Genomic DNA, 72,089 nt, shown 5'->3' with positions numbered 1-72,089 from the left:
TCCTTCTGGTGGAATTCTGCTCACTCAGAAAGGCTGAACAGCAAGTAGCTAACCTTCTCTCTTTGCTGGCATCTTTCAAAAAAACCCAGCATCCTTCTCCCAGCCCCCACTTAAAAAAACCCTTGCTACATGTGGTTCCTCCCTACTGCTTCCTGTCAGCTACTTGCTGACTCAGCCTCCTGCTCGATGGTTAATTTTATTTAACCAAACACATCTTTGAATTGTTAACAAAAGCAGTAGGAAAAAATGCAACACATTTAAAAATAACATTCCATAACACTCTATCATCTAGATCTATTTGTAACTTCCAACCTGTCTATCTGTAGGAAGATAAGACTCAAACCAGTTGCCAAGGCATACACATAACACACTTCCTTATGAGCCAACCTGGAGTCTACCTGAGGGCCTAGCAACAGGCAGTCAGAGGTCCTGATTGTACCCAACCAATGAGGGACAACCATGCAATGTCAATGGATCAGACACTGTCAGAGGTTCTGATTGTGCCTAGCCAATGAGGGGTGACCACATAATGTCACCAGATTGTTTCACAGGCTGGGTGCTGGGAAAAGAATATATAAGGCTTTCCCCATTACTGAATAAATGAGTCTGCTGTTTGCCTTTCACCTGACTCCCTGTGTCTGTGTTGCTGATGCTGTGCCTTCCCACCCCCTCCCCTGAGTGAGCCATTAGGACCCAGTAACATTTATCCCCCTGAATGCTTTTAAGTATACATTTCCAACAGATGGGGCCTTCTCAGATACAACCACAGCACAAGTGTCAGCAATCAGGAAACCCCCGCTGGTCCAACCCTAGCAGTGAACCCTCAGCCCTCAAGAGTGCCTATTCTCCCAACTGTGTTTTCATAGCCAAAGGCTCCAGCTCCAATCACACACTGGGTTTCCAGTCACTCAGGTCCCTTTGGTTTCTTATTCCAGTGCAGCCATCCTGTAGGGCTTTCCTTGGGTTGGGACTGTCTTGCTGTGTCCCCAGTGATACTGCGATGATGTGTCTTAAGCAGAAGTGTCAAGAGCCCATGTAAGTGCCAAGAGACCTACCACCACGTGGCTCAGGATTTCCTAGTGTCTCACTGTTTGCGATGTTTCTTCACTGTGACCATGTGAGTAAGTGTAGACGAAATTCTAAACAGTCTTAGTAAATAAGAAACACAGAGACAAATACAGAAGTAAATAGCCAAACAGATCAGAGAGTCACAACTACCTTATCTTACCACCTCGATGCCATTGCTTCCCCAGAGAGTTTCTTCCTGCCTGACTTGTGTTTTTATTGCCTTTTGTTCTGCCTTCTCACTGCCTGTCTATACAGACCTCCAAGTCTCTATGGTTGGTACTGGGATTAAAGGCTTGTGTCACCACGCTTGGCTGTATCCTTGACCACACAGAGACTCTGCCTGCCATGTGATCAGATTAAGGGCGTGGGCTACCACCACCTGACTACTATTCCTGGCTCGCTATGACCTCTGACTTCCAGGCATACTTTATTTATTAACATACAAATAAAATCACATTTCAGCACAAATAAAATATTACCATAAGTATGTGTGTCTTACTTGTCTATTGCTATGCAGAGACACTGTGACCAAGACAACTTACAAAAGAAAGCATTTAATTGGAGGCTTGCTTACAGTTTCAGTGGGGAGAGTCCATGACCATCATGGCAAGGAGAATGGCAGTGGGCAGGCAGGCATGGTGCTGGAGCAGCAGCTGAAAGCTCACATCTTACCTGCAAGTCGGAAGCAGAGAGAGAGCCGACTGGGAATGGTGTGGGATTTGGAGACATGAAAGCCCACCCCCCCCCCCCCCACTGACACAGCACCTCCAACAAGGCCACACCTCCTAGTCCTTCCAGAACAAGCATTCAAATACACTCACTTGTGGGGGGCCATTCTCATTCAAACCACTGCAGGGGATGTCTGCCAGATATTCTCATTGTAAAGTTCATCTTTATGCTTGGGAAGTTAGTAAGCACGGAAGGGGAAATCTTTAAAAATTACTTTAAGATCTCATTCATTTAGCTTAATTTATCCACTTATTTATTTATGTCTGAATAGACTGCTATTTTGTTATCATGGTTTATTGTTACTTTTTAGCCTGATTTACAAACTGTTCCCACTTTTGCTGTCTTCAGGGCGTGACAGCTCATTCTTTGGTCATTTCCTTTTCTGGTCCAGGATGTGTTCAGTTCAGTTTTGCTTTCTTGACAAAGCTCTGTAGTCATCTTTCCTCAATAAACCCCGATTCCTTTTAGTGGAAGACAGTTCTGAGCCGCTATAATTGTCACAGTGAACAGAGGCAGACACTACATTTGTGTATGTGTGCAGGGGCATGCACATACAATCTATATTTGCATGTATATTACTGGAAATCACGGATTCACACTGATCTCCTTCCATCTCAACACCCCAAGGCTTATTCTAGTTTTCCCCCTCTCCACATCTGCAACACCTGGGACTGATAATGAAAACAAAAATCGCTATTCTACATCACTAATACATTCATTCACTTCATCAAATCCCCTGCACGGTGCCAGCCTTCCTCTTCTGCCACTCCCAGGCACTCCCCTGTACTCCCTTCAATCCAGCTATAGCCCTCTGCACGGGGCTGTCCCAGGTAGATGATGCCCTTCTCACCCCATATGGCTCTGATACCTGTGGTGGGCTGCTCTCTGTGGGGCTTGAATGCTGAGCTCATCTCCTGCGCGCCTTCTCACCTTGCCGGGGTGCCAGCTCCAGCTGTGGACTCCCCTCGCACTGGTCTGCACACGTGCCTTGCCACCCTGTTTGGTGGCTTTATTTTGGCACTACATTTTTATTCTTGAAGTAAAGTTAAAAAAATAGATTGGGTGCTGAATGCAAGTCACACTCTTTGTAAAGACAAAAAGGGAGAGAGGGGCTTCCTGGTCAGTAGCCTTGTGCTCTTTTGTACTCGTGGCTCTGGGCAAGGGGTAAGGGATTGTGCATGCCTTAAAGTAGATTGCAGTCCAGTAGAAGTGACTTTCCTTAAGGGGTGAGGAGGTCAATAGTTTGAGGAAGGACTTCTATTGGCCTAGCCTAGGCACAGTTGAAGGGCTGCATCAGCCTGGGACCTCAATACCAACTGCATTGTCCCTTTGTGAATGACTGCATACAACCTCTGGGGGCCCCATGGCCTCCTAGTGCATGAATCTGACTCTCTCCAGAGCCCTGAGCAACTTGACCCTCAAAGATATTTCTCCTCTGCTGCATACAAGATAACCTCGTAGGCAGCTTCATCATTTATTTTCAGAGCTTTGAAAATAAATTTGTGCTTGCGTTTAGAGCACTATTTAAATAGAGGCCCTGCTGCTTAGGAGAGTGGATTTAAATATTATTCATGAGTTCTGTGAGAATCTGGGTGATGATTTTATCCTGGGCAGAAATTTCAAATGATTATACAGGAAAACATGAGATTTTAAAAAAGTGTGTTTACTCACAGGCTTAGGAAGTGAAAGAAGTTTGTGTTAGTGGGCTGTGAGTTGCATTTTAGCCGGGCTTGGCACACTACCAGCAGCAGGCAGAGACTGCGCAGTAGGGACAGGCTCCTCCCTAAGTCAAAGTTGTCCCAGCCTGATGACCTCCCACCAACCCCAGGAAACCTAGGAGCTGGGCGCTGTCTCTTTCCCCAGAGGGTGGAACACCCAATGATTTAGAAACATATTTATTTTTCTAAAAGATTGGGGCATTTCTTGACTTCTGAAAAACAGGTCTTGAAACCAGGTAAAATAAACCGAGGTTGGGACAAAGTCTGAGCTCCTAGCTTCTACCAAGTGAAATTCCGGAGAGGCAGGGCATTCCCTGGAGTTCACGAGCCCTGCCTCTCCAGCGCCCCGCCTCTCCAGTGCAGATCACCAGCCGCCCTAAGTGGATCACTGCTGGGGCTCAAGACTGGACAAGTGACATCATAACTGGGTGTCCCTGGGCATTGGAATAACAGAGAATTTGGGAAAGAGTGAAACCCTTTACACAGACCCAGCACTTGTAGTTCATTTCATTCTGATCAAAGAAGGAAAAGTGACTTTTCAGGCCAAGCAGCCTCGAATATGGCAGGATTCAAAGAGATGGGGGTGGGGGACGAACTGGGAATCCTGACAGGGCAACCTGTGTCTATCAGGGTGTCTTATAAAAAAAAAATTAGCGAACTATTAGTGATTATTTCTAGACAAAAAAAAAGCCCATTGTGTGACGTCTTTGAAATCCAAACACACAAGGCATAATTGCAGTGGATTAATTTTGCTTCAAGAAATAAGAAAGATCGCACAAATCCCTCTGTGGTTTTCTAATGACTTTGGTAGAGAAATTAAGCAATCTTCCTCCAAACTGTAGCGTGCATAAGAGTCTCCCAGGAACCTGCTTAGAATGCAGAGTTCTGAGCCCCATTTCTAGGGACCGTTCCAAAAGCCTACTGAGCATACTCTGAGGGAGGGGAAGGCAGCAGGGATGAGGCCGGGGCTGCTTTGCTAGCCCAGCCAGGTGAACCTAATGCCTGCCTGTTTAAAGGTAGGCCATGCTTCCTCTGGAAGGACAAAAACCTAGAGAACTGTTACAACAGCAAATGTCATAATCCAAGCCTTTTCTTAAATCCTGTTAGTTTAACCCGTCTTTTGCTTAGATGCTCAATTTTATGAACTATAACGACAGGACTATGTTTATGATGTGTCTGCTCCTCTCCTCAGGGCATTCCACATGTTCTGTCCGCTCTTTGTATCTCCCTGGTCTTCCTGGACACGCCTGTGAGAAGCTCCATTTTGTTTGGATTTTCACTTTATCATCTTCATTCTGCTTCTGGTTTTGCTGTGCGCCTCTTGAAGGTGTTTGACCTACGAGTGTCTGCTCTTGTGATCCTCCTCTCTAGCTCAGAGCATCAGCCTCAGAGTAAAGCTGGGAAGGGTGGGGAAGCCGTGGGATTCATTCAGTCCAGATTCTGATGGACGCCCAGGGGACTGTGCATGCGTGTGTGTGTGTGTGTGTGTGTGTGTGTGTGTGTGTGTGTGTGTGTGTGTGTGTTCAAGCGCCCATGTTTGTATAAGGTTGTCGTGAAAAACAAACAAGCATAAACAAACAAGAGTCGTTCTGAGCTCAGAGCAGAGCTTATGAAGTTAAAGGAAGTAAGCTCCGAGGCCTGTTGAAGGAAAAGATGTAAAACAAAATACCTCCCCCCCCCCCCCCCCCCACCCCAGGGTGGGAGAGGACACCTAGAAAATATGACAGTACCTACCTTTGTCAAGTGCTTACTGTTGAGATCTCGGAGGACTCGGAGAGAGTAACACCTCTCTGTCCCCATCAGATTGGACAATGACGAGGGGTGAAGGGATGAGCAGCAGACGGTGGCTAATACAGCCTTCTTGTTGCTGACCACAGCTGATGGGGTAAGATTGGCCTTGGTGGAGGTGAAATAAAGGGCAGCCGACAGGCATCTCCAGAAGCCGGACTGTTCTTTTATTCAGAACAGGTGGAGGACACCAGTGTCTCCCTGGGAGTGGAGACTGTGCATGTGGCACAGGGGCTGGGGGTGGGGTGGGGTAGGGGGTAGGGGGCTGGGGTTTTATAGTGCGCTTTTATAGAGGGGTTTGGGAGGACTTTTGGGGATGGTCCCCTGCAGTCTCAGAGTGGCAGATAGCAATGCAGGCTGGGATGCAGATCTTCCATCAGAAGATTGTGTGGGTGGGGGAGTGGGGATGGGTGGGTGGGGTGTGGTGGTTAGATGAGGGTGGGGGGTGGGGGTCCTGATAGCCCACAGCTTTTCAGTCCACTTGTGGCTGTTAGGTCACTTCAGACAGAGAAATGGCTCATTTTAGTGGGCACATGCTCTTTTCGGGGCTTCCTTTGGCCCAATTTTTCTGTTAGCCTTCTACCTATATGCTCCATTTGATGGCAAAACTCATGAGCATGTGAGGTATTAGTTTACCAATGGAGGCCTTGAACAATGGAAAGAAGTGTGGGTGTATTTATGGACTCAGCACATGGGAGGAGTGTTCCTGCTGGCCAGATGTCATCGCTTGCTCTCCAGGGTCCAGGCGTCATTTATTCATGTTTTTTATTATGTGCATGGTTCCTGATTAATTTCCTATTTCCCACAATGAATTTAGAAAGTCTGTTTCATATGGGAATACCACAAGCCTTCTTGCCACTGTAGTTGTGTGACAATTTAATGCTGGTTACAACATCACTCACGGCCCTACATCACCCTGTTACTTCTGAGTAATGGCTTCCACAGCTCTATCAAAGGTGCGCTGTGCCTCAGATAATGCACCTCTGTGAGTCTTACCCCGATTATGCAGGAAAATGTGAGCAGTCACTCAGGCCCTATCTACACTTGCTAAGGGGGCAGGTCCGACTCTCACAGCATGAACAAAGTAGCCTTGCTTCCGACCACAGCCTCACTTGAACTCCCTAGACTGTGTTCATTCCTCTCATGTGATTCTTCCCCACGCGGGCTGCTCCTGGCTTCCACTCCTGTCGTGAGCAGAGGAGTAAATGGAGACGAGTCATCCTTGATGCACAAGGAATGCTAGCTGCGTATCCCGTTTAACTAAGGCAGCCTATGAGGGGGCAGGAGAGGATACAGACGGATGGGGCCTACCAGGACAGGGAGTGATGGGTTTTTGTAGCCTAGGGTGAGACAGGACCACACACTGGAGACCACTTACAGGGGTGGGTGGGTGACAGCCCTCGGTGTTAGCACTGGGAGTGGTAACACAGGATAAAGGGCACTTTCTGCCTTCTGAGTGCTATACACTTGAGGTGGGACTTGGGTGACACTGGCCTGCACACAGCTCATGCTGAGCCCTGAAACTGCTTTGTGTCTGACATGAGAGTCAGTCTGACTCTGTGACTCTGTATCTTGCCATCATTTATAGAAACATGCTGCTAGTTAGCAGTGGAATTCACTCTTTAGACCGGAGTCGGGAGAACGTCACTGTGGGTAGGAAGGAGTCCTGGCCGTTTGTGGACAGACACAAGAATACCTTGAAGGGAGACAGACCATGGGGCCTACACTAGTTGTCACTCAGACATCCTAGTGGGTCTCTGGCCCTGGACAGAGACTAAATATCATAAGTGTTAGGATTCTACCACGCTCCAGCTACATGACCACACATGTGCAGTTCAGGACTTAAGCAAAGGGTCTTGCATCTTATGCCGTCAGTGTGCGCAGGAGACTCTGAGCACGAGGCGTGGTCACACAACCAGCACATGCGTAGTGTAGCTCTGTAAGCCTGCCTGTGCATGTTCACCGGTAACCTTAAAAAGCTGGATGCAGGCCCCTACCCTCTCTCTCCTCCCACCCCATCATCTTTCTCTCGGCTTTCCGCACATGCTCCTTCCCAGGCCTTGTTCTCTTGTACCCCCCACCCACCCCTGTTCCTCCTAATAAAGCTCTGAAACTGATACTGGCTTCTGTCATGACCATGACCATGACCTTTCCTTTCGGTAACCAGCACCAATAACCAGCACCACCACCAGCCCCGTTTATCATTCATTTCAATAAGGCCCCAAGAACTCTGTGGCCAGGGCGGAAACAGGTCAACATTAAGCTCTGGCATTAGGCAGCCAGGCTAAACCTAAGGCAGAGGCACTTTCTCACTCTCCAAGAGAGTGAAGAAGGACCCGAGACAGGCATGGCAGTGTGTGCCTCCCAGTGCTCCCCCAAGTCAGCCCAGGAGATGAGAGGTAGGAGAGGCTAAGTGTCCCAGCAGAGGAATCCTGCCAAGTGGACGGACACCTAAGGACAGAGAAGTGTTCCCACCCTGAACGGACTCTAAGAACATCATTCATATTAACACAAACCTCAAAGCCCGGAAACATACATCCCTTCTGTGCCTGTTGTACTGGGGAGGCGACAGGCACAGGAGATTGGGTAGAAACTAACAGAACAACCCTCAATTTGCATTTCTATTTGAAAAAAAAAAATCTCCTTAGGTGGGTGAAGCTCATCTTTTGTGGGCCTCATCCTTGACATTAACAGGATGCCAGAGAATGCTGCTACCGCAATTTACAGGGCAAACCGCTCCTTTCCTTGTCTCTTAAAAAAACTCAGCAGGGTTCCTGCTTCAGGGCCCTGAAGCAATCACAGCTCCCGGGGATTACTAATCAGTGCTGTTGTCTTTAAAGAGCTGGAAATTCCACCCTGTACCTCTGTTTTCATAAAGGGCCAGCTGAATAGCAAGCGCTTGGAGAGAAATGGCATTGTTTCCGCACCCAAGCCTCAGAACTTAAAACTGACCCCCACCCGGGAAGGAAGCAGAAGAGTTCCCTAGGGCTTCCTGTGCGAACTGTCTTCCCTTCCTGTGTGAACTTCGTCTCAGAACAGGGTGTAGGAGTGCAGGCTCCGACTCGCACACAGCCCTTTTCTAATCCAACCTTGGCTGCTGCTCGACTCATCGGAGGATGACAATGGATACAGAGTGGGCTTTTGACTTATTGGAAACAACATGTCTGCAGTCAGAGGCTGCAGATTCAAGTCCCAGACCCAGAATTTTCTGTGACTGTGATCTCAGGCAAGCCACTGGTGCCTTCATAAAGTAGCTAATAAAACAGTGATTTATGCCCTTAATTTTTCACTGGTTCTCAGTACAAAGCAGTCCAGGAACAGACAAATAACTTCTGCCAAGTTGCTTTGGCAACACTCTCAAAGTCTCCCGTGGTATCTGCTACTGGAGAAGAGGGGACTCCAGGTATCCATTAACCAAAATAAAGCTGCCTGGGACTGAGACCAATTAGGACAGGGCAAGAAAGGTAGAGCGGAATTCCTAGGCAGGAGGCAAACACAACAAAAGTTATGAGCACTGGATGGAATCCTTCTTTAAGGGCGACGTAACTGATGGACTACTACTATAATCTGTTGGTTCTTTTTGGAGATCATTTGATTATCTCCATCTAAAAATTTTTGTTGCCGGGCGGTGGTGGCGCACGCCTTTAATTCCAGCACTCGGGAGGCAGAGGCAGGCGGATCTCTGTGAGTTCAAGGCCAGCCTGGTCTACACCGCGAGATCCAGGAAAGGTGCAAAGCTACACAGAGAAACCCTGTCTCGAAAAAACAAAAAAACAAACAAACAAAAAAATTTTTGTTAAGATTAGCTAGGATGATACATGTCAAAACGACTTCAAAATATGCTCACTGTATACACCCAATACATGTTAATGTCAATTATTTTTTTCAACTTTCCTGTCCTTTACAATCAAATGGCTCTACACAATGGCTAAGTAAAGAGAGACTCAGCCGTCCTTTCCGGTAATGGCCTATGCAAGCGTCATAATAAGGATGTCCATTTTTGGTTAGCACCCCCCTCCACACCAGGCCCAGCTAGCTCCCTTCTCACGACTGTTGGCCTTTACAAGCACCCTTGCACAGTAGATTTTGTGACCTTTGTTGCATTGGCAGAGTTGGTGACTGGGGAACCACTGGTCAGGGGTTTGTTTCTGGACGTCTTCTGAGCAACAAGCATGGAGAGCTGTGTTTTGTATCGTCTTTTCAAAGATACCCTTTTAGAAGCAGTCTTAAAGACATGCATTGGTCCCCTCAGGCTGGACGCCAGATCTGTTTCCTGGACAGATAATGCCATGCTCTAGGGTAGGTTTGTCAGTAGCTACCTCAGAAGAATGGGTTTCCTAAGCTTATTACCTCAGTTGTGACACAAACCATTGCTTGTACAGCACCTGTTGCCAACGACCTTCACATCATCCTTGCGATCAGATGGGGTAAAAGCAACTGATGCAGTTACAATACTTGGGCCAGGAGAAGTAGCGCCCCCGCCCCCCGCCCCCCCCCCCCATCGCTGATCCAGGTGTCACATATTCTGCTTGATAATACATAATTCAGGCAAGATGACAGTTTGATATGTTCTATGTATTATTTCCCTTCAGAGTTCCTGACAAGGTGTGGGGAGACCTCACTGGGGCAGGGTGGTGGCTGTAATGCGTCAGAACATCGGCTATGTGGCGTGCTGAAGATCTGATAACTTGTGTGATGCACTGGCTGAAGCAGGCAGGGCTGTCCTAGCATGACTATGCACCCGCACAGCATCTAGTCCCTCTGGGGCTCAGGGTGTTTCCACACAGCTTCTTCAGCAGCTGAGAGAGCCACAGTGGAGGAAGTCTAGCAATTTCAGAGGTGTTTACTCCTTGTGAAGCCTTTAGGTAAGGCAGTCTGTAGGGAACTGCTGTGTTTGTGGTCACCAAAACTTTCCCACCAGATGAATACTGCCTGGGGTGCTTCAGAACTGTCTAGCTATGTGAAAATGTCTTAGAGCAAAGGGAAGTGGGAAAGGTAAAAAGTAATGTGCATCAGATGAAACGAAACCCTGGCTTCTCTCCATTACGCCCAGTCGCATTGCCAAAAATGAAATTCTTTTTAAGTGTTGTGCCTGTGAGACATCATGGCTCCTGGAAGGTGTATGGGGAAGAGATCTCCAGCCTAGCAATGGGTCTTTTAGCTTCAGGACATTCTGGTAGCTAACATCCCCTTGGGGGAAACAGCACTTAAGTGTTCTTCCTTCTTTGGTTGTTTTTAGCTTAGGTAACCACACAACATCCTCTAAGGCCCTGAGTACCAGGTACTAAGCCAGAATTCTTTTATTTACTTATTTTTATGTGCATTGGTGTTTTGCCTATATGTATATCTGTGTGAGGGTGTTGGATTCTGGAGTTGTATACAGACAGTTTTGAGATGCCATGTGGGTGCTGGGAATTGAACCCGGGTCCTCTAGAAGAGCAGTCAGTGCTCTTAACCACTGAGTGATCTCTTTAGCTCCCTAAAACAGAATTCTTACAGATGAAATCCTACTTACTACATAGGGCCAAGAGCTGGTGCTACATGCAGTCTTCTCCCTACAATGGACTAGGCATTCAGTAAATATTTAGTAAATGACCCAGGTAAGGTTATGTAAATAATTTGTTGGCTTTGGTGATGTTTCTTGACAGATTCAGGCAAGATGACAGTTTGATATGTTCTATGTATTATTTTCCCCAAATTTATCACTTTAAATGTCTAGACATGTTGTTTTAGGTGCTATTTATTCATTTAGATGTGGGTTGCAACCAAGTCCCCTCTTTACTTTTCGTCAACATGATCAAAGTTGAGACAATACTTTGCTTTCCAGACAAGACTGACTTTGGAAGCCCCCTACTCCCAACTTTACTTGCTTTATATGTGAATTTAAACTAAGCCAAACCTCTGCTATTCAGGAGAAACCAAACCTAGAACACTGAAATACCAGGCTTGGATGGCCTGGGTCCAGCTAAGAATAAGACTACCTATTGAGCAAGCTCTGGTTTGACTGAGAAACCCTGCCTCAATGAGTAAGATCGAAGAGTGACTGTGGATGACATGTGCTGTTACACACCCTCCCCTACACACACACCACAATATATGAAAATGGGGGACCTTTTTAAAAATATCCCAAGTCATACAGACAGTTGTTACAATACATTAGTATGATTACTATACTGACTGACTGGCCTTTTAGCATCAACTCGGGGTAGGTTTACTGTGTTCTTTTTCAGTCAGGTCTTGGTTGCCTAACCAGACAGCAGGATGCTACACATCTCTGGCCAGAGACAGTCTCTTAGAAATAAATGAATAAGTAATATGAATCCCAGTCATCAGGCAAAGGCAGGAAGGTCTCATCAGTGCATAAGTGACTAAAAAATGTGGTTCAGGAACCAGCACATCACTGAAATTTTGGTTAGCAGTATAAAAATGGCTATGGCACAGCATAATGCAGTCATCCTTCTTTTTCTACAGAAGACAGGTTCCAAGGCACCTGTGGATATCAAAATCTTCAGCTGCTCAACTCCATTAAACATAGCAGATGATTTACATGTATCACTAATCATCTCTACATTATTTATAATACCTATTACAATGTAACATCAAGGAATAGTGATCAGAAAGCAAGCCTACAGATGCTCAGAAAACATTTATTTCCTTGTAAGGTTATTTCATTAAAGAAAATCTCACAGGATGAAGTAACTGATACAGACCAGGGAGGTGGTGTGAAGCAGAAAGACCAGGGCTCTTAGGTCATCTCTGGGACCTTTCAGATTTATCACGAAGACCAGTTACAACAGGGGGCTGCTGTGGCGCCCAACAGGTTGGCAAGAGTTTCCACCTAAAACCTGAGAAAAAAGATTCTAAAACGGAGCTAAAAACAGTTCCTAGTTATCTTTCTCAAGTTAGCGGCAGCCTGCATGTTTGAGCTACTATGGTGGGTTCCTGGCATGCGCGCTCGACCTGCAGTATGGCGGGAATGAGGCCTCTGCAAGTGGCACATTAAACTGGGCCTCTGCAAGTGGCACATTAAGCTGTGTGGTGGATTTAGCCTTTGCTAGTACAAAACAAAAAAAGAGGTTTCTGGGCTACACGCTAATTTGATAGAAGCATAGACCCACTATTTCTGAGAGTTGATGGCTCCCAGAGCTGGCAGAAAATGTACCACCGCCATGTTGGGAAGCTGAAGTGGGCGGAACTAGCAGCCACAGCGCCGTTTCAGTCTTGGAATGCTGCAGTTTAAAGCAATAGGCTCAAGGTAATACAAAAAAATAAGCCATGTAAAGATGGCTATCACACAGAGAATCTGGATTATGTTCACTTTGATATTCGTAACTGAAGAAAAACATTTGATTGCAAAAGCTGTTGAGTTATGCCAAAATGTATATTTTAAAGGTACCTTGACTTCAAAATTTGGATGTAAGGACATGTTGCTTTGGAAAGGAGGCTCTGCTTTTGTTTCCACAGAAAGCCAGAGGCTATGGATTTGTTCCAGATTAAGATACATCAGGTTTGACCAGCCAAGACCCCCTGAAAGGTCTCCAATGACACCAAGGCCCAGATGATCCAACATCCAGAACCGTTTCAAGGCAACTGGCTCAGACGATACACCCTCACGGACTACTCCATAATCCTAAAATTTTCTTTGTGTCCCCATAAGATACAGTACCCCGCTCCAGCAGGAAGTAGTAAGAGAAGCTACGCCCAAATTCCCAAATACACCAAGCTGACTTTGGAGATGTGTAAAGGTTAAAACCTTCTTTTTAAAAAAAAAAGAAAGAAAAGGGGAAGTGCTGTGGGGTGGTCTGTATGTGTTCTTATTGGTCAATAAATAAAACACTGATTGGCCAGTGGCCAGGCAGGAAGTATAGGCGGGACTAACAGAGAGGAGAACTGAGGGAACAGGAAGGAGGAGGAAGACACTGCCAGCCGCCATGACAAGCAGCATGTGAAGACACCGGTAAGCCATGAGCCATGTGGCAAGGTATAGATTTATAGAAATGGGTTAATTTAAGATGTAAGAACTAGATAGCTAGAAGCCTGAGCCATTAGGCCAAACAGTTTAAATAATATAAGCGTCTGTGTGTTTATTTTATAAGTGGGCTGTCGGACTGCTGGGGCTTGGTGGACCCGGAGAGAAAACTCTCCAGCTACAGGGGGCTAAATATGGGCTTACTAACAGTTATGGACTTTGTATATAGGGTCTGTTAAAATGTAAACGTGGGCTTAACGATGAATCCTGTAAGTAAATGCTGTTAAGTCAAAAGAAAAGAAATCATAATGGCTGGTAAAATTTCTCTTGCTGACAATGAGTTTAAGAGTAGTTTCCTTTTAAAAATAAGAGAAAGACTTCTTCACCAATTTTCACTATAAAAATTCTGACTATGAGAACATATAACAAGTGCCCAAATTCTTTTTTTTTACTGCGTGATCCAAACCTTTTAGTAAAATTCAATTCTTTTAAAGATTAAAAAAAATTTTTATGTATGTGTATGTGTCCATATGATTGCACGTCATGTGTGTGAAGGTGCCTGCAGAAGCCATTGAAAACCCTGGAGCTGAAGTTACAGGCAATGTGAGACCTGACATGGATGCTGTGAACTGACCACTGGTCTTCTGGAAGAGCAGTAATGCTCTTAACTGCTGAGTCATCTTGTGGGGCCCAAATTTTATTTTACTTAATAATGTTTTCCTGTCAAAATTTCCCAATCCCTGGGGGTGATTATGACACATTTACAATTTTCTATGTTCAATGCTCATCACACTCCAAAGGCATTGCTAAAAGCAACGATGGAAACCAAGTACTTAATATTCCCATCAGGATTGCACATAAACAAAAAATGTTTCAAACTTTTACTCATGAACAACAGTACAGCACCTAATTAGATTGATCACTTTATAGCAAAATTAGAAGTCAAGTAATTATGTGACTTGTCAACATCATATTATTTCAAAGATAATTTCTGAGCAGGGAAAAGGTAGGCTCCAGAAATGAACTTGACACCGAAGACTTAACAATTCTAAAACAGCCTACTGAACAGATGGCATATGAGCAACAGGAAACAGAGTTTGCAGTTTTGTTAAGAAGGAGGCATTTCCAGCTGACTTCCTTCCCTTTCTTAATTTAGTATACTAGCAGATTAAACTAGTTTCAAAGACATCTTTGAAACATGACAAAAATGTTCTGGTGTCTTTTCCAGGAAAGGCTGGCATGACCACACATGGTGACAAGGGGTAGTCAGGCGCACGGCAAGTGCCAACTAGAGGGCTGTCTACAGTGACCTCTGGGGCTCTGTAGTCCATCTCTACCAGTGACCTCAGACAACAGGTAACGAAACAAACCAATAAACCCCACCCAACATGGAGAGTAAACATCATCAAGACTGGAGCTGACAGAGGCGGAGAGGGTGTTTCCATGGTAACAGTAGTGAAGATGAGTGTGGCCCTTCAGTTAGGTTATGAAGAAACTAAGTCAGGAGTAGACAAAGGCGTGATGGCAATGCCCATGAGTTCTTCGGCCATGCCATACGCTTGCCTAAGAATGAGGATGCAACTAACTGCACCTACAACTTCAGAATAATTTTGAAATTGGCAAAAATGTCTCTGAACCGTGTATTTTAGTTAGATTACAGAAGAACTGTTTACTTTGTGAGCAAACATTTTAAGTCAATGATGAGCCAGCCTTAGACTGGTCTGGATCAGATATCATGGGACATTTAAAACCGCGAAGCCTGAGGGAGGACACGAAGAGCTGTGCACACAGAAGAGATGTATGCTATCTACAGCAATCTGAATGATGCTGTTTTTATAGAGAACTCCTGCCTTTGCAGGGGTACAAGGTGGCTGCCCCAGCAATGGCTGGACAAAGAAGATGCCACTTTAGAAGTACGTTTGCACTACAGCAGGAGCATATGCACACCACTGTTAGTCTTAACTCTGACTGTATCGTTCTAGCACGTTTATTAGGAAAACAGAATTCTAACCCTTCTATACAAAATTAGTTTTTGTTTAATTTAATCATGTGGACATAATCTACTATCCAATGACCCCAAAATAAGCCCTGAACCCTGAGAGATCATTCTCAATGGGCATATTTGACAGCAGTCCCACACTGAGTTTGGAGACAGCCACTCAAGTGAAACATCACAGAACTTTCTAGTGTTTCCACAGTCTAAGTCAGCACAGGAGCCAGGCTCTGCAGAAGACTGTGGGGCTGCTGAGAATGTCAGCAGGAAAGGGCAACAGCTCTTCCTTCAGGGCCTCTGCAACAGCACAAGCCCACCAGCTGCCTCTCTAAGTGACCTATGCAGCCCTCTAGAGTTTTTTAGAAAAAGAAAACCCTGTCTGCTCAGTCTAGAGTTCTTTAATAGTTGTGAACTCTGTTACTGACTCTAAATCCTTCAAGGATTATGCTATACAAGTGATAGGATTACACAATTAAATATTAGAAATGACCACCGGGTATATCCTGTTTATTGTTTATGATTTACACGGAAAATGGTGGGCTGGGATTGTAGAACAATAAACCAATCATTACAGTTAGACCTGGGCTTTTGAAAACCTTGCATTCCATTTTAACAGCTCATATATATTTAACAGCTTATATATAAATCCATATCACAAATAATCTTAAAAGTTAGTTAGCTTAGAGATAAACTAAGAAACACAAAAGAAATCCACATGAGTCTAACTTTAAATATCAGCATTCATCTTACAAGAAATAAGAAAATGTTCAAAAAATTAAAATTATTAGGCCAACTCACAACAAAAAAAATAGAAATAAGATAAATGGCATTTTATCAATATTTTTACTATTTCTAATTTACCTTCATATATTCTTAACTTTTCAAAAGGATCCAAGATAAGATCAAATAATACATTGGGGTCTGAACTTGTCAGCCTCAGCTTATACTGGCTTCTTACCATGAAAGTTCTAAAACTTCATTTTTCTTTTTAAAAAATTTAAAGCAAGTCTCATTCAGCATTCTCCTTCACAGCAGCTGTGTAGACACAGTCGGGAGCCAACAATGAAGGACGCTAACAGATGGGAAGCAAAAAGTACAACAGCTATCTTACGTTCAACTCTCTGGTTAACCAGAGTTTGGAACCAAACCTCTTAACAACTGGCAGATAATAGCTAAATCTTAATAGGCAAAGAAGAAATATTTTCTTTGGGACAGCTGCTATCTAGGAGAATAAAACCAAGGTCCCTTAATACTGACTAAACATAACATGTGGCTTGTTACAAAGCAATCTGCAGCAATGTAAGTTTAATCAGTAAGTGCCACAACTAATCAACAGTACATAAAAGAAAACAAACAAATAAACCACACAATCCACAAATTTCCACAGTATACACATGAGAACCAATGTTAATCTGGTACGACTTCTTGACACTAACTGATCATCAGTGAAATATGGCATGGAAAGATCACAGAATAGAAAACAAGCAGATTAGTTTATACAACGTTGTCTATATACATCGGAAGGAAGCATGCTAGCTAGAGCAACATTAAGGCCTGAATGTAAGCATCCAAAGTCACAGAAGCCCCAGAGAACCCCGAAATTACAAAGTCACCACAGTACTTGCATGCAATGTTCACTTTTGTTTTACCCATAAAAGGATACACAGTATTTTGCTGTAAATACCAGCCACATTTACAATATATGCAAAAATCAGAATGCAAGTGTTATGTTTTTTATATTTAAGCCTCAAATGTGCCAACAGTGAAAATTCATTTATTTTTAAGAATGGAGAAAAAAGGAAAGAATATAAATACTCAGAAATATTACACAAATTAACTGAAACTGTGCACTTCGGAAGCTATTTAAATATTCCCGAAACCAGATGAGCAGTGGACCAGGTAGACGTGCACTCACCGTGTGCTCGAGTATTGTACCTTCTAAGCCATTGTTCACTAGTGCTGACGTCAGGTCTCGTCTGTAAGCTACCTATTAACACCGTGTCTATACAGACTTGCCTACTCCATGTGGTCACCTAAAAGCTGTGTAATTTTTATTTGGGGTGATATAGTTACAAACATGACCATGTGCAAATCTTCAGACCTTCTAAAATATTTCAGAAACCAAACTACCTTAAACTAACTACATCTAACTTCTTCAACAAGTACGTCAAGAGTGTTCTGGACCTTCAAGTATTTAACAAGTAGAAGCGGATTGGGTAAGGGCTTAGATAGTGTTTCATAAGGCCAAACACATGTAACTGTGCCAAACACTGAGCACATCAGATATTCACATGCCTCACTAACCTTTCTTCAAACACATCCAACGTTCATTGAATATTTTATTACCTAACCAACTCAGGAGGTTTACATCTAAAATGTAAAGTTCTTCTGGTGTTCTGGTCAAAACTGCAGTCTTTGTTTGGCATTCTGAAAAGCTTTAATCTTAACCTTCTCAGTATTATTATAAACCAAGAGGTTTCGATGTAGCAAAAGCAAAGGGACCAGTGAAAAAGCATGCTTTAGAATTCAATTTATTTTCAACGAAACCAAATTTTACTACTGTTGTGATCACAGTCTTCACATCTGATGTGGATAGGAGAGCTTAATTATGATCTCTTAGTGGCAGCACTTCAGACAGAACTAGTAACATATGCCACAGAGATGACTACTGACTTTACAATGAACACCAACATATTCAACTAAAGAAAATGGATGCACTGCTTGAACATTCAGCTTGAAAATGTTTAGTATGTTCTGCAAACCTAAATTCAGTTTAGAAAGGTTAATATTCTCTTTCTAAACTATGGCATATACTATATATAGCATTTTAAATATATTTATATATAATTATTTGCACATCAGATTTAGAAGAAATTTGCAGATTACTGTGATAGAATTCAGATCGCATTTCAATGTTACGCTTTATGGGGCTTCCGCAGCATTGTCATTGGCAGGGGGGGCGTCAGGATCAGGGTCAGAGGAAGCAGCTGCAGACGCTTCAATAACTGCAGGTGGGAAATGACGGCGGCACACCGGGCATGTTCCCGACTGGAGGGAAAAACAAACAACAAACCAATTAACAGTCAACAGAAGAAATACACTAATAGCCTCGTCTTTATAGAAAAATCATAGCATCATTATCCTACACACAAATCAAGTATCGTTCAAAAACAGATTTGTTACATTTTGTGTCTGTGTGTGTCTATGCACATGGGTGCAGGTGCCAGAGGAGCCACAAGAGTGTCAGACCCCCCTGGAGCCACAGGTCCAGCAACTGCAATCCACCTGACGTGGGTGTTGTGAAGCAAACTCAGCTCCTCTGTGAGAGGCATATGCATGTTTAACTTCCGAGTCATTTCTCCAGCTCCCAAATCAAGTATTTAAAAACAAAAAATACACCTCAAACCCACACGACATAAAGAGAAAATTTTAAAGCCTTTTATTGGCCTCAAACTCAGATCCACCTGCCTCTGCCTCCCGAGTGCTGGGATTAAAGGTGTGCACCACCACCGCCCAGCTCAAATTTCTTTTATACAGAACAGTGTGTTATGATCATGTTCGTACTTTGTACTCAATTCACCTTTTACTCACTGAATGAATGTTTATTTAGAGCTTCCATGCTTGGCATGGACGCTGTGGTCAAAGCTGACAAAGAACTACTGCACTGTCTCATGGAGGTCACTTAAACTTAGGAATGACCTGAATCCAACATTATTTTTATCTACTAGGCACATACTTCCTCCTTAGTAACAAAACAAATCAACCACAGATCTGGGAAAGATGGGAAGGGAATAGCTTCAGGACCAATGGAAGACTACAGAGATCTATTATCTAACAGATGACAGATCATGTCCTTGCAAATCTGATCTTTTTCCGAATACATCTCCCTGATAAAAGGACAGTGAAGTTGTCATGCTGCTGAAGGTGACAAAGAATTTTATCTTCGGAACCTTCTTCCCTGGGGTGCCTTTATACTAAATTCTTTCATCAGAGGACAAAACTCAGATTGTTAGTCTGGGCTCTAGCAAAGTCAAGTACACTGTGTCCCTGCCCTCTACAGCAGTTATCCTACAAAACAAACCCTACAGTTTTGGCCTAGGAGGTACCAGCTCTAGCCTCTTCACCCAGGTAACAATCACTGGACTAGGGAATAGAACACCAGTACATTTTCCAATTCTGTGAGGATGAAATGGACAAACACAGGGAATCATCTCGTGGCGACTGAAACTGATTATACGCAACACTGAGTCCTTCTTAAGTCTCTATAACTGAGGGCGTAAAGAAAGCTTGTTATATTGAACATAGCAAAGGCAAGGTTTCAGCTTATCTACTCAGATCACCCCAGGCTTCACGAACAAATGCTCAGAAACAAGACTAAAAGTAGAGAAGAGCAAATCTGAAGGGACAGGCTGGGAGCTACAGCACAGAAAACCTTGAAAGCCAAGACAGAAACCCACTATTCCACTATTCTCCAAGTGAAAGAAAACCAACCTCAGTCTCTCCCCTTTAAGGCAAGTGCTGTAACATGAGCAGAGCTACAATTTCGATAATATCTAGAATGAAGACGAGGAAAGAAGTGGGCACCCCCACCGGTGAAGAGGTGGAAGCTGCCGGGCTGATGTGCAGGGGTGGCCGTGATCACAGGCTTGGGTGTACACACACAGTGCAGCTGTGGGAGCCTGTCTCTGCTTCCCTACTCATTTCAGAAAACCTGCTCGCTAGCGTCACCTCTGCCACCGTGCACAGAATTACAAGTTCTTTCCTACCTACTTCTCACCTTCATTTCCGCCAACTTACTTTACCATACCAGGTAGTTGCTATAGGTAATACATTGTTCAATATGGACAATCTATTTCAACTTTATAGAAAATTCAAGGTAGATAGATTGTATTGTTTGATATAGCCATCGATGCTATAATCAGCATAATGCCAAATAAACAAATTAAGAAAAAATAATCACCTAGAATGCCAGCAATTTTAAGAGACTTGAAATACCCACGCTCTGCACTACTTGATTAGGAATCACTTCGTTAACATTCAGTTTACCCAAGTCTGCTGACAGTCCTCCTAACTTGTACCATCAATTAAGCTTCCATCTGCCATTTCAGTAACAAGCCATCTCTAATTTTTACTGATGTAATTTATGTTTTTAATGTTTACTAGATGCTGATTATCTCCGAGGTAATCACACTAGTTCTCACAACATTGTACACTATACATATCAATATAATAATGGATGTTTAAAAAAAACCCTTAAAATTAAAAAGAAAAAGCCAGCAGTAATCAGATATAGAACTCCCAGCTTCAATTCAAAAGAGCACTGCATTTCATGGATATTTTTGTGTCCAATTAATTCAACTCTAGAAGTATTTTAGAGCAAGTCTACAAAAGGATGTATGAATTCAGTGCTATCACAATAATAAATACCAACCGAAATGAATTAGTTTGGGAGAGAAAAGCAAACAAATAAAGTATTTTTAAAGTTTAGACAAAAAAAAATACTCAGGAATAAAATATAAAAAATATTATGTATTGAAAAAACTGTACAATCCTTTTGGGGGGAGAATTAAAAAAAAATCCCACAAATGTCAACAACCAGAGAACGTGTAAACATTCCCACTGGTGGGTGGGAATATTGGTTATTGGAGGCAGGGCAAAGTAGCAGCTGAGGGAATCAGAGGAATAATAAAGATTTCAGCAAATGAGGAAAGTATAAAGTGAGTATACCCTGAACCACAACACAGCAGGCAACAGCAACGATTCTCCGATTTTGTAAAGGAACAGTGAACATTGCTACACTAGATTTCAGAGCTCTTAAATACAGCTTTAGGAAGATAAAGTGACAGCAAAGAGTAAAACAGTTCAAACAAAAGGCGAGAAAGACAGAGGTAAGAAGAGAGAAATGAGAAGGAGTGTTTATAGGGAAGAGGGAGCCAGACAAGAACAATGGCAAGAAAGCAACTGGGGGATTTCTACTAGACTAGACGGGAAGTACATGTGACAACAGAGATCACGGACTGCAAGGAGCTCATCTACTTGGAATTCTTGCTAAGTCTTTAAGGTAGGTACACCAAAACTAGATGAGGGAGGGGTTATTTGATGGGTGTACTTTTCTCACACTTGTCAGCAACACCCGTGCACACTTGCAGAAAACTTTTTATTATCATAGTATGCTTTGAGTGGTGTAAAAGAAACTTCTGAGATATTTCTGAAAAGAATTTTAGGGCTGTGAATGAAAATATATTAAATAGTTACTGTTGCCTAAATTTCTACAAAAGGAAACCAGTCTTTAACATAAAATACTATGAATATGTGCCTAGATAAAAACTGGCTTAAAGGTGACTACAATTATTATATGAAGGAGAAACTATTCAAGTATTCACTTTAAGCAAGTCCATCTACAACTCACCTTCTGTAGCCAAATGGAGACGCAGGGCTTATGGAAGAAGTGATGGCATGGCAGCTCTGTGGCTATGTCGTCCTTGATATACTCACTGCAGCAGATCGGACAGCACTGCTCCTGACCAATAGCTGAGAACACAAACAACGGCATCCATCAAGACGTGAAGTTCAGGGTTAACAAGACCAATCACTATGACGACTATGCAAGACGGAAGAGGAACTTGTATCAATTAACTACAGGAATCTAGCATGTTAATTTAGAATTTCATAAGCATTCCTTTTTTAAAAAGTCGACTGGGTAAACACTTGGTCTAAACCTATCATTTTATTAATCATTTTCTACTAGGTGAAAGTTTGTCAGCTTCTGGCTGATAAAAAATATAATAATCAACTACTTGATCTCCTGGTGCTCCAATAATACATCAAAAGACACAATTGGCATCCCAAACTTGAAAACATTGACCTTACCAGTATGATCTTCTAGAACAAGAGTTTCTGGAAGCCCATCAATGCTTTCTTTACTAGCTGGTGGATTAGCCACCTCAACATCTACTGCGAGAGATTCTAAATGTGCCAGCGCAGTCTGAAAAAGAAAAAGTATAGTTCTTTGTTAGTAGACACTTTAAAATAGTAATGGGAACTATTTTTAAGATGACTCATCAAATTACATTTATCATATTCTCATATTCTCTTCCGGTTACTCCTCTGCTCTCTTCCAAAAGGACCACTGCCAAGATCATTAAGTCAAATACCCTCTTTTTACCAGCGTACACATCCGCACGCACATGTCTGCAGAAAGGCCAACCTATCACAAGTAAAGATCTATCTCGTTCAGTAATCTACTTGCTCATTACAACTGCATTTTTCAGATGAACGGTAAGCTTCCAACTTGAGAGCTCCTATGTGAGATCACTAACATAAGGAAAGAAATACTTTAGAACAGCTCACTTCATGAGATAACATGGAAAGACTACTAAATGTTTAATGTGCAAACAACCAATGACTCCCGAGTGGTTTTACCTACTACTGGCACAGAATTATCACATGCACACTGCAGTCACCAAGTTACACAGAATAATTATCACATGCACACTGCAGTCACCAAGTTACAGGTTAACCTGGTCAACTTCATTTAGGGGTTCAATGTCTGTGTAAATGACTTGTCTATGAAGGCTAGAAAAAAGAAAGGGTCACACAGCCATTTAGTATGGATCATCCTCTCCTAGCTTCCAACTCAGATGAAGTGACAGGCAGGCCTTGTCTCTTTTTGCCTGCTAGTTATCATTACATGTTCTTACATTACATGTTCCTAGTGCACATGGTGCTGGATGACTGACCTGGTTGACTGTTGATTTAAAATGAGTAATGAATATAGTCCTGAAAGCTTACTTCTGCTATACTAAATATTATGGTACATGATTTAACACAATCTTATAATAGGTAACGGAGAAACTATTAATCCCATTTTGTAGATGAGGCTCCTAAAGCTTAGAGGTTAAGGGTATAGTCCAAGATCACATAGCCTATTAACCTAAGAGATCATGCTTTTGAAATTAGATTTTCTAATTTACTTAGTGTACGTGTGCATGTAAGGTGCATATAGGCACATGGTGCCTATAAGGAGGTCAGGAGACAACCTGCAGGAGTGGATTCTTTCCTACTGTGTGAGTTCCAGGGGTTGAACTCCGCAAGCAGGCAGAGTTCCCTTACCCAGTGAGTGGTCTTGATGGCCAAAGAGCTCATGTTCTTGACCTCTACATATTATGCTCCTAATATTTACAGCCTAGTAAATATAATGTGCTTTTGTGAGTCTGTAAAGACTCTTGAAGGGTTCACAAATGTGAACATTCTCAGAAAAAACAACTTCAGTTAACTTAAGTAATCTTTCCTGAAACTAACCTTCATGAACATGCACCTACAATCCAAGTATTATTCCTTGTATACTTTTCTGCACTTTATAAATTAGTAACTTAGAGGTATAATCTAAAAAATTGGAATCAACATGGATTCCATTAGAAAAACAAATCTTTCTAGGAAGCTTACAAATCCTTTGCTTTAAATAAAAACAAAACAAGAACTCCAGCAAGGTGATGGATATAACTTCTGGAAAATGTCACGAAAGAACTAAGTGATGATGCTATGATTAAACTATATTCCTATTAATTTATCTGTTTGAACAAAATCCCTCAATCATACAGTCATACACATGAAAAATAAAATTTATTCTGAATGTTTCATTCTAGGAATACACTCAAAAAATAATTAGACAGAGAAAAAGCTGCCCCTCATTTCATTAAGGAATGTCATTTCCAGGGTTAGACAAAAATTTTAATTTATCTGTAAGTAACTGTAATTATGAGAAACTGTAACTCAGTTTAAACCATTTTTCTGCATTAATATTTTTAAATTACATTTTCATTGTGTGTTGTGTATACACACACACATATATATATGTATACACACACACATATATATATATATGTATGTATGTATGCATGCACGTGTGCACAGGTATGGAGGTCAGAGTACTACTTCCCAGAGTTGATTCTCTCCAACAATGACTTATGATGAAAACTTCAGATGCCTACATAAATCTGTGCAAGTATATGTATTTTCAAATTTAGGAGTATATAGAAAGCTCTAATATCAGTTATAAAAAATTAAAGAGGTTTGCTATTTTATCCTGTGCTTGCTCAAACATGAGAAACAGATATGAGCCTAATGTATATTGCCAAGATCTGTGCCAAAGCTACTATTTAAAGAGAAAGATGGAGCTAGTATGGGGAGAGAAACACAAATAAAAGTGACTACTGACAAAAGAGACAGGATGCTTAGTGTATTAACAAATAAAAGCATGCAGGGTTTTTTTGTTTTGTTTTGTTTTTACAATTTTTGTTTTATTTAAAGAATACTAGTGTTAAGTCCTAAAAAAAAGTTATTTTATTTAGTCCCATGCTTTACAACTATTAAATAAATGCATTCTAGACATGAAAAAATTATTTTTGTAGTGTGATAGGAAAATGGAATTGTACTGATAATCTAGATGTGAAATAACTCAATTAAAATTCTAAATCAGTAATGTAGAGTGCTAAACTGTAATGTGGAGACAGGAGAGCGCTAAGGACACTTCGTCAGAGACACAGGACAGCGGAGAAAGAAGAACTCTGAAAGTGCCAACACTGTCCTGGGTTCCCATGCACACAACAACAATGGCTGAAGCGGCAAGTTCCCAGGGAGACTAGACTCCTTCTTGTTCATCTCTATTCACAGTACTGGTGCCTTTGTACAGCATGCCTCTCATGACCAATCTTTTCAGCTGTTCTTTCAATCAAATGTCACATTGCCCATTAGTAATAATAAGATCTTACACTGTTCTCAATATTTCTCAAGGAACTAAAAATCTAAGATCAGAAAAATGAAAGCGATTTAAAGATTGTGAAACCAAACCCTACAATGGATGTGCTTCCCTCCACTGTTTACGGAGGTGAGTCATCGTAATCTGCGTGTCTTGTGTCTGTGATACAAGCTCTCACACCGTACCACCATTCCTGTTCATGTCGGCTTTGGGAAGAAGGGTTCAGGACAGTCCCAGGTGACTGCGATCTTCACATCATGTTGGGTGCTCTAGTACCCACTTTTTCTTTTTTTTTTTGAGAACGATCTACTACTAGAGCATAACTGAAAGCAACACTCTAATGGAAAATCACGGAGATGCACAAAAACGTGATGTAAAGCAGAGCTGATGTCAGTGCACATGTAGACCCATCTGTTTGCCCACTACCTAACTTACCAGTCTGAACTGAACTTTCTACTTAGAAATTTCAAGATGCAGTACTGTCATATTGCTCCTGGCAGTCCCTTCTTACTGACTGGTTTCCTTACCTTGTTCTCATTCAACTGTTCAGTACTGCTGTTCTAGCCTGAAGTCACTTTATGACTAATGATTTAGAGAGAACTTATTTCATTGAGGTTCACCAGTATTATGGAAGTTCGTTCCCAAGTAAAAATGTCTGGGCTTTTAAATTGGGGCAAATACATTTCAGACTAAGTTTGTGTTTTAGTTCAAAGAACTAAGAAGGTGGCCAGGAGAGGTAGCAGATGTGGGCGCTGCTGGAAAGCATGCTCACGTGGGGGGTGAGGGCAGCAAACCCAGCTGCAGAAGGAAGCTGTCTAGAGAAAGAACAAAGGGCAAGTGTTGTGGCAGGTCCCTAGATCTTCACCTCCACAACTCTGCCTCTCTGCGTCTACGTGTGTATGTGTAAGACATTCACACTTGCACACCGAGAGTTCAGGACGGAAAAACTGCATTTCCTAACCCTAAGCAAAGAGTTCTCCTGCTGTAGAAAACCCGACAACGCCTGTCATCTGAAGTCAACTGGCATGATGGCAAGTGAGTTCGTGGACATGCACCAGTAACGACCACTACTCAGCAGTTATTAAAGTGCCCAGGAACTACCCACCTTCTCTTCAGTGAGGTTTAAAAAGGACACTGTCAAATCTTTACACTCTTTATATTCTACCCATCCTCCATGTATTTATCAGTTATCCAAATACCTCCATAGCCTGGGCTAAGCGTTCTTCTAGAGCCATGTAAGTGAGGAACTGAGGATCCACGTAAGAAATAGCTTCAGCAACTCCTAGTCCATCCGCAAAACCATCAAATAGGCTGAAAAAACAAGATCATAATTAAGACTTCAGAATCTTACAGTGAGGATAACTATATATTACCATACTGATAGGCTGTAAAGTCCTGTCAGGAGAAAACGATAACTCTGGGAGCCGAAGAACAGAAAAAACAACAGACAAGCTACGTGTTAAATTAAGACTTATTAATTTAATGTCTTAAAATGACGTCACTTGCTCACCAGTCTCCCACCTCACTGCACATGCAGGAAATGCTTCCTTTCTGTTTCTGACCCAAAAGCCTGCTGAATGGTAGGATTCTTACACGTAGAATCCTTTACCTATATTTTTCTTTCTGTTAATTTTAGTTTCTAATCTGGGTGAAGGTGAAAATATGAGAAAGGTAATTATTTATTTAAATTCTATTACTAGTCAAGACCTCTTTTTCCTCCACTTTGAACTGCTTAATTACTTTGAGTTTTGCAAGATTTTATTTTCTCAAGCCTTCCTCAATCTCTCTTCTTCTGCTAACAATCAGGCCTCCTTCACTTATAAATAGCTAGAAAATGACTTTTTCCAAACTCTTCATTTTTTGTTGCTTTATTTTTCGAGACAAGGTTTCTCTGTGTAGCCCTGGCTATCCTGGTACTCACTCTAGACCAGGCTGGCCACAAACCGCCTCTGCCTCCTCAGAGCTGGGATTAAAAGTGTGCGCCACAACTGCCCAGGCAAACTGTTCATTTTTATGACTTCTGCTTCTAAAGGACTATGAGCCCTTCAAGACAAACACGCTGACTCTGGCGTTAAGCTACTTCCTTTTGCCATAAGTCAGATTCCTATTTTTTCCCTGTCTCTAGAATTAGTAAGTATTTCAAAATTAGGAAACCGAGGCATGGGAGTGCACACACCAGAAACAAACAAACAGTCCTTCCATGCACACTGCTTTTCAATGGGTCAGATTAAAATTGAAATAGTACTTATACTTAAAACTTTCACCTTTTCCTATATTTGTCTACTGAAACAATACAAACATGTCCACTTCCTGTAGAAAATCCATTCAAATGACTGAAGTAAATTACTTCACAATCAGTAGCATAAACAAACCTAGACACCCAGGACCTGATATGTAGCTGAAATTGGGCCACTGAAGAACAATCAGTATTAAAATTCATGTTTCAGACAAGAATTACCAATGGTTGCTAATGCGAGCAGATGGAGGTTTGATAGCTGAAGAATAATCAGGTTATTTATAGTTTCAAAACAGCCATTAAAAAGGGGGAAATGAATTGGACAGTACAAGAATCTGAAAGACTACATCATAACCAGATGATTAAAATTAATAGCACTAGTAACAAAATTAAATGCCATAATGTGTCTTCTGATATATACTATAAAGACAAATTGTATCATTTTTTGTTGTTCTTGCTAAAAATACACAACTATGTATGATCCTGGACAAATACAATGTGAGGGATAGTCCACAAAATAAATGGTCTAAACTTTTCAAATATTTGTCAGACATGAAAAACAAAGATTAACTGAGGATATGTCCAGATTTTAAAAAACAAATAAAAAAGACAAACATGTTAAATCAAAGCAATGACCATCCTGGATTAGATCAGACATTTTCTGTAAAGTCATTGGTGAGATAACTATGGACATTAGAATAAGCTCTGGGGATTAAATTATTAGCACTATATCAACACTAACTTTATGATTTCAGCAATTCTGTGTTATGTAAAAAAAATTTTTTTCAGAAACTCATTCTAGAATTTTTACAGGTAAATAAATAATGTCTGTGGACTTATTCAAAAAAAGACCAGAAGAATTCTTACCATAAATACAGGAAGAAAAGGAAACAGAAAATGGTATAAACATTTGTAAAATATTAACATTTAAGGGATCTTAGTGAAGAATATAGGAATACTCTGTACCATTCTGCCTACTTTCTCTAAGTCTGAAATTATTTCAAGTATTGACATATTCAAAACAACAACCTTTAAAAATGTTCTCTTCCAATCAATGCTAGAAAGATGTAAAGTCAAAGAAGGGGCCCATACAGACAGTGACATCTGAAATGAGATTGGCAGAAGCCTAATGGTACCTGTCAGACGCAGTTCCCACTGTAATTCCGCTCAGGAGTACCGGAGCATGTAGTAACGAGGCCACGTACCTCCAGTCCACATCCAAGTCCTCGCTCACGCTGGAGTCATCCTCAAGGTTGTTGTTACCGTCCAGCATGAAGGCCTCTGGCTGAGCAAACTCATTGGCAGGCTCGTTTCCTTCATCACTGCTGCTCTCATTGACTTCATTGTACTGTAACCAGGGAATCTCTCCCTCTTCCAAGGATGTCTGTTCCCTAAGACAAACATTTGTAAGGAAGGAAGAAAACAAAACGTTGCTTTCACACATACCACACTGGACTTTACAGTCACTCTACTTAGTACATGTAATCCCGAGTGCTGGGATTAAATCCTGTGTGCCACCACTGCCTTTCTTGTAGTTTTAAGTCCTTGGTACTTATGATTCTAAATAACGTTTTCCTCACCTGCAAAAGTATTTCAACAGAAAATAAAAGGGCTGGTGAGATGACACAGTGGGTCAAAGTTCACCTAAGGACTTTGAGTTCAAGCCCTCGGACCCACATGGTAGAGACAACCAACTCTCACAAGTTGTCCTCTGAGAGACACACACACACATACTCCTTTTAAAAAAGAGTTCTTTGTGGTGTGTGGGTGTGGGTGTGTGTGAGTGCGCAGATTGTGCATGCCTGTACACAACTCAGAAGCCAAAAGAAGGCATTAAGCATTCTCCTTTGTAATGCTCCACTAATTTCTTTGAGGCAGGGTCTCTCCTTGAACCCAGAACTTGCATGCTCTCTGTAAGCCAACAAACCCTCAGCAAGCTTCATATCTCTACCTTCTCAGAGCTGGGGTTATAGGAATGAACCCTTGGGTGCAGGGATCTGAACTCCGATACTCAGATTGTTCAACAAGTGATTATAACTACTGAGCCATCTCTCCAGCCTCTACATTTTTTTCAATCTTTAAGTTTGTTTTGCAAATGTTAATGTAACTGTTATAGTTATATTCTGGTTAGTGTTTGCCTGAAATATTGTATTTCTCTTTTCATCTTTCTATATATTTATACTTTAGTTAATTAATTAATTAAATTATTTATTTTTGGATTTTCGAGACAGGGTTTCTCTGTGTAGCTTTGTGCCTTTCCTGGAACTCACTCTGTAGCCCAGGCTGGCCTCGAACTTATAGAGATCCGCCTGCCTCTGCTTCCCGAGTGCTGGGATTAAAGGCATGCGCCACCACTGCCCGGCTAGATTTATACTTTAAATGTGTCTCTTTTTATCTTTTAAAATTCTGATAAGCGTTACCTTATCAAAACAAAGATCAATCAATTTATATATATATTTGCAACTAGTAATTGCAAGAACTATTTCTATAGCCTATCTTTTCACTCTTTTTTTCTCCTTTTCTGTGTTTTTCTTTTTGGGTGGATTTTAATGTTCTTTTTTATGCTTCAATTCCTTTCTCCCTGGTACTGGGGACAAAACCCAATATCTTGTGCATACCAGGAAGCATTCTGCTACTGGGCTACATTTCCAGTCCCTAATACATATGGTTTTATTTTCTTCATTGTAGCAATTATTCTTAGAATGTTACTATACACATGCAACACAATGCTAACTAATACTATAGACCTCTCCTAGCCATTTAAAAATTAATGGTGTCCAATGTTGAGCTCTATCCCTGCCACACTTAGAGCAATACAAATTACCAGGTACATTACATTACATTAAAGAATGTGTTGATGAAAACAGCTAATATCCCGAAATGTACTTTATTTATTCTTACGTGTCTTGGTATTCAACTTCAAGGAAGAACAACATCCTCTTAAGCTTCAAACTATATCCAGTTATCTGTCATCTGTAGTGCCTAATGGACAATTAACACTTGCAAGTAAGTTCCTATTTCCTAGCTCTCCTAGAGCTGTCTGTCCATCTACTTAGTGACCAAAGTGAAAACCTAAGTCATAACTGTTGCTCATTTTCCCTCATCCAACAATCTACTCATCCAACAATCTATTTTATTATCTGAAACTTCAAAATATTCTCAAACTTCGAGTTTTTTTGTTTTTTTGTTTTTTTTTTTTTTTTTTTGTTTTGGAGGGAGAGGGCCTGAGCTGATAATCAAACCCAGGATTTTATGGATGCTAGCAAGTACTCTCCCACAGAGTTATATACTTAGCCATAAAGGTTGTTTTCTAAAACTCACAAGTATCCACTAATCAGAACAATTCATTCTCCTTTTAAGAACTCCAGTCCATTTCCAATTAATCAGCACAAAATAATCTCTTTAAATGGCCTATCAGATCAGTTAATTCTCCATTTAAAAATCTCACTGCTGATCTGCTGGCTGCAGTGGTGGTGGTGAGCACAGCTTTAATCTTAGCACTTAGGAGGCAGAGGCAGGTGGATCTCTGTGAGTTCAAGGCCAGCCTGGTCTAGTTCTAGGACAGCCAGGGCTACACAGAGCAACTCTGTCTCCGGGGTGGGGAGAGTGTCAATTTCTGAGGCATCTCCCTGACCACTCTAATTAATGACAGTTTTCTGTTAGCTACCATTTGTCTCATTACTTACTGTCTTACTCTCTCTGCAGTAAACAGTCTGTAATTAATGCTTTTATTTTTCTTATTATATACCTTTCCTACCTAAATGCTTTTATATAATTAAGACCAAGCTAGAAATTTACACAGTTCAAAAAGTACAAATGTCAATATTAGTCTAAAAAATATAACTTATGAACTTATCCTATTAGAAACTAAAAACTGAAACCATTTAGTTGTCATTATAAAAATTTAAATAATCAAAATACTGCCTTATAATAAAATAGCTAGATGGTGTTTCATCACCCAATGCTAACAACATTTACCAGATAAATAATTTATTTTAACAACAGAGGCAGAGTACAGAAAAAAAAAGAAAAGCATTATTTTTAAAGGAAAATAAGTATCAAACTGATACTGAAATCTAAATCTAGAAATCATGCTTACTTAAAGATCTCAACAGTTACATCTTATGCAAAATAATAGCAAACAATCCATCATTAAACCATGATTACATGATCATGTTTGGTTTATTTTTAAAATATAAGGATAGATAAATATCAAGAAGTCTAGCAAAAAAAATTCCTATGATTAACAGGCCAAAATGATTTTGTTTGATCTTCACACTGAAAAGACTTAAAATTTGGTGTTCTTGGTAGAATCCCATAAAATAAATTAAAAAGTTGATATTCCTTAATGAGATTAAAAAATGTTTTCCTCTAAATTTAGGAATAAGATGAGAATGTCGACTCTCTACTCTTACTCAATACAGTGCTTTTTAAGTCTTACCTAGATCAATAAGGCAGAGAAACAAACGGAAGGAATACAAATAGGAAAGAAGCCAAATTGCTTCTGTTTGCAGACAGTATGTTTCTATTCTTAAAAGACCCAAAAGATTCTCCCAGAAAGCTCAAAGATTCAGTAAATACTTTAAATAAAGTAGAAGAATAGAAAAAAAATAAACATAAAAAATCAGCAGTTTCTATATAGCAATAAATGAACTTGCTGGGAAATAAATCAAGGAGAAAGTTACATTCACAACAGCTTCTACAATAACAGACACAGACACACACAGACATACACAGGAGGGGTAGGGGAAAGATTTCAACCTTTCTTCCTGAGGAAATACTACAACAAGGATTGGGGAGCTGAGAGCCACAGGTTCTTTCTAGCCTGCCATTCCTTTTTGGGTTTGGTTTTTTTTTTTTCTTTTTTTGGAAATACAGCTATACCAATTCCTTTACATATTACCTATGCTGCCTGCATGATACAACAGAATAGATGAGCAGTGCAACACTGACTGGCACACAAAACCAACAATATTTATTTGGCTTTTCACCAATTAAGCTTGAGAACTCCTAGATCAAGGCTATTTCCATTCAAGTTATAGTCAGAAATGTTTACTATAGACCACTGATGTTCTGGAAATACTATCCAATCGAGCTAGATAAAAATATATTAAAACTTCATTTGCAACTAACTGCCTCCATTCTGTGAGTGAATCACTTAAACTACCATGACATGCTAAGTGTAATTTACCATGCTGATTTACCTCGAGGCAGATTGTTCTCCCAAGTCTCTTCAGTGTATGGCAATGGGCAACAGTAATTCAATTATTCCTAACTTAGCCGAAATGACCTTTTAAATCAGCAGTTCTCAACCTGCAGGCTGTGATTCCCCGTCTCTAAAAATATTTACATTATGACTCATAATAGTAGCAAAAATATAGTTATGAAGTAGCAACGAAAATAATGGTTGGGGGTCATCATATCACAAGGAATTATAGTAAAGGGCTGCAGCATTAGGAAGGCTGAAAACCACTGTTTTAAATGCTCAAATTTCCTTTATAAAGAAACATGAAAACACACACATCTTCAGAAAAATACTGAAATTGCTAGTATTTAAAATTGTCCCCTACTAAATACCAAAGCACCATGTAAAGGCAATTTATTTGTTCAACATGGGCTTATAAATGTAATTAATGTACAGCAACATTTGAATGTGATGCATGCCATTCTTGCATAATACACATTTAAAAAATGAATCTCCCTGTTACACATACCCCTCCTGAAGAGATAGTTCTTGGTTCTCCTCTTCAGGGCCACTACTATCACTCTGTAGCTCAGGTTCATTCTCATCTTTTCCTGGCAGAGTCTCCCAGCTCTCGTCACTTGAGGACTGGTCTTTTTCTGTGCCAGAAAATCGGTGAGGCAGAGAAGCAGACCATTCCCCATCACTGCACTCTGAACTGCAAACCGGAACAGAAACAAACTACTATCACACACTACGTTATTCTTAGTATGTGGACAGTTACCACGCATTATGGATGGGAGGTAGGACTACTGATGTCCAGGCTTAGTCAGTTGCTCATTCATTTTAAAAACATCAAAACAAAAAACAAAACAACAACAGAAACAAATAGACTCAACAGAACGTAACCCTTTCAAATGATCATGGCATATGTAAGAGTTTAAGACATATTTCTACATAAAAATTTAAATGTAATTTGGGAATAAAAATAGTATCTGGAATGAATAATGTATGTATTACTCATTTTTTTTAAAAAAATGTGCTCTGGGCCTATATTATTAATACTCATAGTAGCCTTCTATCAAGGAGAAACTTCTGAAAGTGTATCCCTAGCCACCAATGAGCAGCTTACTATGCATTTAGAATACTAACTAGCCATTGAATATTTTCACTAACCTCTCAAATTATACTTTTACTGTAAGAGTCCATCTACCAGATGAGTCTCTTACCTTACTTTCTACCTATTAAATGGAGTCTCACCATGCTTTTATCTTGGAAGCTAGCTGAACTCTTTCCTAATTATCTGTGTTCAAAACCTTTATTTTCCATTCTCTTTGTATATGGCTCTTATCCTAATACCTTTTTCTTCACTTCTACTATCAAAGGAAAAAATAATCCCACAATATAATGACAGCAGCAGCAACCACCATCCAGTGACTTTCTACCAGCCTGGAACTGTTGAACCTATTGACTGATCTTCCCAAATTTAACCCCACTTCCTCAACTCACTTAAAAAACACATTCTGGCCGGGCGGTGGTGGCGCACGCCTTTAATCCCAGCACTCGGGAGGCAGAGGCAGGCGGATCTCTGTGAGTTCGAGGCCAGCCTGGTCTACAGAGCGAGATCCAGGAAAAGGCGCAAAGCTACACAGCGAAACCCTGTCTCAAAAAAAAAAAAAAAAAAAAAAAAAAAAACCAAAAAAAAAAAAAATAAAAAAAAAAATAAAAAAATAAAAAACACATTCTGAACATTAGCATCACATTCTGAACATTAGCATCATTTCAACTTATACATTAACTGCTACATTCAAAGTAGAATTCCACGAACTGCTCAAAGCTTTTTCTTCTCTCCCCAAAGCAGTATGTCACAAGTTTAAGTTGAACATTTACCACTCTCACAGTTTTCTACCATTCAGTATTTGCAGTGTTTCCTAAAGGACAACAGATGACCACAGAAGTTCTTGAGTTAGCTTTCCTGGATTTAAATCCACCTCTGAGCAGTTGTGAAAACTGCGGTGTGTCTTTGATTTCTCACATAGCAGGTGAATATAGTAACAGTATCGAACAGCTATTGAGCTCATGCGAGAGACAAGAAAATTTATATATATATATATATATATATATATATATATCACTATATTAATGTCTACCAAATAGAAAGACACCAATAACTGTCAGCAAAACCATTCCCGTAACATATTTTTAATCAAATACATTTAGTTAGAGAGTAAGCTGTATCTATTAAATCCCAGGTGTGAGGTGCCAGGTAGTTTTTAAACTCTCATTCAAATAAGTACTGATTAAAATCACAAATCTTAATCTGGGTGCCACTTGATGTATTTATTTTGCAAATGCTAGCTTACAGAAAAAGCATTCAAACTTCTTTAAATAACACTTGTAATTTACAACCACACAATCCTATTTCCTTCTTATAACTAGCTCCTCTTCCCTTACACAAGGTGTTTTACTTTAATGCTTTCTTTTTTCATCAAAATGTTTTCATAGCCACTTGGTACCTCTCAGCCTTCAGGACTAGACCAGACTTCATTTCTTTCAAGACACTTCTAGGTGAAATTACCTTTTAAGGGGGACAACTATTCATGGACTGGGCATCTGGCTTATTCAGTCCAAATCATTGTACTGCAGCTACTTCTTTTTTTTTTTTTTTTTTTTAAGATTTATTTATTTATTATGTATACAGTGTTCTGTCTGCACATATCCCTGCAGGCCAGAAGAGGGCACCAGATCTCATTACAGATGGTTGTAAGCCACCATGTGGGTGCTGGGAATTGAACTCAGGACCTCTGGAAGAACAGCCAGTGCTCTTAACCGCTGGGCCATCTCTCCAGCCCTGCAGCCATCTCTCCAGCCCTGCAGCTACTTCTTTAACACTGAATTTACTATTCTTAAGCATTCACAATGGATTTGGGCTTAACAAAGTAAAACAACCTATAGCTTAGTCCCACCCAGCTCTGGTTGGCTGTAGATGGCCTTCTAGTCAATGAACTAAGATGTAACTGATGAAGATTGATGAACTAAGATGTAGTCAATTAAGTTGTTTCCTATGCTTTACATCCATCTTCCAAATTCTGTCTAATTGTTGCTGGAGTAATTTTTTCATCCTGCTCTAGTTCTGAGAGGTGCCCCATTCATGAATTATATTTGTCTTGTTTTACTAAAACAAATGTTACAAAATTTAATTGATCTAAGATATTTTCCTAGTTATATAAATATAAAATCAGTTTCCTAATAACTACCAGCAGTTTCTAGGAAGACAGAAGAGCTAAATGTTTACAGGCTCTTAGTAGGTACTAAAGACTATTTAATCATACAGATTCAAATATAAAATTTTATTAGTAGTATCTGATTTGAAAAAGATCAGCAGTAGGCATTTATAAGGAAGTTCCAAAAGTGTATTCATTTTTGTGATGAATGATAGAAATACATGAACAATTTCTAGTACTATTTCAATGTGAATTTTATTAATTATGTCAATATAGTATTTATTACTAATTTGTAAATATAGAGCCTAAGAAAGTCAGAGGACACTGTAACTTTCTACTACTAAAAATTCCAACTCTCCATAGCCAATTTCTTTACTGAAGACACAACAGTACTGATGATACTCAATTTCTATGAACAAGCTTTGAAATCAGACAGATATGACTTAGAACCCAGAATAATTTCTGTTTAATTTCTTCATCTATAAAGTGACATATTAATATTCAAGTTTCAAGCCTACAATGATGTTTAGATGAAAATCTGGAAATAAAGTATGTAGCACAATTTTTGGAAAGTGGTAAACAGTTCTGAAAGGCAATCATTAACTTCTTGTAAAGCATGGTATGTCCTTTTAGATGTTTCAGTGGGTTGCTTACTAGCTCACCACTATTTCTCCCTTGTCTGTGCCGAAGAAAAGCTACTCTACACCACCTTATTTGTCTTGATGACATCAGCTTCCTGGGAAACCCAACTTTAGTCTTTTTTTTCACTAAAGATCAGCTTTACTATATCAAACTATACCCTAGACCATCACCTAAACTAGATCACCCGTTTCTTCATGACACAGAAAATAAGATTATTTTTTTCCAATTTTATTTTATTTTAGATTTGAACATGAATTTTATTTTTAAAAGCTAGGCAGGAAAATAGGAGGCTTTAAAAGAAGCATGGAAGTATGTTCAGAGCTTGGACAAAGGTAAAAGGTGAAGACCATGCCTGGTTGCATCACAGATGTTGGTATGTATCACATATAGTTGTGCTGGTGTGTGATTCAATTCAGGCAGGACCAGAAGCTACTTTTGTTATTTTCTATAGGAGGCTGACAGAGAACCCACTGCCCCAGAGCTGCTGATCTTGCATTTATTCTCACGATTTGAGGACCAATTACAGGCTAAAGCTCCTCACGATAAGATGCCTTACAACTTCATCTGGAAGCTCTTGACATTATCATAGCCCGAAGCCATTCTGTGGTCCTAAAAGGATAGGGTACTTCCTGAGGGGCATTCCATTTCTCAGTGGCTCAGGAAGCTGCAAATCTCATAGTAGACCCATAGTCCTGTTTCGTCTATGTACTTCCCTGGCTGTCCAGCACTAATGGTATGGGCATGAATTCCAGGCTCAGAGGGGTCACTCAGGGTGAAGGTTTGTCCATACGTGGGGAATCCAACAATGAGCTTCTTAGGATTGGCCCCATGGTTCTTCCAGCAGGTCATGATACAGTCCACATTGAGGCAGCCACTAATGCCCTGGTCATTTGGACCTTTGTAGAGGGGACTATTTTCTCCTGTATAGCCATCCTTGTAGCTATGGAGATCGTTATGTCATGACCAGAATGTAATCAAGGGACTATGACAGTTAAGGGATGTTATAGCCAGACTCAATGATGGAGATGATACCAGCGCCTGTGGAAGTGATTAACAGCTTGGTCTTGTGTTCATCTAAGGGTTCATTTTCAAAAACTTCATGCATTTCCTTCACCAGGAGAGTAAAGAGATACTTGTCCTTAGACTGGTGTCCACCAGACCCAGGGTATTGCCAGTCCAGGTTCAGCTAGTCAAAACTGTGTTGGCGTAGGAATTTGATGACTGACATAATGAAAGTCTGACAGTTCTGAGAAGTAGACACCATGATACTGAACCCGCTAGATGCAAACTTCTTGCCTCCAATGGCCAGGAGAGTTTTCAGCTCCATGTTACTCTTAGTCCAATCGGGTGCTGGTGGGCTCTCTTTTTCCAATTTTAAATCTAAGTAGTTCTATATATTTCAAATTAATAACCTTTTCCTTTGTTTTTTTTCGCAAACTCAAAAACATCCACTCTAGAGCAATCCTTTAAAAACTGTCTTCAGAGCTGAGGTCCAGACAAAGGATACCATCATATGGACGTGGGTCTACCCTGAATACCATTTATACACACACACACACACACACACACACACATACACATACACACAAACCAAGCACTTCTTTGAGGAATCAGGGAATGAGATGTTGCTCTTGGATGGTACTTGATCTTACTTTCACCTGAGATTTACAAATAAAATACTTTACTTGATTGAACTATTAAAATAAATGCTTACAATGAGAAAAAAATGTAGAGGCCATAGAACTGAAGGTAAGGTAGGAGGTAGAGGTGGATCTGGGAGGAATTGGGAGTGATTATGATCAAAATACATTGTATGGCAATCTCAATTATTAAAAAATATATTTAAAAAATTTTATTTGGTTGTCAACTGAATGTATAAAGAGGGTAATATTTAAGTTACTGTTTCATTTTGAATGTAACTCTAAATGCTACCTAGGGACAATGCCAATGATAAACCACATGAAGATTAAAGAGGTATGTAATTTTTTCCTTTGCTCCTAAATACCTTTTTTTTTTTTTTTTTGCTTTTCGATTTTCAAGGCAGGGTTTCTCTTGCAACAGCAGCCCTGGTTGTCCTCAAACTCACGAGATCCACCTTGCCTCTGCCTCCCAAGTGCTGGGATTACTAAATTTCTTTTGAAAACAAGACAGAAAAAGTCTGTACAAATGCTTAAGCATGTGATTGAAGGACTTTGTTTTGGCTGCCTGCGGATGTTTAATGTTTTCTTAGCGGTAGTACCTGAATGTCAGAGAAGCTCTTTCTGTTTGATACTTAGATAATAAAGAACAGGAAAGAGGCAATCTCAGCCTTATAGCAATGAACTTGTGTATTCTGGTCATTTCTCTGTAAGGCTGCTGGTCACCATGGGAACAGGGAGCATTATTATGTATTTATATAACACCCGTAACAGAGTCTGGTACCTTTTAACTAAACTCAAAAGCTAATCTGCATTTTATTCTCCCAACAATATCAGTAAACACAGGCTTTCTGGTTTGCACTGTGGGTTATAGGGATTAAACCTAAGGCCTGCCTCACACATACAAAGCAAGTCTCTCCAGCTGTGCTGGAGCTCCTCCCAGATCCACTTCTACCTCCTACCTTACCTTCAGTTCTACGGCCTCTACATTTTTTTTCTCATTATAAACATTTATTTTAATGTAAAGTATTTTATTTGTAAATCTCAGGTGAAAGTAAGATCAAGTACCATCCAAGAGCAACATCTCATTCCCTGATTCCTCAAAGTAGTGCTGGGTTTGTCTTTATATGTGTGTGTGTGTGTGTGTGTGTGTGTGTGTGTGTGTGTGTGTGTGTGTGTGTGTGTCTTTATATGTGTGTGTGTGTGTGTGTGTGTGTGTGTGTGTGTGTGTGTGTGTGTATATAAATGGTATTCAGGGTAAACCCACGTCCATGTGATGGTATCCTTTGTCTGGACCTCAGCTCTGAAGACAGTATGTTGAGGGAGGGTCCTGCTAAGCAGCCAGTTTGGCCTTGAACTCACACTGTCCCAGGCAGGCCCGAAACTTTTTCAATGCCCGCTTTGGCCTCCTGTGTAGCTGGGACTCCAGGCCAAACTCCAATTTGTCTTGGAAAGTTTCCCTAATGTTAAGGTGTTTTTTGTTTTGCTTTAACCTTTTAAGCAAGATTAAGTCCTAGTGACAGGAAAATCTCTCAAAGAAGCCTCAAGTACTATAAGAAATAGTCAGTAGACGGGCATGTCTCTCTTCAAAACAGTTAGGCCCAAGGTTAAAATGTGCTAGTATTACTGAAAGTAAGCGAGTTCTCTCTCTCCTTCCTCGTCCCCCTTCCTCTATCTAACTTAACACTCTGGTCCTCAGTTACTACAGTTTTCAGGGTATATTCCAAAAGAGGAAGTGTTAACCTTAGTCTTTTGGTCTGATCCCAGGTCTGGTAATTATACGTTGCCTGTTACAATTTCCTTTGCAGTTCTAATTCAATAATGTAGCACCTATTTTCTGTAAAACAGCTCAGAACAATGCTACTAGCACAAATGTTTATCCTATAGACTGCAGTGTTCTGATATGATTAAGTCATCACTTAAGACTTTTTCAAGGAAGATAGTGACCACACATTAATCAAATCCTTTTCTACTTATAAAGAAATGTATAATCATTACTAGAAGTTTTTAGATTTACTTATTTTACTGTATTTAGCTTTTACTTGGTGTACGCATGCATGCCTGGTGCCTACAGAGGTCAGAAGATGGTGTCAGATTGCCTCGAATTGGGAGTTACAGAAGGTTGTGAGCCATTACGTGGTTGCTGGGAACCAAGCCTGGGTTCTCTGCAAGAGCAACAAATGTTCTTACCTGGTGAGCCACCTATTATTTTAAAGTAGCCAAATTAAAATATCTAATAGTGTCCAAATGCATTTTAGTTGTATTCTTGATAAATGTTCTATGTTACCTTTGTAATACAAACACAACAAAAATATCTTCAAGTATATCACTGGTAAGTTTTACAAAGGAGAGAGTTAACTCTAAAATAAAGTTCTGTATACCTTCCATCTCAGACACTTTAGAAAAGCAGTCCCTGCTTCCCCTTTCCTCTAGTGAACTACGGTTAGAGCTTTACAGAGAGTGAACATGTAGATGAGTGGGGGTCAAATTAAACTACAGTCCGTGGCTACTCCATTTTGGATTAGGCTGGTACTAGATTAAAAGACATCCTGGTAACAAATACTCAGCAGAGTCAGATAGGAATAGCAGGAAATAGATTGAATTAACTCAATCATATAATACATTTTAAATCTTACAAAATATAATTGAAGTCTAAAGTAAACTCATTATCCCTCAGAATTTATTCTGCATTTTTTTTTTTTTTTTTTTTTTAAAGACTGGATCTCATGCAGGCCAGACTGGCCTTGAACTTACTACATAGCCAGGGAAAATCATGAACTCCTAATCTACTTCCCAAATACTGGGATTACAGATGTGTGCCTCCATGCTCACCTTCTGTGATTCTTAACTAAACAATATAAACCTATTCTAGCATTTCAGGGTGTTTTAACTCCATCACTCTGGCACATCCAACTACAAGTCCTACGAGTCGATAGACTGCAGCAGAGTTGAAAGGAAAGGTTTTATTAACACTAAATGTTTCTCCTGCTGTCCATTGTATTTACAAAAATCTACCATTGTTTGTAATACTGACATCACTTCTAAATAGACTACGAAAACATGTTATGACCAGCTAAAATTCCCCTAGACAATACACTTTCTACAACTAGGGAGAAAAACAACCAACTCTTAAAATGGGCCCATGAAAACAACTATATTTTGTTTTAGGGATGATTTTAAAAAAAGATTTTAACAGTTTCATTTGAAAAGCAAGCCGGGCGCTGGTAGCGGATGCCTTTAACCCCAGCACTCAGGAGGCAGAGGCAGGCGCATCTCTGTGAGTTCAAGGCCAGCCTGGGCTACAGAGTGAGTTCCAGGGCAGGCTCCAAAGCTACACAAAGAAACCCTGTCTCGAAAAACCAAAAAAAAAAAAAAAAAAAAAGAAAAGCAAGTCAAACTTAAGGGCCTTTATTTCGTTTTGCTTTAGTGGGTCCACAATAGTAAAGATACAGACAAGTTAAATAATTTTCTATAAGAAATGTGTAATTAGTAAAAACAGTAACAACCTTACAATGGCAAATTTATTTCTTTTTAATAGTAATCTACAAGTAGATAGAGACTCAATCAAATCCAAAAATCTTGGAGCTGAATGTTTTAGAATTTAATTTTTTTTCTCCCAAGCTCATAAGCAATGGCTAACATCACTCAATAGAATCCAGACCAGCAAATAGTTATTAAACATATCAACATTTCTAGAGCAAAATACGATTGCTTGAAAAAGTATCTCATTTTAGTTTTGATCCAGAGTATCTACCAAAGTTAATTTCAAATCGAGTTTTGTGGCTAATTTATGATTTTGAAACTGTGGATTTTGAATAAAAGACAATGGATTCCAACTGATACATATAAATTGAGAAATACCTTAACTTTACTCTCAACTTAAACAACAATAGGTCTTACAAATCAACATGAATCTTGATTATCTTCTACTCTCCTCGGAAATCTGTTGATCTACGTCAAAGCAGTATGAATTTAGTTATTACAGCTCTGTATGCTGTATGTCTTCTAGCAATTCCTAACTCTTAGAGACCAGGAACTTATCCCAGTTATTTCTGTAGCACATTTCAATCTATGTAATAGCTATTTATATTTATAACAATATCATCTGATCAAATATTTAATGTTTCTGCTATTAAATATATAGCCATCATCATAATTAAACCTGCACTTCTGTATGAAATCACTGTCAAATACAGCATAGTAGAAAGAATTTAGGAAGGCTTAATGAAGGTCTACATAAAGCACAAGAGAAATTATCTCTGGATTAGTTCCAAGTTAGAAGTTGACACTGAGTTGGTATGTTTCCATTTTCTTGATCAATTTCAACACATATTTTTCAGTGATATGGCAATTTTAAATCAAAGTTGTTGTTTTCTCCATTATTCCTTTTCTCCAAGTTTTCTTTTTTTATTTTTCAAGACAGGGTTTCTCTGTGTAGCTTTGCAACTTTCCTGGATCTCACTCTGTAGACCAGGCTGGCCTTGAACTCACAAAGGTCCGCCTGCCTCTGCCTCCCAAGAGCTGGGATTCTCCAAATAGCCCAGCTAGTCTCCAAATTTTCTTGCCTCCTTCAGTATCTGATCTTTTTTTTTTTTTTTAACAATTATGTATTGAACTCGGAAAGTCACATAAAAAAATGACTTTTCTCTTGTTTAAACAAAGCAAGAAACAGTAAGTCCAAATTAGTAAATTCTCTTTATACTACTTTCTAGTTAAAATAATGTTTTAATAGTTTATGAAATATGTGTATAACTGAGTAGTGCTGGGGCTGCAACTAGCTTAAAAAGATTTATAAAAATCTGGACTCTGGCAATAAAAATGAGCAGCTATACAAAAACTCCCCCTCCCCTTGCTATTTTATGGTTTGGGGACGGGGGAAGTAATCTATGTCTGAAAAGGAATTAGAAAGTCTTGACAATAACAGTACAACACAGAGAATATATAGCCTCTTGGAGTCCAAGGCATCAAATACTAACTAGAATAAATACTTACATACTTTATGACATACCAGTTATTTAAGTCTCTATACCTCTGTTCCTGATCTATGAACAGAGGGAAAAATAGTAGCTACCATACAGAACTGATAAGGAGACTTTTTGCTTGAAATATGGTCTCCTTATGTAGGCCAGGCTAGCCTTGAATTCATGATCTTTCCATCTCATCCTCATGAATGATGGGATTACAGGTCTATAGCACCGTACTCAGAAATTAATTTTTAAATAAGTAAGTAATAAATAATTTAATAATTTTTAAGTAAGAAGTAGCTTAGTGATAGGAAGAAAGAACAAGGGCCCAATAAAGAAAAAAAATGGGTGACATTAACTATTAACAAAGGTAATGCAGTATTGCCAATCAAGTGACCTTAATCACTTTTTTTTTTTTTTTTTTTTTTTTTTTTTTGGTTTTTTCAAGACAGGGTTTCTCTGTGTAGCTTTGCGCCTTTCCTGGTACTCGCTTTCGAGACCAGGCTGGCCTCGAACTCACAGAGATCCACCTGCCTCTGCCTCCCGAGTGCTGGGATTAAAGGCATGCGCCACCACTGCCCGCCGACCTTAATCACTCTTTAAACAGACCTCTTAACACGAATTAAAAAAAAAAACACAATAAATTTATACTTTGCATGTAATTCACTGAAATACTGTGAATTAAGATAATCGGCATCTATATTCTTTGTAATAATCATTATGTATCTAAAAGTCTAATGCCCATACGTTATTAAAATGCCTCAAAGAAAGCAAAATACTCTGCAGTTTGCATGTATGCTTCATACTCAGAAGATCTGATCATCAAGATGTCTAATTTCTAACACCAAAGACAGCCCATCAAACCTCTTATTACTATACAGCACTTGGTTAACAGACACGCAGACCAATAGAATACAACAGAGAACCCAGAAACACACCCATCAGCTGTGGCCCCTGACTTTGACAAAGAAGTCAAAAGCACACACTGGAGAAAAGGCAGTCTCTTTAATAGTGCTGGAGAAACTGAGTCTCCACCTGGAAAATGGTCAAAGGTGATTCCTACCCCTCACCCTCTACAAAAACAGATGAGAACCACTTTAAGGTATAGGACTAGGCAAGGACTTTCTGATGAGTAGGACTGCATGACATTATAAAGTTTCTGCACAACAAAGCACTTAACAGAGTAAAGAGCCTACAAAATGAGAAAAAAAAAATCTTTCCCAGCTATACATCCAACAGAGGATTAATGCAGAAAAGCAAGCACACAGGAACAGTAATGCTAATACAATCATCAAATGGCCAATGAATTGATCAGACAGTTTTCAAAAGTACAAATGGCCAAAAAATACTTAGAAAGGTTCAGCATCCTCAGCTACCAGGGAAGCACAAAACTTCACTGAGAGTCTATTTTACCGCATCCAGAATGGCTGTAAGCAAGAAAACAAACAGCTGATACTAGGAAGCATGCACCAAGGGAGGAACCCATCTAACTGCTAATGGGAATGGGAATTTGTACGGCCACTATGGAAATCTGTATGGAGATTCCTCAAGAGACTGAAAATAGAACTATAATATGATCAGACTATACCACCCTGGGTATAAATATACAAAGGAATCTAAGTCAGCATATCACAGACAACCTGCACATTTGTTTATTTCAGTACCATTTTATTTAAATTTAAAATCTCATTTATTTTATATGTACATGTATAGGCATGTAGATTTAAGTGTGCCACAGTGTATGTGTGGAGGTCAGAGACCAACTACTGGGAATCAGTTCTCTCCTTCCCCTTGTGAAACACAGGGATTGAACTCAGGTCACCAGGCTCAGCTCGGCAGTGAGCACCTTACCCACTGAGCATCTCACTGGCTCTATCACAACCTTATTCACAATACCCAAACTGAGGAATCAGACCAGATGTCCATCAACATATGAACGGATAAAGAAATGTGATGTACATACACAATGTAGTTTGGTTCATTCATAAAGAACTATGGTATTTTAGCGAGCTGGATGGAACTGGGGATTATCATGTAAAACAAGTCAGACCCAGAAGACAACCATCGCATGCTTTCTCTTGTGCAGAATCTGGACATGAAAGTGGAAGGGGAACTATCTGAAAGAGAAAGGTAACCAGCATGGTGGAAAGCAGGCAAAAACATGGCAATCAGGCAAAGCACAAGACATACATGTGTGAGACCCTTAAACTTTGTATAATGAATATATACTATTTTTAAAAAGAAAAGAACCTGGCTCAATACACACATCAACCAAATACTGCATGAAGCTTACCTATCTTCATCTTTGTCGTAGAGTTGGTAATAATCTCCACAGCCATTCCAAAAGGAATTATCCCGAGCTTCTTGCCTTCCTGAAGCTGTGGCTCCATTTTCTGATGTTGCACGATTATGCTCTGCTTCCCTTCGTGCAGCTCTTGAGTAAGGTGGAGTCAAGAACATACAATCCTGTTCTACATCAGGGTCGTCATACTTCATTATAGGGTCATCTGCACTACATTCCTCAACTTCTAAAGCCTCTCTCCATCTCTGAACACTTCTTTGTTTAGCCTCATGCCTATTAAAACCAATTTCTTGGTCCACCTGGCTTGAACTTATCACTTTTCTAACTTTGGGCCTTACTACCTGCTCAGGAGAACTTGCATGGTGGTTGGCTCTACCACTAGTAATCTGTTCACTACAAATATGCCCTGGGACACAGTCTACGTCTTCAGTTGAATTTTCTGTCTGTCTTCCCTCATCAGCATTACCTTGTTGCCTCTTTCTAACAATGTCATCTTCAGAAGACCTCTGAAATTCCTGCCCATTCTGATGGACAAGCTCAGCATCACCAGTAGAACTGTTCTCTAAAGGTGCTGGATCGAGCTCTTCAAACTCATCACTTATTTCACAGTTGAGAGAGGGAACTGATGATGAAAGATCAGCGTACACCTCTGCTTCTCCATTTTCCAGCTCAAATACTGTATTGCCTAATACTTCCTGACATCTACCACCTTCCACAGCTTCTGCAGAGAGTTGAAGAGAGTCATTCTTCTCATCATGTTTACTGTCTGGATCATTCAAGTCAGTATGAACCAACACAATTCCATTCTGGACACTTGAGACCTTACAAATTGATGGAGAATAATACTCTGCCTCAGTGTGATTATGATGATCCGCATTGCTTTCTAAAGTCTCCCTGACTTCCTCACTAGGACATACTGTGGCAATGGATGGACTGCTCTCAGTGGTTTGATTCAGTGCTGGACCACAAGTGGGAATTTCTGCTTCACTTTTTTCAAATGTAGGTTCATTGAGTAAAGAAGGATGGACTTGATCCAGTGAATTGGAACCTTCATAAAAAGAACAGAAGAAACCATTTTGGAGGGATTAATTTAGATAAAATTTTATATAATATCAGTTCCATGAGAATTCTCTGTTTGACAATATGCCAAGTGCTTCTATATTCCCTAACTTTATTACAGTCAGACTGGTTACACTGTGAACTCAGTTCTGCCCCCTGGACAGCCTCTCATTACTCTCTCCTTGTGCTTCTTTTACAGATTTTTTTTTTAAACCTAAGTCCCAATATCAAAATCTGATCTCTGACAAAAAAAAAAGAAGCTAATAGAAAGCTAAATAATGAGAAACAAAAGCAGTCAGAATAATCTAACCTCCAACTACTCTCCAATTCTACCTCTTAATTATACAATTTTAAAAATTTTAGTGTTAAGTAAAAAATTACATCTAAGGTTCTAGACATGCATCAGATTTCTGTGCCCAAAATATATTGTTAATACATTTATAATTTAGGTATTAGAGATACAACTGAAAAAAAAGTAAGTATACTGATTCAATTTGCCATACTTTGTTAGGATTCTGACACTTGAAGCCAAATCTATAATTATTTTAAACTTTATCTTTTATTATTATTAATTTCACAAAGATATTGAGATTTGTTATAACCAAATGCATAAATCATAAAATAAATGAAATTTAATCTTATAACAGAAAATGTTCTTTATTGGAATGACTTAGCTATCAATTCAGAATCTGATATACAAATGACAATAAAAATATTCTAGAATTATCCAGTTTACTTAGAACCAGAAAAATGAAACTAGTTTATATATATATATGTATATATACATATATATACATAAATATGTAAAATCTTCTAGTTTAAAAAACATAGTTGTATAAAACATAACTGTAACTATGGTACAAGAAATCTGTATATAACATTTCAAACCACTGAATAATTAAGAAGGTTTAATTGAATAACTATTACCAGATATTTTACAAAATAAAGAAAAATAAATAAGCTAAGCTAAATTATTTAGAGGAGGTTAAAAGTTACTTAAATATAGTATGCAGGGAAAAACATTCTCAGTTCACATTAAAGACTTGGCATGGTCTATCTTCCCAAGTAAAGCATTGAGAACAAAACCCTAAACTCCCCTAGGTCTTGTAAGGACAGCAAGGCTTGTGAGTGGAAGAGTAATATCCAGTCACTTCGGCTATAAAGGCAAATATAGATGAGATTTAAAAATGGAGTTAGCTGATGGATATGACTGGGTGATCATTACCATAACAATTAGTTACCTTAGTGACTGGCCATATTGAATCTTTTCTATTTAATGTATATGGTACTGCTATTAAATTCAATAAAAATTTCCAAATAGAAAATGTACATTTAGAATCAAAAATATGAATTTAAAAAAAAATAGCCTTTAATTGACTCCACGTTACATACCTGAGGAATTTTCCTTTGGAACATCATCTAGTTCCAATACTTCATAGTCATCACCAGCCCGACCTAAGCTTCTTTCATGCCTGGTCATACATGGCTTAAAACTGACATAAGCATGTCTTCTTCCGTATCTCCTGCCTGTAATAGTCTGATATCCTCCTGCTGGTTTAGGCCAAGCAGCTTTGTTGGATTCTTGATCCATTACTGAAAATATAAATTAAATTAAAGAAGGTCAGCAATGACCTTCACTATGGCAACAGGTTGGGGAAAAAAGTGCTTCAACAAATATGCTATTATTTACTAAACTATATACCACTGAACAGGTGTCTTGTTTAAATGGTGTAGAGATGACAAGAAACAACTAAATAGTTATGCCCTGAAGCCTAGGGTCAGATAAAATTCTCTACAAGGAAATAATCACAGGAGAAATCAAACACATGCTACTCCATCTTCTAAATTACAAATGGCTAGTATAAATTAAGAAAAGCCACCAGCATTTAAACAACTGGAATATTAATTCACCTTTTACTAAACAGTACAGTATTATATGCAAATATACTAAATTTGCTTAGTCAATTATTATATAATCTATGTAAGAATAGGGTATTTCCTCACAGTACATAGTATAATCAATAAATGAAAGTTTTCTATTTTTGTTTTGCAATAAAGTAAAACAATCATTTCAAAGTACAAATGACAAACTTGTATTTCTCAAATGCTATCAAGTGTTATACTATTTTTAATCCCTTCAACAACCTTAAGATGTTAACCACTATCTATTTTAAAAATCAAAATAAATGTTAAAAAGTCAGGCATGGAGATGTATACCTGTAACCCCAGCACTAAGGCAAGGACATGGCAAACTGAAGCACAGCCTAAGCTACACAATGACACTTTATTACAAAAAGGGAAAAAGTATTTTATCACTTGTCTCAATAATATAAGAATCAACATCTTTAACCACTCCTCCAAAATGGAACATATGATAGAAATGAGGGGGTGTTTTATATTAAGTTAGAAATGAGGCTAGAGAGATGGTTCAGTGGTTAAGAGCACTGACTACTCTTGTAGAGGACCTAAGCTCAATTCCCAGCACCTACATGGTGGCTCACAACCACCTGTAACTCTAGTTCCAGGGGATCCGATGCCCTCTTCTGACCTCTACAAGCACCAGGCACACATGTGGCAAACGGATTTACATGTAGACAAAACATCCATACACACATAAAATAAATAAAAATGTTTTAAAAAGAAATTAATCTGGGTGGTGGTGGCGCATGCCTTTAATCACAGCACTCGGGAGGCAGAGGCAGGCGGATCTCTGTAAGTTTGAGGCCAGCCTGGGCTACAGAGTGAGTTCCAGGACAGGCTCCAAAGCTACACAGAGAAACCCTGTCTTGAAAAACCAAAAATAAAATAAAATAATTTAAAAAAGAAATTAATCTTTACAAATATTAAATAGCTATAGATGACTTAAAATGAGTAAAGATATGAGATCCCCTATCAGAGGATATAACACATCATATATAATATTCTTCATTTGTCTGTGTTTTGTTTTGTTTTTGAAACAAGATTTCTCTATGCAGCCCTGGCTGGCCCTGAACTCACAAAGATTCACCTGACTGTGCCTCCCAAGTGCTGGAATTCAAAGTGTGAGCCACTATGTCTGGCTTCACATACTCTATTTCAAGAACCCAGGAAACAGAAAGGAAATACTCGATGTGGATGTAGAAGAAACAGCACTCTTCCTTACCTGATGGCTCTTTTTCAGTGTACTGCGACATAGAGGGCGGCGGTGGCTATGCTCCCGGTTCAGTAGAAACACGGATGGGATTTGGTTTTTACTTGTACAGTAAATAAGCTGCAAATGGTTCCTACAAAGAAACAATGCATTAAACAAAATATTAGGAAGAAAAGAATAAAACGAAAAATGGCAAAATTGATAATACTAGTGAAGATTGTTGGCCTTTTATATAACTTGATCTGACAAAAACAACAACAAACAGGCAAAAAACACCCCAAACAATCATACACAGAACTAATTTGTAAGTAAATAATCAAATACATTGTTGAAGAACCGACTGAAAAATGTGACACTGCTAGTTAGTTTTTGTGTAATTAGGCACAAACCTAGACATCTGAGAAAAAGGAGCCTCAATGAAGGAACTGTCTACAATAGATTGGCCTATGGGCACATCGAGGAGAATTTCCTTGATTAATGATTGGTGTTGGGAGAGCACAGCCACCTTCGGGCAGGTGGTCCTGGATTGCAAACTGAGCAAGCTGTGGAAAGCATACCAGAAAGTAACATTCCTCCATGGTTTCCAACTCAGTTCCTGCCTGGAGTTCCTGCCTTGTTTTCCCTCAACAATGGACTGTAACCAGTAAGCCAAACAATCCCATTCCTTCCCCACAGTGCTTATGGTCATTGTTTTATCACAGCAACAGTGATAAAATAGTGACCTAACTATGGTGGTGTCTACCACACCATGCTATCTTGGCTTTTCCATAGATTCACTTAGCTTTCATGAACGACATTCTTGTTAAGCTTAAAAATACAATCCTTACCTTAAAAATGTTCAATGGAAAATTGAAATGTATAAAGTATACTGTGGTGATATTGTGTTCCCCAATATATTGTACACCCTAATAAATTTATCTGGGGTCAGAGAACAGAACAGCCACTAAATATAGAGGCCAGAAAATGGTGGCACACACACTTTTAATCCTAGCATTACGAAGGCAGAGATCCGTCTGGATCTCTGTGAGTTCAAAGCCACACTGGAAACAGCCAGGCATGGTGACACATGCCTTTAATCCTAGGGAGTGATGGCAGGAAGCAGAAAGGTATGTAAGGCGTGAGAACAAGGAACTAGAGCCTGGTTAAGCTTTTAGGCTTTGAGCAGCAGTTCAGCTGAGATTCATTCCAGATGAGGACTCAGAGGCTTCCAGTTTGAGGAAACAAGATCAGCTGAGAAATTGGCGAGGTGAGGTTAGCTGTGGCTGGTTCTGTCTCTCTGATCTTTCAGTGTTCACCCCAATACCTGGCTCCTGGGTTTGTTTTTTATTAAAAAGATCTTCTAAGATTCATGCTACAGTATACAAGTAATGATGTCCTTATCAATTATGATCATATAATTTAACCCCAGAACCTAGTCTAAACCAGTAAAGACTAACACTTATCATTTAACAACAAAAAAAACACAATTTCTCAATTTGAAATTAATACATTTACTATTATAGATGTTGAAGATCTTTTTTTAAGTTTAGCAGAAGCTTATTTTTTCCTATTTAAACACTTAAATATTTGAGCATACAAACTACCACTAATTTTCTACCATTAATACAAACTTATTAGATAAGCACTTCGCAAATGGGTTTTTATGCCTGACTACTGTTACTTAAACAGTAGCATACATCAGAGAGCACATATCTATATTCATTTATAAAAATAACAAATATGAGACACATGCCATTTTCTAATGTATCTGGATCAAATCAGTGTATAAAAATCATAATTTTATCATGCTGTCAAAAAACACAGGTTCTCATTCATTAACATTGTGCTTTCTTAAGAAAGTCTGAAATAACCTGACTTCACAGATAACTGTGTAGTACATGGCAATCTCTAAGAATCATCACAGATTTAAGTTCACATCACAAATACTTTATCCAGTTTTCTTAGGACAGGCTATAGTCTAACATGTTCCAAGCACTATTTTCAGAGCTGAGAATATAAAAATGTATAAAAGAATGGACGTATCTGCTGACCTAAAACTACAGTACAGAATAAAAATAAGGAGCTGGGCGGTGGTGGCGTACGCCTTTAATCCCAGCACTTGGGAGGCAGAGCCAGGCGGATCTCTGTGAGTTCAAGGCCAGCCTGGGCTACCAAGTGAGTTCCAGGACAGGCGCAAAGCTACACAGAGAAACCCTGTCTCGAAAAACCAAAAAAAAAAAGAATAAATACATGCCATAGACCTTTATCCTAGATTAAAGAAAAGAACCAAGAGTTATTAAAGGGTGTATTCCTACTAAAGGGCAAATATGGGCTTATGCACTACAAGAGATCAGAACTACTAATCATATGAGTCTCTTTTCAAGCTATTTTCTAGATTTTTCTGATCAATATGGTAATGTAAACAACAGTACTGGACAGTTCAGATCCCTGTTCTTAGTGGCAGAATATCATACACAAAGCCTTCACTGTCTTAATATTGCTTGCTTATAGGATACTGATGCATCAAATGACAATTATATTTATCTCAAACATCTCAAATCAAAACCACTCTGGATATTCTGAATTTAAAAAGGGGGAGATGAGCCGGGTGGCGGCGGCGGCGGCGGCGGCGGCGGCGGCGGCGGCGGCGGCGGCGGCGCACGCCTTTAATCCCAGCACTCGGGAGGCAGAGGCAGACGAATCTCTGTGAGTTCGAGGCCAGCCTGGTCTCGAAAGCGAGTTCCAGGAAAGGCGCAAAGCTACACAGAGAAACCCTGTCTCGAAAAAACCAAAAAAAAAAAGGGGGGGGGGAGATGAAGGAACATGGTGCAAGAATGGAGGCATGTGAGGAGATTTCTGAGTGCTTGTGAGAAAACTCCAAGGAACTAAGACAAGAGTCTTGTGACCTCAGTCTTTTCAAAAACAAGGAATTGTTCTTGGAATATGCTTTCATACCCCTCCCAGGTATAGCAGATAGAAATGAATTTACTTCAAATTATTCATTACAACTGGCTCTTGTTAATTGTTTATAGGCTTCTAAGGAAAAACGTTTTTGGCATCTGCAGCTTGCCCTCCATGTGCAGCTTAGCCATGTGCTGTACACTTTACTCATGTGACTCCTCTTAACCCTCAGAGTATCAATAGTCTGATAATCTGAATAGAGTTGCCTATGGCATGAGACTTTAGTCTGCCTCATTTATGGGCTCCATTCTCCTAGGTCGCACCCCTTTTAGAGTGGTAAACATGTGCCAAAAGTAAAGTATGATGAGACCTAAACCTAACTAGAAGGTGGTAAGAAACACTGGAGATAATGTTAAAGCACCATTAATATAATGGTGTCTTCAAAGATGTGATAGGGAATGTGGATGAAAGGAAAGGAATTAGAAACAGAACAGTGTGGTGACATATTGTGTCCCCCAATACATTGTGCACCCTAATAAAGCTTATCTGGAGATTAGAGGAAAAAGCCATAACTATATTAAACACAGATGTCAGGCAGTGGTAGCAACACCTTTAATCCTAGCATTTGGGAGGCAGAGATCCATCCAGATATCTGCGAGTTCAAGGCCACATTGGGAATAGAGCCAGGCGTGGTGGCACACACCTTTAATCCCAGCACTAACCATAGAGGTGTGGAGGTCTGTACAGACAGACAGGAAGTGATATAGTTGGGCAGAGGGAGGAAGTGAGATGGCAGAGCAGAAAGGCATATAGGTGTGGGTATACAGAAAGTAGGTCTCTCTGGAGGCTGAGGTATGGTGAGGTGAGGTTGGCTGTGGTTGTCCTATTCCTCTGATCTCTCGGTTTTCACCCCAATATCTGGCTCTGGGTTTTTTGTTTTTTGTTTTTTTTTTTACTAATATGACATTTAGCAATTCATCTTACAGAACAGCAATTATTTTACCACATTGTGAAAATCTCTTAAACATTCGAAGCTGGATGTGGCAGTACACACTTTTAATCTCAGGCAGATCATTGTGAATTTGAGACCAGACTGGTCTACACATCCAATACCAAGGCCAGGAAGAACTACATAGTGAGACACTGTCTAAAAAAACAAACAAAAAACACAAACTCACGAAGGCTCTCACCATCTTGACCTAAATGCACTTATCTTCAAGGCCCATTACCAGTTACTGTTGTGGTATCTTCTGACTGCACACTGAACTGAGATCACTGGTTTGAATCATATTTCCTCCCTGTCCCCCCGACTTTCCCTTTAATAGAAGATCCTCAAATAACTATTTCAGAGAATTTATGGAGAAGGCAAACTTTCACTTTTTTGCATGTTATAAAATGTTCTCATTAGTCTATCACCATTTAGTACAGTTAAAAACCCAAACTCATTTTTGTAAACCCTGAAGGTACTATTTCCTAATATACTTATTCCTGTTAGGGAAATATCAAACCAATTTACTACTGCTTCAGTAGGAAAACTACATTTTTCTCTGTGCACTATTTGGGATCTTGTCTTAATAAGCCGATATCCTATAATTTCAAAAGGATGTACTTAGTGGCAGGCTATTAAGATTTTCTCCATAATAATAGCTGGACTATTTTAATTAAAAGACTTCTATCAGTGTCACAAAGACGTCTTTTTTCTTTCCTATTATCTCTATTTGACCAACATGGACTAACCTTTTGTTTTAATCTTTTAAAACTTTCTTCCATATTTTCATCCTATGGACTAAGAGATTTAAATCACTTTCCTAGCTTTCCTTTACTCTGTAATAATTTACAATTAATTGCCTTTATTCTCGTTTCCCTTTTCTTTATTACTTTCAATGATGGTTCTTGTGTTAGACAGACTGTAATGGCTCTGCATATACCAATTTTCTCTATTTTCTCTGATGCCACGATAATCAACTATCTATGACAGTGTTATCTATTTCCACACCCCTCTGGAGTATGAAACCTGGAACAGGGAGAAGGGACATACAAAGATTATAGTTAAGGGTCAAGATGAAATGATTCATTCACCAGTTCTGGGTTTGTTCCTAAAGAAAACAAGGAGTATTTAGTCTCTGAATTTTTTCTGAATGTTTTCCTCCAGAATTAGTATGACTGTGTTCTATTTGTGGTAACTATTCATTCCAAATGCTTTGAAATTTTTATAATCGGTTCTAATTAAAAGTGTGTGTTGCTGTAAAGAGGGTCAAGGAAGCATTAGTCTGAAATCTTCCCATTAGTAGCTCAGATACCATCATTTTATCTAAGATATTGTGTGTGTGTATTCATTCATATATATTCATATATATATATATATTCATGATATATATACATAAATTTTTTCATTCTTGAAGTTCTGTTCCTCTAGAGAACTCTGATAATAAAAATACGTTAATACTTAAACAGTAGCTGAATAAATGAGCTCCTTTCACCGATGCAAATATTGTAACAGAAAGGGGGCTCGGCACTGGGGTATACACTGGGTCAAGCCCTGCCGCTTAAACAAATAACTGCTTTCAGTAGTAGAGCCCCCTCTTGGGACTTGTCTCTAAAGTGGTAACTGACTGTGTGATATACAAGATCAGGAAAGAGGAACTATCGTTTCTCCTCGGCTCACTCTGGGGAAGCAGGAGCCCCATTAGGAGATCACACAACTAGGCCAATGCAAAGAGGCACATGGTCAAATACTGATCATCTTCTTCCTGCCAAGAGTCACTGAGGTCTTCTTTCTCATGGAGGAAACAGATTCTAGTCAAGCCCATATGACTGCTGTCTATGACTATAACTTCAGGAGAAGCCTTGAAGAAAAAAACAAACACATACCCAGGCCGCTATTAAATTTGTGGCCCAAAGAAATTGTGAGACAATACATATCTAAGCTGCTAAGTTTACTAAGGGTAACACATTACTAGTTATCCTTCAATATATGACATACAAATAATGTAAAAAATGCTTAGATACTGAATTTCCTTATATTTTCAATTATTAGGACAAAGTTTTCTATACACTATCTCATAAAAATACATTTTTTTAAATTTTGAATGAGAACAGATGTGAGGCTGGGAGTATATTAAATACACTGGTCTTTTGCTTTTTGTCAATTTCAGAACTGCTGCTTGGTACCCACTATCCACTATCACCTAATAGGTACACACTAAACTACCAAAGCAAGAGCATTTACTTTTAGAATTAATTTATTTACATGCCATTTTGGCAGAGAAAGGGTAAAATCAGCTGAGCTGACATGTTTTAATTGACGGCTTGGGTCCATGCCCTTATGAAAATAACTTAAGTGTCTTCTCTAGAAAAAAAAAGGGGGGGGTATTTTTGAGAAACAAATATAATTTGTTTCTTATTTAAAGTCAGTTTTCCCCTATTCTTCTAATTCTATTGCAGGATTTGTTTTATATTTGCCAACATTTTATCATTATATGCTTCAAAAGTCATCTAAAATGCACTTAAAATTCTTTTTATTATATAACCTGCATTACCTAGATTAAAAAGTAAGTCCTCAGGAACACAGAATTTGGAAATTTCTACACCAATGGTCACACCAGAACTACAAATTAATAATAAAACTGACAAAACGAGTTTACAACAAATGTTTCTAACTTTTGTTTCATACATCTTGGAATCAACTACACTGTAATTTAGTTCACTCTGTTATCTTCCTATTTTCAGCCACTAAGGCAAAGCACATATTCCAAGAGATTAATATGTGAAAAATTCTGAGTAATATCAAAGCTTGCACTTAATGATTTATCACACCAGCTTATTCCTTTCATCTTATCTATGCAGTTAGCTCGTCTATCTTCTACCCATAATCATATATGTTTGTTTATAATACAACTGAAAAATTGCTCTGTACATCTATTTTCTAACAGGTAGATACAGGATAAAAAAGGACAGGTGATATCATTTCTGTATTTCACTAAAAACTAGAAAACAACATTATAGCTAACTATAGAAACAAATAAGTACTCTACTACTACAACCATTGTAGTTGGAAACTACACAAGAAATAGTTCAATATATAACAGCCAACGGCCACAAATGAACTGTAAAGATGATTAAAGAAATTTTACAAAAGTTGGAAACTCTATTTTTAAAGTCAAAAAGTGACTCAAAGAAAAACTCTGAAACACACAAGATAACAGTGACACTGCGAATGATTGCACCCCTGCAAACCTCCCCAAGAGTGGCTATGCTCCAACCCCATATAGTGACTATTACAGACTCAATTGAAGTAGCTACACTCCCTAGTGATTACCTTATGTAGCTCAGATAGAAAATACTCAAGGGAAAAAAAATGCACCAACACTGAACATTAATAGACTTTTTCTGATCTGTTTTAATTATTCAAACAATATAGGATAACAACTACTCATAACATCGGCATTTTAATAAATATTTCAAGTATGTGCAAGAATGTGGGCAGATGTGAAAATTATGTCATTTTATATAAATGACTAATATCCCTGAGTGTCAGTTTCCACAGTGAGTCCTCAGAACTAAGTCCTACAGAGGCCAAAGGACAATTGTGAGAAGCAATTATGAATTTATAGCATATGTAAAATAAAATGTACAATAACATAAATGACAGTAGGAAGGAAGAAATAACCTGTTATATATTGCTTGAATATACAGTCTGTGATTAGAGACTTGTAATATAAATCACAGAGAAATTCTATTATTACTTCTTTTTTTTTTTTTTTGAGACAGGGTTTTTCAAGACAGTTTCTCTGTGTAGCTTTGGAGCCTATCCTGGAACTCACTATGTAGCCCAGTCTGGCCTCGCACTCACAGAGATGTGCCTGTCTCTGCCTCCCGAGTGCTGGGATTAAAGGCGTGTACCACCACCACCACCACCACCACCACCACCACCACCACCACCACCACCACCACCACGCTATTATTACTTTTCTTATTGCTGTAACCAATACATACCTGACAAGAAGCAACTTAAAGGTTCCACAACCTCTCAAAACAGAATCACTAGCCAGAGACCAAGTATTCAAAGGCATGCACCTGGAGGTAACATTTTACATCCAGCCACGACAAAACTTAATGCATGTTTTTTAGAAGAAAACACAGGTATAAAGGATGATCTACTAATGAAGTTAAACTAAGCTAAAATTGGGTAGCAGATGGGTGGAATCATAGCTCTGATATAAAACACTTGTCTACTACATGGATGCTCCAACGCTCCTGGGAGAAGGGGTGGTGGTGAAGGTTTTAAGCCTGAGATAGCCTCTTCATGTATAAAGAATGAGAGGATTCCAGCTATTTGGAGGGTGAGACAGGAGGATCATTTGGCCCCAAAGAACTGACAAAATGAAGAGCAGGTAAGCTAAACAGGAAGCAACCTGTAAGCTAACAGATTTCAATCTAACTCTACTGTATTAGTCAGGGTTCTCTAGAGTCAGAAAACTTATATATAAAGGGAATTGATTAGAATGACTTACAGGCTGCAGTCCAACTAATCCAACAATGGCTAGCTGTGAACACAAAGTTCAAGAATCTGGTAGTTGCTAAGTTCCACGAAGCTGGGTATCTCAGCTGGTCTTCAGTATATGCTGTAATTCCGAGGAAGTAGGCTCCAATGCCAGTGAAGGAAGGGATATGCGAGCAAGACATGGCAAGCAGAACAAATCCTTCCTTCTTCTATGTCCTTATATAGGCTTCCAGGAGAAGGTGTGACCCAGATTAAAGGTGTGTCTTCCCACCTCAAGATCTGGATCAAAGGTGTGTTTTCCCACCTTAAGATCCAGATCAGAGGTGTGTCTTCCAACTAGAGGTGGATTCACCCACTTCAAACCAAGCAGAAAATCTCTTACAGGTGTGCCCTCCATTTCTGGATTGTAGTTCATTTCAGATATAGTCAAGTTGACAACCAAGAATAGACATGGTGGTGGTTTGAAAGAAAACAGCCCCCAAAGGGAGTGGCACTATTAAGAGGTGTGGCCTTGTTGGAGGAAGTGTGTCACTGTGGGGGCGGGCTTTGAAGTCTCTTTTTCTTAAGCTTCCCTCAGTGTGACAGTCGACTTCCTGCTGCCTGAAAGATGTAGCACTCTCAACTCCAGCACAACTTCTGCCTGCATGCCAACATGCTCCCCACCACGATGATAATGGGGTGAACCTCTGAAACTGTAAATGAGCCAGCCCAATTAAAAGTTTTCTTTAGAAGAGTTGCCATGGTCATGGTGTCTCTTCACAGCCTAACAAGACAGCCATTACACCTACCAAGAACTACATTAAATGTAAAGGACCTAAACATCTCAATGAAAAAATAATTTATTTTTAGTAAAAGTGAGTTGCAGGTTGGAGATGGCTCTGTAGTGGTTAGGAGCACTTATTGCTCTTGCAGAACAAGGGAGTTCAGTTCCTAGCATCCACATGATGTTTCTAAATTGTCTGTAACTCCAGTTCCAGAGTATCCAACACCTCTTCTGACTTCGAGCTCCTGCATGTACAGAGTGCACATCCATATAATTAGGCACATGCACACACAAATCATTTTTTTTAAAGTGACCTGTTTAACACACTTTAAATAAAATAGCAGAGAATGAAAATGAAAGGATGGGAAAGATCTAGCACACAAGCACTGATCAACAGAGTGACAGAAAATCTGTATTAATATTAAAATAGACTCAATAGTGAGGAATATTTCAGAGATGAGGGGCATTAGTTAATAATAATGGGGTCTACACATCACAATGCATAATAATCTTGGACATCCATGTGTACCAAGAGAGGTTTAAAATACAGTAAGTAAAAACAGACAAGAAAGAAACAAGATATATCCTCAATTATACTTGGAGACTTCAAGTCTTCTCTAAATGATTCACAAAATATCTACAAAAAACAAAATAAACAAAACAAAAAACCAAAACCCAACCCCCCCTCAAAAAAAAAAACCCACCAACTTGACCTGACACTTAAGAGACCACTCTATTCAAAATAAGAAAGCACACAGTTTTGAGGCCTACATGAAACAAAACCAAGCCTGACCAAATTGAAGACCCCCATCAAAAAAAAATCAAAATCAAAATCACTAAACACTTGGAAACCACAAACTTTTCAATCACCATGGTCAGATGGAAATCATGCAACAAGTTAGAAAAAATTAACTATCAAATTTATGTGAGCACTGAACACAGTAGTTAGAAAGAAAAGCAGGTCTCAAGTCATCAAGGCAAGTTTACACCTTGAGAAATCAGCAAGGCGCTTTGAAAAGAAAGCATATAGAAATAGCATGAATACAAACCACCAAAACTGAAAATAGTAAAATAAAATAACAAGTTGGTTCTTTGCAAAGAGCAATATAAACAATGAATGGTAAAACTAAAACCAAACCAAACTCTTACAGACGAGAGGAAGAGAGAGAGAGAGAGAGAGAGAGGAAAAAGAATGCCAAAAAAAAAAAATCAGGAAAAATATCATACAGTAAGAGAATTAAAAAAGTGCAACTTTAAACCAGGTGGTGGTGGCGGTGGCGGCGGCGGTGGCGGCACACACACCTTTAATCGCAGCACTTGGGAGGCAGAGGCAGGCTGATCTGAGTATGAGGCCGGACTGGCAGAGTTGTTACACAGAGAAACCCTGTCTCTATAAACCAAAACCAACACCAAAAATGTTTAGCTTGAGAAATCCTGTAAAAAAGTTATAAGATAAAGAACACTAACGGCACAAAAATTTTTTGGAAATAAATGAAAAGAGCCGGGCGGTGGTGGTGCACACCTTTAATCCCAGCACTCGGGAGGCAGAGGCAGGCGTATTTCTGTGAGTTTGAGGCCAGCCTGGTCTACAGGGTGAGTTCCAGGACAGGCTCCAAAACTACACAGAGAAACCCTGTCTCAAAAAAACCAAAAAAGAAAAGAAAAGAGAGAGAGAGAGAGAGAGAGAGAGAGAGAGAGAGAGAGAGAGAGAGAGAGAGAGAAAGAAAGAAAGAAAGAAAGGAAAAGGTATCCTCATGGACAGATGTGGGGGAGCAAACCTCTTACTAATTGAGGTTTAACCACAGAACGCAAGGTGTAAAGTGATACATTTGAAAATGAAGTTGTTATATTTAAAAACTACAGAAAATAACTCCCTGTAGTGAAAAACAAAAACTTTTTTTTGACCAAACTCAATACTTATACAGTTAAAATTCAATGTCTCTAACAGAATGGAAATGAACTTAATGTGACAAAAGGTCATTTGCCTTGTTCTATTAAGGCTGGTTAGCAAGGCTGGTTTCAGAGACTGGGTGGTTTTTAGACAGCGGAAACTCTAGACAGTCTAAGACCCAAGTCTGAGCAGGTCTCATCCGGCAAAGGGTGGCTTTCCAGTTGAGAGGCTGCAGACGTTCACTGCATCTTCATTAAGGGTGAAGAGGCTGGGGAACTCTTTTAAAAAGGTAATAATCTACCCATGAGGGTCAACATCACACACCCCAAAAATCCAGTCCTCCCAAATATTTCCATACTCGGGATAATTTTCAACTCATAAAGTCTGAGAACAAACACTTGGCCTACGGTAACTCTATCATAACTAATGGTACTGCAAGACTCAAATCAGGAAGTTGACAAGGGCAGCTGCTATTGCCACTCTCTTCATCAGTATGATGGAAGGTCTACCAGTGCAGTAAGGGAAAAGAGGGGAGGCTAAGATACAACTCAAAACAAGAGTAAAACTGTTCCTTAACCACAGTGACAAAGGAATTCCAAAGAATCTATGAAATAGTTACCACAAGTTAGAAGGCTTCAGATTTCAAGACCAATAAGCAAAAGTCAACTGCATTTCTATATAATAGCAGTAAACAACCAGAAACAAATCTCAGAAAATACTTATTTATAATAGCATCATGAATATAAGCACAAACAAAATTGGTGATAATATCTAAATGTTGAAACTATAGCATGCTTATAAAAAGATGACCAAAAGGACCTCAATAACTGGAAATAGGTTATGTTTGCAAACTAGGACATTCAGTTAAATATTAATTCTTCAAAAAATTGACCTATGCTTCAACACAATCCAAATGAAAATTCCTATGGGCTTTTTTTTGCAGAAACAAAATGCATCTACAGGTTTTATAAGGACCTACAACAGCCAAAATTGTGTGTGTATATGTGTGTTACTATTTTGTTGTTATGATAAAGCACCATGACCAAAGACAACTTCAAGTCGAAACAGCCTATCTTGGCTTCTGGGTCCAGAGGTATGAGAGTTCATGATAGCACACAGACATGCCAGTAAGCAGCTGGCATGGAGGAACAGAAGCAAAAACTAAGAAGCTCATATCTCAATGAAACCACGATGCAAAGACAGCAAACAAGAAGTAGGCAAGGTTTTTTTCATCTCAAAGCCTGCCTTCAGTGACAGACATCCTCCAGCAAGGTTGTACTACCTAAACTTCCCCCAACAGTGCCATCAACTGGGTGTCAAGTGTTCAAATTCATGAGGCAATGGAGAACATTTCTAATTCAAACTACCAGTAGTATATATGTATCTGTGTTTATATGTACATGTGTGTCCATCTGTCATGAAGAACTAGAGGCCAGAGGTCAAAGGTTAGGAGTTGGGTCAGGTAACTCTATTGCTCTTCATTTTATGTTTGTGTGCGTGCGTGCGTGCGTGCGTGCGTGCGTGCGTGCGTGCGTGCGTGCATGCATGTGTGTGGATGTATGGATACAGGGTCTCTTCACTGGACCTGGAGCTCATTGATTGGGTAGACCGGCTGGCTTCCATACAAGCCCATAAATATCACTTCTAGTGATTTTTTAATTCACACAAGAACTCAGAATGAATGTTCACAGCACCTTTATTAATAACAACCCTAAATCAGTAACAACCCAAATATCCATAAATAGATCAAATGACTAAAACAGTAGTAAATTAATCACTATGAACTACTTCACTATAAAAGTGAACCAGTTAAATAACACACACACACACACACACACACACACACACACACACACACACACACACACACCGATCTCCAAAAATATGATACTGGAAATGGCAGGTACAAAAGAAATACTTTCATTTATATGAAATAGTAGACCAAGGGAAACCAATGAATAGTGAGAAAAAGGTAAGTGGTTTCCTGGTGATCCAGATCCAAGTGTGGCTGACTACAAAGGATGGAAGCAAAGTTTGCAGAGATGAAAATACTATCCTGATAGTGTTGTATATTCTATTCTCCGGGTGATGACCACAAGGGTATACCTTTATGAAAACAAATGAGCTGTACATTTTCAACAAGTACATTTCATTATTTCGAATGTACTCTCCACAAGGCTGACTTTTTGAGAAGATAATCTCTTTCAGGGAATTAGTATACAAGAAGCACTGGTAACACCCAAACAGAACCACATATGTAACTGAAAAGATGTCAAAAAAAGAAAAAGAAAGGAAGAAAGAAAGAACCCTAACATCCACTACTTAAGGTTTTTAAAAAATATTAACAAGAATGAAAATAATAGGAGCCAATGAGCTGGCTTAATAGGTAAGGGTGCTTGCCACAAAGCCTGACAATATGCATTCACTCTCCAGAACCCCGTGTGATAGACGGAAAGAATCAACTCCTACAAGTTGTCCTCTGACCTCCACATGCATGCTACAGCAACACACGTGTACACACACAAACACGTGTGCGCGTGAGTGCCAAATAATGTTTTTAAAAATAAAAATAGTATTATCGTGGCAAACTAAAAATAGAAGGCCATGTTTTAATTTAATATTGGCTATTAGGAAGCTTTCTGAAGTATATTTAATGCTAGCTTCACCTTAAAGTAAGAAATAACGCCATATTTTAACTATTAGCTCTACTACTCAACAATATGTAGTACCTACTGGACAATGCAATGAACACAATGTTATAAAAACTAGAAAACCACAAAACTGACTTTTCAGGTAATTAACAACTAAATAAAAGTATTAGCTCCATGAAAAACAAACAAACCAAAAGCTTTTATATTGCCAGGGACAGGGAAAAGAAAAGTTATGTTTTCATCTACAAACAGCAACCCAACCATAAAGGAACTGGAAATACTGAAAAGGAATGTCAAATATATACGGGGAATAACTAAAGCTTTAATATAAAGCAGGATGTGAAAAAAAAGGTGAGGACAAAAGGGGGGGCTTAAGACTATAAAGTAGTTCTAAGAATTTATATATAACCTTATTCAAAATGGGGTTTTTAAAATTTAAATCACAACTGGTCTTCACATCACTTAGAAGAAATACTCAAAATATCTTTGAAAAGAGTAATAATGAGGGTTAGGTGGCTATCAAATTTAATTATTCAAATCCTTTTCCTCTACAGTTCTATTTCCATGGACCTGTGCTCCAGAAATGATCACCAAGTTTTTTCAATTGTTACAGTGGCTGAATGTTGGGATGGAGGAAATACTAGAAGGGAAACTGGAAAAGGCTCTTCACATTACAGTCTCCCACACCGTGAAATGTTCTAAAATCAAGGATTTAAAGCTTACAATTCAGCATCCATCATCAATGAAATACCTTTAGTATAAAGCCTAACTTTCAACTGCAATCAATTTAAATAGCTTTCAATAGGAAAGTTTAATTCAAGTCCATCAAAATAAAGAAATATGTACTCTTAGAAAAGTGTTAGGGAGACCTACATAAAACAAGGGGCTATGTCCAAGACATGTAATTAGGTGAAGAAGCAAGCTTTACATAAATGTGCTCAGTATAACCCTCACCCCCCACCCCCCCACCCCCACTGCATAAGACAACTCTGCATGTGTATGTGTCTTTAAATGTGCATTTGTGAAAGCACTTTGAAAGATGAACAGCAATCCTAGATACTGGTTGTGGCGCTGGAGGAAGAAAATATTCACATTTGACTTAATACGCCTGTCTTTATACTGCTGAATTTCACACCAAGGTTGCATGCCTGTAATAAAAGATTAAAGTTTTTTTTTATATAAAAACGACATGAAACCCAGAAGACAATCACAAAAATTGTTACGTTTATTTCCGTTATTTTTATGTTTATTGACATACTCTTCAAATGACCTGTTAGTCTTCAGCAACGATGACTGCCATCTTAAAAGAAATACGAGCAAATATTTCGTGATTAAAAATAGAGTAAGGCCTCTTTAAACAGAGAATCGTATACTTGACAGACCGAGGAGACTCAAGGCAGTTGTCTCATGCAGACATTTTTTTTTTTTTAATGCCTGATGAGGGAAACCCCCCCCCCCTCCCCCCGATTCTTCTTCCAGCAAAAACTGTTTACCTTCTCCCCTCTTCTTCAACTTGGGTCTGGGCAGCTTTCAACTCACCATCTTGTATATGCGCAAAAAGGATTAACCGGGAGGAATCTTGGGGTGGGGGTGGGGGTGGGGGGGGAAGCCCTGAAGGTGCCTCTTGACAGGCGTGCTCGGGCCTAACGCTGCCGATCGAGAAGGCGCTAGGCCACTGGCACCGTGTGACAGGGCCTCGGTGACAACCTGGGAAGACGCAGATACCGGGGGCAGGGCAGGGGCCGGGCAGGGGCCGGGCAGGCCTGCGGCGCTCTGGTCCACCGCGGCGGGCCTGAGGGGTGGGCGGCACTGCCGGGCCGCGGAGGGCGGGGGGTTGGGGGAGAAGGCGCCAGGTCCTTGGCCCGGGCACCAAGGACGGCGGAGAGCCGGCGGGAGCGAGCGGCCGGCGGGTGCGGCGGCTCGGGCTAGAGCGCGGCCCCGAGCGGGCTGGACGAGGCCCGGGACGGCGAGAGGCCTCTCAGCCGCCAACCCCACCCACCATGGCCGGCCGCGGCCCAGCCCGCTCCCCGGGACCCACGGAAGCCGAGGCGCCGAGGCAGCCCGCTTCCTCACCCCAAAACCCGCTGACCAAACCAGCCAGATTGGAGAAAATAAAAAAAAACATATATATATACATATATATTCCCCCTCACCGAAATGTGCAGCGGCTCCAGAGCGAGAACAGCGCTCGATCCTCCACCCGCCACCACCGCCTTCTTCTCCGCCTCCGACTCCTCCCCCGCCGAACGCGCAGCGGCTGCAGCGGCGACGGCGGCGGCGGCGGCGGCGGCGGTGGCGGCGGCGGAAGCAGAGGCGGCGGCGGCGGCGGCGGCGGCGCGTCCCGCCCCTTGCGCCGCGAAGGAGGCGGAGGAAGTGAGTGCCTTGGTCCCGCCCCCCCTTGGAGGCCTACCCAATAGACGTCAAGGCCCTCTGCAGGGGAAATGCGCCCGCCCAATCGGAGCCCGAGAAGTGGGTGACGTCAGTGGTTGGACGTGGCAGAAAAAGGGAAAATAACTCGGGCTGTCTCTCCGCCCGGCTCCCCAGGCGCTCTGCCAGGGCCTTCGCGGATTGGTCGACGAGCGGGAAGACGCACTCGGCCCCGCCCCCTGCCTGGCCCTGCGCCTTCCCCTGCAGCACTGCGACGTTTGGGGCGGGGGCGGGGCGCCGCGGCCGGCTGGGGCGGTTCAGCCTTTTGTGGTTTGGGCTGGGAGAAAAGGGCGGGGTCTCCTGGAGGGAAAAGGGGTGGAGAGCCCAGCCGGGGACTGGCGCAGTTACACTTCTTTGCATCCCCGCAGCCCCCGGCAAAATGGAGGTGCTGCATTCGGTCCCGATGCCACTAGGATTTGCAGTTTAAGTACAAGATGCCCAATATTTGCAGTCTAAGTACAAGATGCCCAATATTTGCGGTTTAAGTGCTAGAAAAGAAAACCCCCTCAAGCGATTGCAGTTCCGATGGCAGCGGGGAGGTGGGGGGAGGTTGCGGGGGGCGGGGGGGAGGGAAGAAAAGCACCCGAGGAAGAGCTCGTTGGCTCGCCCTCACGGTTCTCCGCGGTGCTTAGTCTGCCACCAGCCGGATCCCCCGCCCTGCTCTCTGATTCTGTTCAGAGAGGGCAGGTATAGGTGACATGTAGATTTGGCCTGACCAGAGTTGAGCAGCTGACATCTCTAAGCTAAATCGGTTGTCAGGCTGGGAGGTAACAGTTCTCGTCACATGTAACCAAAATAAATACAACAGCTGGAGTCCCTGGACACCTTGCTTAATTTAAACCCAGTTACAGTTTCAGTTCATTATGTCAGTGATGCACACACATGTCCTCTTTCTCATCCTGAAGCCTGCCCGCTTCTCTGATTACAGTCCAGCTTTCTTCTCTTACTCCCCGCCCCCATCCGCAGATCCATCGCCTAGTGCCCAAAGCCCGGGATATATTTATCACGTCGCCTCGCCTCCCCTACGAATTAAGAGCCCCAATTCTTCTGATGTCCTTTAACTGTAAAATCCGCCAGTGAACTGGAACTATTTTTTTTCCGCCATTGATGTAAACAATTTATCCGAAATTTCCCATAGAATCCCAGGCTACGAGAATTTGCTAGACATTTTTTTTGAAACCAAGTTTAATTCCCAGACTACCACAGTAGCACATATTTTATTTAAAAAATGATACTACTCTGTCTTTTACGCGTTTCCAAGTCCTTGTCTTCTTGAAAGAGAATTTTTATTTTAATTACATTCCTCTAATTTCCCCTTTAGATTCTTGCAGGTTGGTTCAATTGAACGCACTAATCGGTGGGCAAGCGCAGGGTTTCTCAACTTTCAATCGTTTCCATACCATATCTGTGTATACTGCTTTCAGTATTATTTTTCTCATATGAATGTATTTTTCTTTCATTTCTAAAGAGAGAATTATGAAAGTACTGTAAGTGGAAAACAATACCACCTTCCAACTAAGTTGAGGGTAACTAAGAAAAGTGAATGTAAATAATAGCTTTCCAAATCTGTTGCCAACTGTGATGGCTATTCTTGGTTGTCAACTTGAATATATCTGGAATGAACTACAATCCAGAAACGGAGGGCACACCTGTAAGAGATATTCTGCTTGGTTCGAATTGGGTGAATCCACTTCTAGTCCTGACCTTTGAGGTAGGCAGACACACCTTTGATCCACATCTTGAGGTGGGAAGACACACACCTTTAATCTGGGCCACACCTTCTTCTGGAAGCCTATACAAGGACATAGCAGGAGGAAGCTTTTGTCTGCTTTCCCTCACCTTACCAGCACATCCATTCCTTCACTGGCATAGGAGCCTACTTCTTTGGGATTCCAGCATATACTGAAGTCCAGCTGAAAAACCTAGTCCTATGAAACTGAGCAACTAACTACAACTAACTAAATTCTTGGACTTTCCATTCATAGGTAGCCACTGTTAGATTAGTTGGACTGCAGCCTGTAAGTCATTCCAATAAATTACACATATATATGGAATTCTCTCTCTCTCTCTCTCTCTCTCTCTATATATATATATATATATATATATATATATGTGTGTGTGTGTGTGTGTGTGTGTGTGTGTGTGTGTGTGTGTGTGTTCTGTGGTTCTAGAGAACCCTGACTAATATATCAGCTGAAGGCTCTTTCTTGAAAGGGTACATTATCAAACATTAGACATATGATAAAGACACAGCACTTAAATGACATTTTTATTGCGATGTCATCAAAGGATAGAAAAATAGACCCAAAATAGCAATCACTTTCTCACTATCTGAGTCACTGTTTTTCATCTTGCAAGCATGTCCTAAGTACAGTCATCCAAGGCATCACAAACGATGTGTGTTGCAGTCTGAGAAGGGCTGGGGTGGGGCCTTAAAGCCTGAACTCTAAACCCAGACAGATACACTCTCACACTAGCTCCTGCACTCAAACATGTGTGCTTCTGAGTAATCTACTTACCTCTCTGGCCTGGATTTACTATTTTAATATTCGAAAGTAATAGTACCCATTTTTGCATTGTTGGTACAGGTTAAACAACCCATTACATGAAAAACATCATGCCTAGAATGAAGTACTAAATACATATGGGTATATGAACTGTATTAGTGTATGCGTGTGAGATAATAGTATGTATTAATGTAAATGCATTGTTGCTGATTGCGTAGTTGGTAAGCAGTCCCTGAAGCAGGCACCACACAGTGTGGTGTGCTCTTAAAGAATGGTCACCAGAACAATAGCATCTGGTTTACCTGAGAACTTTTTGAAAATGCAAGTTGGCAGGTACAATCTCAGGCCTGAATCAGAACCCCTGTGAAGACCCAGCTATCTCTAATCCTGATGCACATAGATGTTAATAGCCATGGGCATAAGCCAAAGAATCAACCAGGAAAGAGAGTACCTGCCTTCCAATCATAGTCTTAGAGTGAGGTCAACAAAAATGGAGATATAAAGACCTCTGAAAATGCTCTTTTCTATATAAGCCAGTTGGTCTCAACCTGTGGGTTTGGTTTCATATCAGATATCCTGCATATTAGAGTCATTACAATTCATAACAGTAGCAAAATTACAGTTATGAAGTAGCTACAAAAATAATTTTATGGTTGGGGTTGAGAACCACTGATATAAGCCTTGGGAATGCTAGCAAAATTGTCAGAAACAACTTTCCCAGAACTCTGGAAATTAACCAAGAGCCTACAACATTCAAAAAGATTGTTTATTGTTAGGATCCTGGAGAAGTCTCACAAAAGACCACCATCCAAGTATGCAATCAACAAGAGCATTTATTAGTCCAGCATGCTGGGGCCTGCCATCCTACACATAGGTAAGATGGCGAAGACTCCAAGAGGGGTATGTGGCCTCCCTTTAAGTATAGACAAGGGGATGTCCTAGAGAAGTTAGGTCATTTTAGATATGATTGGCTTAAGCAAGTGGCAATCATATTAGTACATTTTAATTGGCTAGGACTGGTTAGGGGCTGGTCAAGGCTATAGTTTTCAAATTATGGGCAGGCCTGGACAAGTCCCAGGCTTTGCCCTTGAGCTGCTGTGGAGGCTGGCTGTTCTAGTGTGCACTGATCATAGAGGCTGGCTCAGTGGCCCAGGCTTGATGCGTCCTGTCTCCTTTGTCCCTGTGGTCAGGGGCAGCAGTGATTAATTGTCCTATGATCATGGCTCTTTGAGAAATTGCCTGTCCAGTCTCAGGAAAACTGAAATTGAGACCTGATCTCTGAGAGAAGACTGAGCAGCCTGTGATGGCATCTGCTCGGTCCTCTCATTTATCAAGACAGACAGCAAGCTTAGTGATGGGTAGACTTTCCACATTCCACCTGCTGTTGTTTTTCAGTTGCTCCTTGGATGTGTCTTAACTGATTCAGTCAGTGATTTGAGGGGATTTCTACAGAGGTTCTTAGGTCCTTCTTTGTAGCACTCCCCGATGAGGGTTTAAAAAAAAATTCTCTTGGGCAGTTTTGAACCCTAATCTTTGTCTCCTGGAAAATAAGGCCACTGTAGATGGATGTCACTTAGACTTCTCTTTGACACATGTTTTGACCAATATCAGGCTGAATGGGAAGCTTAGCTCACGTGTTTTCACAGTCATGGCCTAAGCATTGTTAACTCTTGGCGCCGCTCAGATGCTCCTCAGACGTTTTTCCTGCCTCTGTCTTGTCTTTCAGAAGGAAAGAAGTAGTCAGGAGCAGCTGCAACCAGGAGCCTACAGGAAAGGTGTTCAGAAGTTTTAGCAGGGAAACTCATTTTTGATCTAGACGCATAGTTCTTCAGCATTAGAATTCCTTCCAAATGTTTGTAAACTTCTGATGCCTTCCCTTCCAGTATTAGCCACATTCAGTTTTTCCCCCCAATTTTAATTTTCGTCTTGCTTAATTCTTTGCTTCCTAGCCTTTCATTCAATTTAACAGTGACTGATTGGAGACCGTATAGAGCCCGGGTGGGAGACACAGGCCTGAGTCTTGGTTAGCCTTTGTTGAACAAAACCTCCCCTTGCTTTTTTTACCTTACAGTTTGGAGGCTCATGTTTCTATTCATTTGTAGTTCAAAATTTCTGGAATTCGTTTAATTACTCTTTTTAAAAGTATCCACTTCTTCCTCGAGCTCATCTGATTGAGACAGCCTTAATCTGTTTTTAGGCCTCTGCTCTTAGAGTTACAGATTCCACAGGTGCTGTGTCTACCTCCATGTCTCACCACAGTGTTATCTAAGGTTGTTTTTATTTTGTTTTAATTTGGTTTATTTATTTCAGGTGTATGTATGTTTTGCCTGCATGTATGTATATGTACCACACATGTGCCTGGTGTCTATGGAGGTCAGAAGAGGGTGTAGGACATCCTGGAACTGACATTATGGATAGTTGTGAGCTACCAGAGGGGTGCTGAGAACTGAAGCCAGGTCCTCTGAAAAAGCAACAAGTGCTCTTAAGCCCTGAGCCAACTCTCCAGTCCATGTTAGCTACTTGAACCTAATTCTTTGAGACTATAGCTTGTATGTCCATCGTTTCATCATCTGATATCAGTTGCATACCACCCTCTGAACACCCGTTTCTTCTAAGAAATTGTGTTGTAACTAAGCACTCTAGCTAATATCTTTTCAAGATTAACATGATATTGTTTAACCCCATAGAACTCATGGAGTTGACCTAGTGGCAGGAGAAGTTCTTCTTTATGCTATAATTCAAATGCCTTATGAAATAGTTTTTAAAATAAATTAGAAACACTGTATCAATTACATCTTCTGATATCACTTGTCCTGTAGATTTTTTTTGTTTTTGTTTTTGTTTTTCGAGACAGGGTTTCTCTGTGTAGCTTTGCGCCTTTCTTGGAACTCAGTTGGTAGCCCAGGCTGGCCTCGAACTCACAGAGATCTGCCTGGCTCTGCCTCCCGAGTGCTGGGATTAAAGGCGTGCGCCACCACTGCCCGGCGTCCTGTAGATTTTTATCTGTACTTCTGAATCTGTTGTCACTGACCAAGCAATATCAGCACCATCCAGGAATTGTTATAAACTCAAATTTTGAGGCCACCTCTCACATCAACAGACAAGTTAAATCAGGCATCACAGGAATGGGATTTTGTAATCCGTATTTAATGAGTTCCACAGGTGACTCTAATACAGGGTAGGTTTTCAGAAATGCTGAGTTATACTGAACATCAGCATTAGGTTGAGATTAACAAAAATAAGATTTTGACTCTCCCTTTTTGTAGAGTTTCAGTACAGTTACATGGCAACTGTTGTGTGCACGTTTAAACATGGAAAGAAGACTTTGTGTGCGTGAGTGTGTGCCTGTGGCTGGGATAGACCATACAGATTTGCTTCCTCAGTCTTCGGCACAGCCTGCTAACATACTTTCCTATTCTGGAGTCATTGAAAGGCAGAGAAATTCACTTACATCCTTTCCTTCTAGACTTCTACATATAATGTAGGTTCTGCTAATTAGAGGCATTCACATAAGATTTGGAAGGTAAACGTGAACATTGTAAGTCAATACAGGGGCAAATGAAGTCCTAAGTGAATGTATTGTGGACATGAGCACAGTCATGTCAAAGACCAGTGCTTCAGTCCCATGAGAGTGGCATAGCCTTCCCTGAATGGGGCTCAGAGGGATGCCATAGCCTTCCTTGGCTCCATGGGTGAATGCTGACAGTATGTACAGAACATGTCCAGGTAACTCTTTCCTCACCCCATTTTTATGGCCCGAAGAGTGCTCTCCTACAGAGACTGCTCCTAGGAGACTAACTAACCTTGCCTCCTTGTTTATCTCTATGTAATAACCCTGTCTACCTGTTTAGGTATGTATAACACACACACACTAAACTTCTGGGATGCTGCAACTTTGACAACAGATAGCCCAAACCCCTGAATCCTAGCCTTCCCGTGTCCACATGTCTGCCCTTTCTTCATGGCCTCACAGTCCTCGCAGTCCCCAGGGCTGTGCAAGGATGTGGCAAGTCAAAGCTAGCCATCACCTCCAGTAGCTGTGGTGGAGAGCCAGCCTACTGTCTGGTAT

At 40.1% G+C, this 72,089-nt stretch overlaps 1 protein-coding gene and 1 pseudogene across 4 annotated transcripts; both read right to left on the bottom strand.

Annotated features, from left to right (window-relative positions):
• Positions 1-15,755: 15,755 nt before the first annotated feature.
• Positions 15,756-65,367, bottom strand: Pja2 (praja ring finger ubiquitin ligase 2). Of its 4 annotated transcripts, none has more exons than XM_052750224.1 (10): positions 65,240-65,367; positions 49,411-49,531; positions 47,661-47,861; positions 45,201-46,257; positions 32,973-33,158; positions 28,395-28,649; positions 26,222-26,333; positions 22,136-22,250; positions 21,675-21,796; positions 15,756-18,313 (listed from the first exon to the last, which is right to left on the bottom strand). In XM_052750224.1, the coding sequence occupies exons 2-10, from the start codon at positions 49,439-49,441 to the stop codon at positions 18,188-18,190; spliced, it is 2,205 nt and encodes a 734-aa protein (XP_052606184.1). In that variant the 5' UTR covers positions 49,442-49,531; positions 65,240-65,367; the 3' UTR covers positions 15,756-18,187. The 4 variants fall into 4 exon arrangements, with proteins under 4 accessions (XP_052606184.1, XP_052606185.1, XP_052606186.1 ...); XM_052750225.1 differs by having other exon boundaries at positions 28,464-28,649; positions 65,240-65,366; XM_052750226.1 differs by lacking the exon at positions 32,973-33,158.
• LOC128117825 (chitinase-like protein 3) lies at positions 35,087-39,110 on the bottom strand (annotated as a pseudogene).
• Positions 65,368-72,089: the final 6,722 nt, after the last annotated feature.

The sequence above is a fragment of the Peromyscus californicus genome, unplaced genomic scaffold (genome assembly GCF_007827085.1).
Source record: "Peromyscus californicus insignis strain IS unplaced genomic scaffold, ASM782708v3 Scaffold_21__1_contigs__length_65335640, whole genome shotgun sequence".
Classification (NCBI taxonomy): Eukaryota; Metazoa; Chordata; class Mammalia; order Rodentia; family Cricetidae; genus Peromyscus; species Peromyscus californicus.
This window is presented reverse-complemented; position numbering and strand designations above follow the sequence as displayed.

What these genes read in the sequence shown, in the direction of transcription:
- Pja2 (XM_052750224.1), bottom strand. Translation starts at nt 49,441, where the DNA reads ATGTCGCAGTACACTGAAAAAGAGCCATCAG. An exon ending in TGTTCTAGAAGATCATACTG is followed by an intron (nt 21,797 to 22,135) that starts GTAAGGTCAATG and finishes TTGTGTTCTCAG; the next exon opens with CTATTGGTCAGGAGCAGTGC. An exon ending in TCTCCATTTGGCTACAGAAG is followed by an intron (nt 18,314 to 21,674) that starts GTGAGTTGTAGA and finishes TTTTCCCTCCAG; the next exon opens with TCGGGAACATGCCCGGTGTG.